This window comes from Pteronotus mesoamericanus, unplaced genomic scaffold, assembly GCF_021234165.1.
Source record: "Pteronotus mesoamericanus isolate MK-2021 breed Mesoamerican mustached bat unplaced genomic scaffold, CSHL_Meso_final scaffold_174, whole genome shotgun sequence".
Classification (NCBI taxonomy): Eukaryota; Metazoa; Chordata; class Mammalia; order Chiroptera; family Mormoopidae; genus Pteronotus; species Pteronotus mesoamericanus.
The window spans coordinates 15,314,536-15,386,624 of NW_026555309.1; the positions used below are offsets into that span (position 1 = coordinate 15,314,536).

The 72,089-nt window shown below is 41.2% G+C and overlaps 1 protein-coding gene and 1 non-coding gene across 2 annotated transcripts; both read right to left on the reverse strand.

Annotated features, from left to right (window-relative positions):
- Positions 1-1,536: 1,536 nt before the first annotated feature.
- TP53INP1 (tumor protein p53 inducible nuclear protein 1) lies at positions 1,537-17,957 on the reverse strand. The gene is made up of 4 exons (XM_054590284.1): positions 17,771-17,957; positions 10,450-10,702; positions 9,534-9,915; positions 1,537-6,335 (listed from the first exon to the last, which is right to left on the reverse strand). The coding sequence occupies exons 2-4, from the start codon at positions 10,559-10,561 to the stop codon at positions 6,086-6,088; spliced, it is 744 nt and encodes a 247-aa protein (XP_054446259.1). The 5' UTR covers positions 10,562-10,702; positions 17,771-17,957; the 3' UTR covers positions 1,537-6,085.
- LOC129084489 (U8 small nucleolar RNA) lies at positions 13,527-13,655 on the reverse strand. Its single transcript, XR_008530613.1, has one exon. It is a non-coding gene; the product is annotated as a U8 small nucleolar RNA (small nucleolar RNA).
- Positions 17,958-72,089: the final 54,132 nt, after the last annotated feature.

Sequence of the window (72,089 nt, forward strand, 5' to 3'; positions counted from 1 at the left end):
GATATCCGTGGAAAGGAGAGCGGAAGGCATGTGCTGTTGGAATAGATGGATGGGACAGAGACAACAAGTCAAATGTACATCCTTACTGGCTATTCTGTGTAATGCAAACTCCTGTCAAGTTTTAAAACATTAGTCACTCCCAGAAAAGTTTTCTTTTCCTATTAATCCCCACTTCCACATTCCTGGAGGGAGCCAGTCTTTTGATTTTTTCCCACTGTATACTGGTTTTACTAGTTCTATACTAGTAGCTCTATAATAGAGAATATATATTCTGTACACATATGTATATATATTCTATACATATATGAATATATGGATTTACATACATATACTTTAGTGTCTGGCTTCTTTCACTTAATGCAATATTTTTGACTTTAATCCATGCTGTTGCATGTATAGGTACTTTGTTTTTATTTCTGAGCAGTGTTTCATTGTATGAACATGACAATTTGTTATTATTTAGTTTTTAACTTTTATGAATAAAGGTGCTGTATATCCATAAAAAGTCACTTTGTGGACAAGCATATTCTTTTCTTTTGGGATATACCTAGGAGGGGACTCCATGCCATCACTGCCCTGATGATGTGATCGAGCCACTCGATTCCTCGGCCACTCTGGTCACTGTGTATGTAGGCCTCTCAAAGCAACCAGTCACCTGCCATTCCAGGGTAGGCTCTTCTGTTTCAAGATGCTCCTTCCTAAGTCAACTTTCATGACCTCATTTTCATCTTTAGGCTGACCCCCTCCTCACCTCTACTCGTCCTGTCATTTCAGCGGAGAGTCTGAGAGATAATAAAAGTCTGTCTTGAGCCCTGGCTGGTGTGGCTCAGTGGATGGAGCGCCTGCCTGCAGAGAGGTTGCTGGTTCGATTCCTAGTCAGAGCACTTGCCTGGGTTGCAGGCCAGGTACCCAGTTGGGGGCGTGTGAGAGGCAACCAATGTTTCTTTCCCTCCTTTCCCCCTCTCTAAAAATAAATTAAAAAAATATTTTAAAAAATCTCTCTTGAAATAGGTTATAGTTCTAGAATGCTGATCTTCCCCAAGGATCCTTTAACACGAGAGTTCTTTGAGCTTCCTGTTTGAGCATTTTGAGTGTTCACTGGCCTATTTAGGCTAAAGGTCCCCAACAGGCAGCATTAATGGACACAGGGTATGTCCATACTGTCCTAAAATGTTTTTAAAGATTGTGTCAGCACTTATGTGGGAGAACAGCCATTGAGAATTCACTAAGATAGCTTTAAAAAGTCTAAGAACCAGTGTATTAAATTCTCTCTCTATATTTTTAACACAGATTAATTGGAGGGAAAAAGTACTGGCTTGGAGTTACCCTCAAATTCATATTCACTTAAGTGGTTATTTTAATATAACATACTTATTTTACACAAGTTTTTTAAAAAGCACTTAAAGTGTATATTAAACACATCTTTTGGGCAAGTAAAACTAAACAGCAAATATTTTATAATGTACCTAGTTTTAAGTCTAATGACCATAAAGAAAAAAAATAAAAGAAGCTGACAAATGTGAAGTTAAAGGACATTTTATTTACTGACAGATTAAAAACCATAACTCCAGATGGTGCAAAATGCACCACTGAAACCAATTACAAAGAACTGGTGTTAATACACAATTTTTAAGCAATGCTACACTTATTTTTGGCAAAGTGCTGTATTGTTTAGTCTGTGTATAAAACTGACCAGCTATGAACTAATCAGTATAAAAATTTCTATAAAAACAGAAAAAATTTAGACAGTGGCTCAAGAAAAACAAGCTGCCATTTATGCATAGATTGATATACAGTATAGAACCTAACCAAACGTCCCTTTGTAGTTTTCAAGTTGTTAAAAAAAAAGTTTGTGTCCAGTAACATTTCAAGAAGGCACATAGTACAATCTACAATACTCTTCATCAGTCTCTATAACTGATGCCCTGCTCTTGAAAAGCAAATGTGTTCACGATTTTACTTAAGAAAAAAACCAAAGTCACTTTTTTGCTTTGAATGACACACACAAGTATTGATTAAAGTTACAAACCTCTGGAGGAAAATGCAACCAAAAAGCAAGCAAAACCACTCACACACACACCAAGCCTGGAAACATACACATCTAACCTCCCCAAGCACTGGTTTGGTTTTCAGATGTCCATCTAGAAAATGAACACTAACACTTAAGGCAAATACAGAGCAAAACTGGGCATTTAACAATTATACAGATTTTAAAAAGTGTTGTAAGGGAAATTCTCAATGACATACAAAACATTATCCACTTAAGCTGCCTTCCTTTGAATAGTAACTTCTTCCACATAAAGGATGCTGTTGCAAATAGAAAAAGATATCCTTATCTGTATGCCTTCCAGTACCTCTTTCTCCACCCAAACCACTAACATTGGTGTCAAATTTCAAGTGAAACTGCTACATGGCAAGGCTGACACCATTGCATTGTTTGTTTTCTAACTAAAGCATTTTAAATAAAATTTTAAGCATTAAAATAAGGAGATAAGGATGCCATTTATAATGCATCAACATGGGTGATGGCAGTGAAACCATCCATGATAGTGGCCCTACTTTTAAAAGAATTTAATCTGTGTATGGGCCTTATAAAATAATTTTAAGGTAACATTACAATAAAAGCTAGTATCTCCAATACAAGGAGCAGTCTCTTAACTGATTCTAAAGACAAAAACTAATAACTTGGAAACTCTTAAACTTTCTCCATTAATCTATTTAAGTTTAAATGTCTATCTTCTAGTTGGAGTCCTTCATTTTTTCTTTGTTTCTAACTCAAAGAAAATGAGGATAAGAAAAATATTCTTCTTTGCTCTTTTCTCTTAAAAAGATATAAAGACAACATATTTCCTTGAGGAGAAAGAGAAACAGCAAAAACAGATTCAATGAAGATGTAAAGATTACCCACAAGTGTGGTACACAGATTTAAGCAAAAGCAATGGGCAATGCTGAACAGCCCTCTCAAGTTTTAAGTAAACTGTCTGACTAGGACCAAAGTACTCATACAACAGAGAAGACATGTAAAAGGAACAGTTTGCCTGGGAACTGGAAATGAACAGAAAATTAATGTGAAAAAAAAAAGCTCCCTGGAATAGGAAGTCAAAAATCCAATTACTTTGCACGTTCTGTAAACAACTCCCCGCCCAGCCAAGCATGTAAATGCATTGCCACAAAAGATAAATAATGGATGGTTAATCTTCAACTTACAGTGCAGTACACAATTCAGTTACTTGAGGAAAAAGAAATAAACAAAATAAACATTATAAAATGTTTTATTAACAAAAACACAAACTTTGAGAAACATGGTGCATTATAAAAACTAAAAAAACTCATTCATAAGCACTGCTTGTGTGCACCACACATTCCAGACTTTTTCCAAGTAACATTCTGTATTATCAGTTCAGAAACAGAGCACTAAATTCAAAGGGGTCTTATTTCTCACCGCTTGAATTTTTAAGGTATATGCACTAAAGAACACTGTAAACCACTAATATTTACAACAGCAAAAAAAATTATAATAAATTGTATTTTGGCCATGTTTCAAAGAATACTTAACACAATGTCATTCTGTGTTATTACTAGTCTTGTGTCTTACACATGGTAGATGCGTAACAAACATCTAATGGCCAAGAACTTCAACTGAATTATGTAACTACTTTCTTCAGTTCTTACATACGCCAATGTTAGAAAGAAACCACAATGTGGTATCACAGATGGTGTGGTAGCCCTTACCCTGAAAAAAACATCCCAAAGACTGAAATCATTTGTTTTCCAGGAACAAGGCATAAAAAACTAGGCCCATATAAGGAAAACAAAAAGGCAATAACTGAGAGAGATGTAAATGTATTTAAAGTATCAGGAAATCTGTAAAAGAAAAAAATGTAAAAAAAATTGTAGTTTTATATAGAAATCTGTCCATGCTGCCAAACAAATTCTCCTGGCTGAACTTCTGTAGCTCATGAGGTACTAACAACTTGCATGCAATGTATTCAGAGGCTTACATCAAGAAAACATTTAGCTGGTCTATTTTCAAGTTACCAATATATGGCCCTATAACAAACATGATGTAAAACATACACACCTTAATGAAAACTCTACCTTATCTCCCAACCCAGGTAAACACAAATAGTAACAAACTTCTAATTCAGTTTGACAAAACTTTACAGACTTGGCCCCTAATAGAAAACAAATAAATAAAAAGGTGGCTGAAATGGAAGAGGCATAAGAAGATAAAGGGGATCTAGACTCTTGTTCTAAAGAGACATTCCTGGCACTTCATCATCGCCAGTGGAAGAACAACCTACCACCATTTTACTATACTATTTGACTGTTTCTGACTCTATAAACATCCCAGTCTAGTCAAAAAAGAGCACAGCTCTTCACTTAAAAAATAAGTATCCCATGCTTGCCCATATCAAGCTGCTAGAGAGTTACTGCGAAATACAATAATACTTTATGTAACTACATGCTGCTTTTTCCCTTGAAACATAGTAGAGACGTATACTGATTTAATGAAGGTTGTGGAGGAGATGGAAAAATAAGCTATTTGATTATGAAGGCGATACTACTGTTCTGTCAGCAGAATGTGCTTTGGATTGTACATGTGCTTCATTTAATTTCAGAAGATTTCAGTAAGAGTGTGGATGGCTCAGCAAAACCCATCACAACTGCTAAAAAATAAAGTGACTGAATAGAGGTAAGAAATAGACCCTCTCTGTGTCGAGTTCACTGGCCTCTGTGGGCATTGAACCCTGCACCCTGGCCTCATCAGCACCAACACTCTGAAGAACAGCTGTAGCAAAAAACTGCCACAGGCCCCACCCCCATCCCTGGATTCAGGAGAGAGGCCCTTGAAATTTCACACAGGTACAGCTCTGGAGAGCCCCACTTCAAATCAGGATGCGGTCCTCACAACAGCTGTGAGGGAGGTAACTACTGCTGCTCCCCTGTTGGTGGAGGAGGCAGAGGCCAAAGTGGTTAGATTCTGCCTGAAGCATGATGTAAAACAAAAAATGAAAACTCAAGGAAGCCACCCTATCCCTCTTCATTTAGACACCATGAAAAGCCATCACCAGGAATTACCCCTTAGCCTTGCTTGCCACTTGGCAGGACAAGATCCATGGCAGAGGATTGGTCGCTGTATCAGAAATACAAAGCCTATTGCTTTTCCCTGGGGCAGATATAAATATGAAGTCACTCAAGTGCCTGGTTGACGAGTACTTCTGAATTTACAGCTGATGTGAGGTGGTGAGTGAGCAGAGCTGGAAGGAAAGAATCCAAACAACTTAAATAGTGGATAATGGTTAGTTGCGGACATACATTTTCCCCGATACAATTTCACAGGTCTAATTTAATCCCTCTGCATGTGAGACAAGTGCTTTTGTCCCACGATACCTGTAATGTCTGTACCATATCACAGAGTCACACCGGAATTACTGAATGCACTGTTCTCTAACACTTAATGTACCTGAATTCCCAAATGAACTGCATGGCTAATCTGGGAAAAACAAAAACCCCACACACACAAAAATATATCAAGTTTTCTTTCAAAAGAAAATTCAGCCATAATTCCATTATAACCATGGCAACTATAACCTGTTAATGCTCATGTTAGTGTGTAAAAGTGTATTTGTTATATACAGAAAAGATTATCAAGTACTGGTCAATAAAGTGTGTGGCTGACCCTGAGAATAAATTTTTGCTTACTCAAAAGATTGATTAAGTAATATAAAATAAAGTGAAGCTGAAAGATGCCTATTCTCATACTTGAGAAGAAATGTCTTTAAAATACTAATGTACACCTTAATAGATTTAAAGACATCCCCAAACACCAAACACTATAACTGTATTGATATGTTTCCAAAAATATTCTGAAAAAATTTACAAAAAAGTAAATGTTAAGAGCAAGGCATTATGTGATACACAGCATGTAAATCTGGTTTTCAAGATAGTGTCTAAACACACTGGTAAAACTATGTGATTGGTCATCAACTGGCTGTAAAGAGACAGCATCCTCATCATCCAAACACACACACCTAAACACATGTACAAACCAAGAGAAACCAACCAATCAAACTTGAAATTCTCAGTAATTGTACTGACGTGGGCAGGGCTGATGGACAGCCCAGCTATTGTGCTTGACTTGCCGAAAGTGGCAATCCCTGGTAAGATTTTGGCGACGAAGGCTATTTCTGTTAAGAGACTGTCTTTCACTGTGTTCTTTTATCCATTGGGAAGGGCGAAAGCTCTTGGGTTGTTCCAGAAAAGCTGTATGAGCAGCAACAGCTGCAACATAGCAGTGAATGTGCTGCCCCACTTCATTTTGAGCTTCCACTCTGAAACAGAAAATGAGTGTGTATTAAATAACAGAGTATGCTAGTAATGAAACTATAAAGTTACTTAGCAATTCAATTTGCCACACTAATAAATGGTTGAATGAGAGCTTAGTGTCTTATGGCTGACAGACAAGTTTATATTTTGTGATCATTCTGATTGATAATGGTAGAAAGAAGTAGCTAACTTTTAATAGAAACATGCCATATAATTAACAGGTGGTTGATTAAGTAGACCATTTTTTAAATTAAAAAAAATGCTTTACACTGAGTAAATTTCCATTACAAAGCAAACACATATGTGCTTTTCTCGAAGGGAAACTTAACATTTACTGAATATCTGCATTTGCCAACTATTTTGCAAATATTATGTATTTTAATTCTCACCACAATCTTAGTAGGAAAATATTTTAATTCCCAAGTTTTACTGATCAGAAACTTAAGGCTCAAAGATGTATTTAGGTCACAATTATTAATTGACTCAACCAGGATGCTAGCACAGGTTTTACTCCAGAAGACCGTGGTTATGAAGCCAGGTGAGTACTGACACACTGTGGCAACAGCTCCTTCATACACTTTATGTAAGTAACTGTTCTGGGAAAAAAGGTTTACGTCTGTATTTAATACAACTATACGTAAGGAAAATCTCAGTTAATGCCTTTCTAGTAAGAAGCTACCTGCTTATGATTTATAGCACAACAGGACACATTTTGGAATGGTATGTGCATAGCAATGTCATAAAGACCCTTGACTACAAACCATATGATTTATTATGTTTTTTATAGAAAAAGCTAATCAAATAGGATACACCTAAACTATATTAACACAAGACATGAAGACTTTTAACACTTTTAAGGGTATTTTATACAAGGAGGGCAGTTAACATGTCTATAATCACTACAGGAAAACACTATTATTTTTTAATATATTGTTTTTTAAAAATAGTAGAATCAAAGCAGGTTGCATTAAGAAATTAATAAATAGATGTTAAAATAAAGACTAGTTTTTAAAAGGTGGGCACCTTGAGTCCTTAACTTCCCGCTCAAACTGATAACACATTCTCACACAGTCTCACAGGGATGCACTTTGTGCCAGTGAGTCTTATAGGCTTCTCTCCCTGTCCCCACAGATGTTCAGTGGTGAACTATTAAATCACGAGTAAGATTTAAAATGCTATTTGATTTTACTGTTAGGACGTGGTCAACTTTTCTTTATTTTTACTGGTTTACTGTGAGTCATTAAAGGCTCATATGTTACTTAAGGTTATAGTATGTATAAAGGCTGAAACACAATAAAACACATTCTGAAGTTCACCTGTAATTATAAAGCACTTTATGTGCTCTATGGTAATATCTCCAAGGATAGATAGGATGGAAATGGACATGCCCTGGGGTCTCAACAGTGTTCACTGCTGGGTAATAAAGTCATTTTAAATTTCTGCATCTTTGCATTTTCTAATTTTCTGCAATGCACATGTACTATTTCTATAATAATGTTATTTACAAGGCTGAATATATTATGTGTACACACACACACAGATACGTACTTTAAATACTGAAAATTATATATACAAATGCCAGTAAGTTTAAAGTGACGGTTAATCATGCTAAATTCTTGAATGACATTCCTCAGAGATGAGATCAGAATCAGGAAGAACTGGTAAGCACTGAAGAAATTAATCTGAATCAAGCGTAAAACATTTAAATCAGTATTGCCTCTAAAAATTCACATTGTAAATTTTTGTTGGAATGCCTCACTGACCTCTTTATAAACTTACAGGGCTGAATGAAGTGCCTGTTAAAGTAACATTTCCCATCAAAGATTTTACCTAGTCAAAAGCCTAGGTAACTATTTAAGCAAAACTTTTTCAATTTGATACAAGCATATGTCTATCATCATTCAAAATAAGCTACAATGTTGAGACTTGACAGTGCAGTAAACTCTGGCAAGGTTAACAAATTAATGAGCTGCCTGGGCTTTGTTTATATCTAGCAAAAAGGAAATAGAAGATATATACAATGGTCTAGTTTGCAGAGTCAGAGCCTAGACAGTCAAAAGGGAGGAACTTTGGATGACAGCACTGACTCCAGGGATATCTGAACTGCTCCAAAGGATCAAATTCACCTGTACCCTTGACAGGTAATAACGGAATGAAGGTAGTGCCAGCATGCCCACAACACTTTTAACACCATAGGGAACTTTCCACTAATGTACATTATGAACTAGTCAGAATTTGAGATAATTAATTCTGCCATGGGCTTTATTTTAGTGGGAGGGCACAATCCTGAATATATTCCCTGGACAAAGGGCACAGAATGTCTCTAAGGTTACTTTGGAACATATCAAACTTCACTGACCAGGCCCTCAACCCACCTGGCACTGAAAGACCTTTCAGACCACTTGGGACCCCTATATATCAACAAAATACTGTTTGGGTATGAAATCTTTCCTCTGTAAGGCAGAAAACAATTCTTTGAGCAAAACATTTTGGTAAAACTGCCATTTTTCATGCTAAGATTTCTCAGGTTTTCAAGGTTAAGAGCCATTTGATGTGACTTAGCTAGGCCTACTTGGAAGAAAATAAGAGTTTTGTTTTAAGGCTCTATTCTTGTTGAATTTGATAGCTTCAAATAATCTAGTCTTACAGTGCTGGAGTTATATTCTTAGCAGAAATGCCCGTTTTTTCTTTCCATATATTAGCAGAATATTATAAATGGATTAGCTCTCCATTATATAGCTGGAACATATTATAAATTTTCTTTTTTTTCAGTGTCTTATATTTGAATGCCATTTGTTTCCTACAAAATCATCCTCTTCCCTTAAGTGCTTACTGCTGAAAATCACTCAGCATTTCAGCTACCTGCTTTTAAAAGGTTCTTCAAAATGATAACAAACGTGTATGTGTGTACACACACACACACACACACTCTCTCTCTCCCCCTCTAAATGTGGTGGAATGTTAACAAGGGCTTTGAAGACCAAAAAAATAGGTTAAGAGAATATGAAACTTTTTGGAAATCTAAAATGAGCAAGTTTTTTTTTAATACCATCAACTGCCTCGTGCACTATGCATATACTTTCATAAATCTCTAACAAAATTACTTTTGCATCTTCTAAAAACTTAGCTTTGAATTGTAGGAGAAATAAATAAACTGCATGTTAAACAATGCCTGTGGAAAGAGTCAAATACATATGACATACCTTGGACTACCTGGGTCATGAAGTTCATCAGTCCCACAGCTGGTCTCATTGAGACCAGGGCAGGAGTTATGCACGGCATAGACAGACATGCTGGGATGTTCGATGAGAAGGTTCTCCATAGGACTGGTTTCCACCTTGATAGTGGTTAATCCACCTGCAGTGAAACATGGGGGAGGAGTGATAAACCAGCTCTCCTCCATCGGACAGGATTCAAACTGGAGGAAGCAGGAATCATTTGTATCAGCCAAGCACTCAAGGGATGCAGGTAAACAGGAAAAGACTGAAGGATGCTTGGTAGGTGACTCTTCACTGATGTCTTCTTCCTCATCTGCTGCTGCTGACAAACCAGTGCAAGTTTCTAGATCGGAGTCCACGTGTGTTGCTGAAGTCCCACAGGAGGATGAATGTCACAGTGAAATCACATCAAAGCCCAGAAAAAGAAGAGAGATGCTATTAGCTGATGCCCACATTCTTTCATTTAGGTCAGAAACACCCATTTATATTCACTCATACTGAGTATAAAATAATTTCTGAGCACTGTGTGCCTGTGTGATGTATCACTGTATGGGATGGATTATTCTGGCTTCGTGGAAAGGTTTTTAGACTGCTTCTGTTCTACTGAGTAAAGATACAACAAGCCATATGTTACTGCTTGCCTAGCCTAAGGATTTTCTATTAATGTGCCCCAGATTCGATCAGGATGTAAGAGCTGCAAAACTGGGAAGTCTGACAGCAATCAATTTCATGGGCTGATCACCTGCCACCGGATGTTTCCTGCAATTTTTTTGAATACAAATTCTTGTTTATTTACTTTTAAGGCTGAAAAACCTTTAAAGTTACTGATTTACTTATGGAAAAACTGAGATGTGAGTGTTTGCATTTTTCCTGTGATGATTAACAGTGGAGGATACCTTACCTATAAAATCAACAAGGATCCATTCATCGTCTTCTTTCTCACTGAATTCTGGTTCTTGGTTAGAAGAAGTGTTGGTTTCACCCACAAACATTTTATTCAATCTCTGGAACATTTTTAAGGCAAGATTGAGACTTTGGCTGGATGTCTTTATAGCTGAGATTTCAAAACCCTGTCTTCAGTCAGCCTGACACACTGACAGGAGAGTAAAGTGCACAAGGTGCTTATTCAACTTAGGTGAGAACAGTCATTATCCCTAAAACAAAACAGAAAAATAAGGTTATTTCAAGTCAGCATATCTTTACATAATATGTGTGTGTGGTTTTAAAAGTGTGCACACGCATGCACACACACATACATCTCCCCCTAGAAGAAATCACAGGCCTTAGTCTTCTGTTACAGCTTTTCCTTTTCTGCAGGGGCCAAATGTAAGAACTGCAATATCTATTATTTACAAAACATAAAGGACTACTGAAACACAACTTGTAAATATCTTAAAATGTGAAATAAAAAGGAAGGAGTTGGCATAGATACAGAGAACAGGCTGATGGTTGCCAAAGGGGAGAGGGATTGGAGGACTGGGTGAAAAAGGCGAAGAGACTAAAAAGTACAAATTGGTAGTCACATAGTCGTCACGGGGACATAAAGTACAGCATAAGGAATACAGTCAATAATATTGTAATATCTGTAGGGTACCAGGTGGGTACTGGAAATAGCTGGAGGACCACTTTGTCAAGTATGACTACTACACTGTACACCTGAAACTTGTATTATAATATTGTCAACTGTAATTGAAAACATTTTAAAAAACTGAATGTGGGGTCAGTGATTACAGAATTTATTTTCACAACTCAGTTCAGGCTGTACCCCTGGCCTGGAGTTTCCATGGCCCCTCTCACTCAGACTCATCCTGGTATGGAAGAGCTCCTTGAGGGCAGGGACCCTGCCATTGATTTTAGTTGCCTCAGCACTTAGCATCAAATCCAAAATAGAAATTCAGCTGTTCAACTATTAATACCAAACTATGACAAGCCATATGAATTAGGAACTATTTCGTTTTTAAAAGCTTTTATTTATTTTTAGAGATAGGGGAAGGGACAAAGAGAGAGAAAGAAACAAGTGACAGATACATAGATCGGTTGCCTCTGGTATGTGCCCTGACCACACACCTATAACCCAGGCACATGCTCTGACTGGGAATTGAACCAGCGACCTTCCGTTTGGCAGGCTGATGCTCAATCCACAGAACCACACCAGCCAGGGCAGGAACTATTTCTTTTAAATAAAGTTATAATTCATTCTAGAATTCATATTTTTGAAAATATAAAGCATTGTGAATAACATTATTGGAGAACTACAAAAAAGAGGAAGGAGTTGGTTTTTCACATCTGTGCTTTTACAGTAAGGGATAAATTTGAATAAAATTCATAAATTTAAATAATTTCAGGCTGCAGTATTGCTTTTCTGTAAGTAGAGGAGTAAAAACTAGATACTAACAGTCTTTCTGTATAATAGTCAATGGCCAGAAGCTGCCAAATGAACCCAGCAGTAGTACCCAGTGACCACCCTGTGCCAGGCATCTATCCTTCTCCGGCTCATTTTCTTTTGTGCTCTGTACTGCTTGTATGCGACAACAAGCATGCCTAATTACTTTTATAATCTGTAAGGACAGCATACTTTGACCTTCAAAACAATTCCTTCAGCTACCATGGAAAAACATACACTGTAGCACATTGTAGTGGACAGCAACTAGAACTGGAACCAACCATTCAGTTGGTTAGAAGAAGTGTTGGTTTCAGCCACAAACACCACTGCGTAGTGGTCAGTGTGCCTGGGTTCAGTGCTGGCTCTGCTGCTCCTGCCCTCAGTGAGTTGCGAAGTTACACTGTTTCAGCTGGCCGTAGTTCTACCTCATGGAGTTCTGGTGAGTTCAAAATGAGGAACTACACATTTCTGATCCTATTGCAGAGTTCCAGATGTATATATTCATAACCTCCTGGTTACCTGACAGGCATATCAAACCTAACACATATCAAAAGGAAATTAATTTTTCCTCACAAACTTATGCGCTGTCCTTCATCCCTTCTCAGTAAGGAGCAGCAGCAGCACCCAGCAGTTATTCAGGCCCCAAACCTAGCAGTTACCCTTGGCATCTTCTAAGCCCCACCCCTCCTCCAAACTCAGCAAGTCCCCTTGACTCTAGGTGCATGTGTGGCTTGACTCCACTTCCTTCCCTCCACCACTCTCATCCTAGTTGAAGCCAACCTTCCGGTGTCTCTCCAGATTCTGTCAGTTACCACCTCCTAGACGGTCTCCCTGATTCTACTCTTGTAAAATGAGGTAAGGCAGGCAACTTGCTTGGCAAGGCATTTGGCACACAGTTCTCAGTCAGTGTCAACTATTATTCTACAAATATTTATCAAGCACCTATTATGCATTAGGTGTAGTGCTAAGTGCAGGGAAGAAGGCAAAATAAAGTCCTCCCATGGCAAGTGTAACAACCCATGTGCTATGTGCCCTGGAAGACGTACTGGGAGTCCTTCAGACCTATGCAGGTGGAGGTCAGGGAAGATAAATGACTTTGATCTTGAGTGGTTGGGAAGATCAAGAATGAAAGGGGAGAAGGAACACTGTGGAAACCTGAAATTGAGAATGAGGCATCTGCAGTACAGCTCAAGATTCAGATGGACAGTTGTGAGAGCAGGCAGGGGCAGAAGTTAAGGGGAGGGAAAAGTCAAGGATGACCCAGGCTTATGGCCTGACCAACTGGGAGGATGGTGAGACTTTGTAATGGAATAGGAATACTGCAGGAGGTGTGGTTTGAGTATTTTAGAGAGGCTGAATTTGGGAAATCTGCAAGTCATGTACCTGGAGATGTCTAGTAGATGGCAGAATATAGGGCTTTGGAGTTCAGGGGCAAAGACTTGGGAGCTGTCAACACAAAGTGGGGGATGGAAACTATAGGAGTGGATGAGACCATCCAGAGATGATGAAAAGTGCTGCACTAAATGACATGTTGTTTTCTTTGCGAGCGTGAGGCTTTAATCCATCACTTCAGCCTTTTTTTTTTTTTTTTAAGAATCAGGAACAATCAGGGTATTGCAAGTCCTGATTACGCAGAAACGCTAATCACAAGTCATGTGAACTTCAATTGTGTTTCAATCGGCCCTCCAAAAGGAGGAATAGATAAGGATTATCCTACCTGATGATAGATCTTCAGCCTTTTGACAATTTCACTTTCAAAACAATTATCTTCAGATGTAAATGTAGTTACAATCTGTAACTGATTAGATTCCTGGTTCAATTCTTTATGTGCAAATTAGATTCCAGTTGTTTGGCATGTACAGCTGTGAAGTACTACGAATGTGTCTTTGTATCAATGACATTTGAATACTTTTGTGGTCATAATCTGTCACCCTTGGCCATTAAATATTAAAGGTGGGTAAACAGGAAGTATCACTTGCATAACCAGTCTTCCTGCAACATGGCCAAATCATGAAGGTTGGAGATCTAGTAGAAGAACTCAAATTCAGCTTTATGTTCCATGTAAGAAAAGTTAGAAGAGAGGTGGGCTATGTAGTTTGCTTGACCAACTGTGGTGTGACACATGTCCCAAAAGAACTATCACAGGGTTTCATATAGAGGTTTTGAATATATAAGCTAGAACGGGAAATAAAGATATTTTCAAAATCTTTTCCTCGTTTCTCTTAAACTGTGAAGGCAGATACTGGCCCCTGTATATTTCTGTGTCTGCTGAACCAGTTGAGAGATTAATCCCAGTTCTCCAGAGCACTGGGCTGGACGCAAGCTCTGCACCAGAGAGGAAGCTGGCTATGTGGGAGGAGGGAAGGGAAAGAACATACCCCACAGGGGGACCCTTGCTCTTCCTAAATGAGCACCTTGTTCCCCAACTGTGATGCCACGTGGGGCCCAGAACAGATTAGTGGCAGCTACAAGGCAGAAAATGTTGCTGGGGCCACTGTAGTTGGGCAGCTATGGGTTCCAACAGCAGCCTGCCTCCTCTGGCTACATCTCTAAGCCCCGTTGAGGACAGCCGCTTTTCCTGGCACATACACCACTCCGCCACAGGAAAGGTGTCTCCACTGGGGCTTTCTGTGGGGCAGCGCAAGTCAATCTTTTGGTTTCCTGCAATCAGAGGCTTCTCCAGATGTCCCATGCCTCCTGCAAGGGCAACCAACCTTGGGCACCGGGTTCAGGAGTCCAGGCAGGAGAGAGAAGAGCTCCTTATCATCTTTCCAAGTCACTGTTGGTATTTATGTAACACACCTGCTGAAGGCCAGTGGGAAGGATACAGAATGGAGTCTTGCCTATCCTGCCAGTGACCCAGGGGCTTTCCCTACCCAGTCACTGCTACTCTTGACCTTGGCTCTTGCGAAGGAACAGAGGCTCTCCACTGGGCGGGTTCTACGTGGAGCTAAAGGGCAAGGCAGAACAGACCTCACTCCCTGCTGCATGTCCCTGACTTTTTGATATCCACAACTCTAGGGCAATGATAAAACTAAAGTGGAAATTTACAAATACAGCTCAGAATTTAGTATAGGGGTAGAGGCAAAGAAGCCCAGGTGCGGTAGCGTTGCTTTTCTTTGGAGCACCTGCAAGCTTTCAGCCTTAACCAACCTCAACTGAGCAGTCTCACGCCAGTGGTGAAACGAAACAAAGTGTCTGGGCCCCAGCATTTCAAGAAGGCAGCTTTGTCCCTGTAATCCTGGCTCAAAATACCTCCCTTTAAAAAATGTCTTTTTCATCATAAAACAAATGAAATTGCATTATAAAACATTTAGAAAATAGGTATTATTCCATATCTTGTTGCAACCATTGTTAGTACATTGTACATTTTCCTTTTTTCTACAAGTTTTTTTTTAAATCATTAACTGTAGACTAGTGAATGTAGTTTTGTATCCTGCTTTGTTACTTAATATTTTATTATCAATGTTTTGCATATTATTACATGAGTAGAAATGCTTTGTGAGCAGAGAAAGGCAGCTGAGTCAATACTTTCGGGGGAAAGCATTCTTCATAGTTTGAGAACTTAGAAAAGGAGTTGCTAGTCTGGAAGAGCTTGTTAGCATCTCCTTTTGGGGACAGCACCAGCCTACAGGTAGTATGGCTCTGGAATTAGCCTGCTGTGTTTGAAAGCTTGGCTCTGCTACTGGCATCTTGTTTGAACTTAAGATATTTAGTAACTTCTTGGACTTGGTTTTCTTACCCCTAACATGGGGATGGTGGTGCCAACATGAATATTAAGTATATATCACTTAAAATAGCTCCTGGCACATGGCAGGTAAATATTAACCACAAGTTCATTCCAAAGCACTTGTTGACTGTGAGCAAGTAATTTAGCATCTTTGGGTCTGAGTGTCTTTACCTGCAAAATGTTTATATAATTAGAGCAACAATTTACTAAATGCTTATTGTATGAGACAGGGACTTGAGGTACTTATTTGTCCCATTGTACTAATGAGGAAATTGAGACTCAGAAATTAAGTAAGTTGTTCAAAAGTGATCGAGCCGCTCGGGGTGTAGCTGGCATTAGAGCCTAAGTCTTCTGGTTCCAAGTGCAGTGCTTTTCCTTGCACACGATCTCTCCTTCTACCCTCAACTGTGGCTCTATGAACTTCAGAGAACAGCACTTTTTCAGTTGGTGTTGGCTGCCAGTAGGCGGCTCCAAAAACAACATTAAAAAATAAAAATCCAACAACTTTGATGATCTAACTTCATGTACACTTGTGGCTTCTTGACAGTTTCGAAATACCAGGTGGCTCAACAAACCACATCTTCATTGAAAAGCAGCCTCAAAATTATCTCTTTATATCCCTCCCCCCTCACTTGTTTAGAAAAAATAAACATGCTGATTTGAGTCATTTAAAATCTATTTTAAACTGCAGAAAAACCAAGCAAGAAACTTGTCTTTGCCTGTTCCACTTGGACCCTTACTCAACTAGCTACAAGAGGTTTACTCTCCCAGGGACCTGCCAGTGTCAGCCCTGAGGCTGAATGACTAGACAAAGACAGCAATAGCTGGTAACTCATAGCCTGTTAACCTTGAATTTGGAAAGTACGCCATTCCCAAGAGAAATATAAGACAGCTCTCACAGAAAAGAACAAAAGATAGGATGAAAAAAACAAGAGACCTTGGTCATAGAAATTTGTAAGACCCTGATTCCAGGCAGGGGCCTGTGAAAATTATGCTGTAAGTTCAGAATTACAGTGGCTGCGACTTAAAATCAAAAGCTTCTCAAGCGTTTTTCATATCTGCAATGAAAAATGTATTTCAATTACCAAGCAAGTGATGTCAGGATCATGGAGCACCTCGTAACTTCTGTTTAAAGACCGCCACGGGTGACTCCCCCTACCCTTTTCCTAAAGCTACTTTGTATTCAGAAAAGGTTTCCTTTTAGCAATGTACACCCAAGTCCTTGGAAGTTACAGATGGAAAGGGGCTTTTCCTTAATCTACTCAATTTGGAATTAACGCAGAGGATAATAAGCAGATATAATTGGGAAATAACAATAAAAACGAGGAACTGTCACTTAAAATCACCTCCCTCTTTGAAAGAGAAAACGCCATGTCCTTTTAATGGGCTGTGTGGCCTTGTGTAAATGACTCAGTCTCTCTGGACCTCGGGCTTCCTAGTCATAAAATAATAATGTAAGGCACGCAGCATACTATATGGCGTATCGTAAGACCTCATCATGGATTACCCTTAAAATAAGGATTTTAATTATAATGGGCAAGTAAAGTGAGTGCTCTTTCTACAGGTGCAACCTCAAACAGCGATGTGTAAGATCCAGCGCGTAGGCTGCGGTCGCCGGGTTCCGGGAGCCGCAGGGCCCACGGTGCTTCCGAGCGCGACCCAGGACCAGGAGTCTAGCGGTCGGGGCGCGGGGCGTGCAGCCGCAGGCCGGGAAGGACGCGTCCCAGGGCGGGGGCCAGGAGCCCCCGGGCGGGTTGTCCCAGCACAATGCCCGAGTGCCGGAGGGGAGTAAGGAGGAGGAGGTCCCGCCGTGGCCAAGAAAACAGGCAGGCTCGGGGGAGGAGGCAGAAACCAAACACCCAACCGCCGCCCCGCGCCGGGGCTCAGCCCGGCCCAGGTCCGCGAGGCCGCCGCCGCTGCCGGCATCCGGGGCCGCGAGGCCCCCCGAGGGGGTGGGCGGCCCGGGGCGGCGCCGGGAGGGAACGGGAAGCCGGGGAACTCACGGGCGGCGGCTCGCGAGCCGGTCTGAGGGCACGGCGCGCGGGTCCGGGCAGCGCCGCCGGGGCGGCCGGGACGAGCGGACGCGGCCCCGGCCCCGCCCGCACTTACGTGGGCCGGACCTGCAGCGCGGACGGTGGCGAAGCAGCAGCGCCTCGCTCCGCGGGGACCGGCGGGCGCGGCGCGACGCGGGGCTGCTGAGGTAGCTGCGGGTCCCGGGACGGCGGGCGCAGGGCCGAGCCGGCCCTCCTATCGCTGCGCCGCTGGCCGCCGCCGGCCCCTCTCACTCCTTTTGTTGTTGTGCAGCGCTCGGAACAGCTGATCGGCCGCTCCGCCCGCCGTGGGCCCCGCCCCGGGGCCGCGCCAGACCTGGACCCACCAATCAGTGGCGCCGCGGCCTCGGGGCCACCCTGCGAGAGGTTGTCACTAACGCACGTGACCTGGCGCCGAGCCTCGCGACACTCTCAAGTTAGAAACAAGCCTGGGCAACAAAAGCCGGGCGCCGGGAGGATGTAAGGGGCGAGCGGAAGGGTGGGAGAGTGGGGGTTTGGTGGGACCGGCACTGGGTCGACGCGGGGACGGGAGAGAAGGGGCTGGGGGTACAGGAATGGGCACCCGCAGGAGTGTGAGAAAGAACGTGAACGGCGAGGGAAAGACCCCAGACCCCAGATACCAGCTGTTTTTTTAGCTAACAGTTTGTGGTACAAAGCGTCTCAAAACATTTTAAATTTTTTTTTTTTCTCCCTGCGAGAGGAAGATTGAGGACATTGAGAGCTGTGGAACCTAAAGGCCCCAAGAGTCCCATTCAGGTCAATGTAGGGTGAAAGTGTAGGCATGGAACTGTCGGGCATGTCTACTTCTTGGCCTTCTTGGATGTAAAGTGTGGGCTCCAGATATTGGGAATGCACGGTCACCCAACCTCCCTTTAAAGGTAGGGAGTCGGGCCCTCCCTTGCTGTGTTATGCTGTCTGAACTTGCCTACAGGCTCAGGATTCAACCTACAGAAGGGCAAGGCAGAAGAGGCCATCAGAGCAGGCCTGAAAGCCACGGGGACAGAAGCTGGAGGGCCTTCTGCTCCAGCAGAGGACAAGAACCCTGGGAAAACCCTGGAGGAAGAAGAGTTAGGAGAGCTGCCAGTGTTCCAAGGAGGTTACCACCCTGTTCTACTGTTACAAGTGCAAACTGTGGGCATTTATTTACACAGGGGCCACCTGCTCACCGATTGTTTACAATGAGTAGAAAATGAGACACTGGGCTTGAAAATGTTTTCCAAACCAAAGATCTGTATGTGTAGAGATGGATTAGCTGTGTCTGAAAAAGACAAGGGAATCATGGTGCATATCTGCTCTCATGTGGATCCTCTTTGGACTGAGATGTAATTCTCTGACCTGGGGTGGAATTTATAGCAACCTTCAGCAGGATGTATAGCATACATTACAGTATCTGGAAGACTTTCACATTCTGATGCTCACAAGAATCTTGTGGTCAGTCTATTTTCAACAACACTGATTTTAAAGGATGTAAATCAACATGCTGGGGATTACCTGACACCCAGGAATAATAACCAAAATATGGCAGCCATTTGACTTTTTCTCAAGAGGTAGACCAAGCCTATAACCTGTAGACTGGACAATCTCACAGACTTGAACATACTTTGGATTTTAGGTTTTGGAAAATCAAGCTCATCCTAATATTTTCTCTCAAATGTCATTGCTGTGTTTGGAATCCTATAATCTCGTGTTTTTTACTAACGCATGAAGAGACCATCTTTCCATTCAGAACCAAAACATGATGACTGTAAGGGTCTTAATTTTTAAAAGTCAAATCTAGCCTTACCTTTTCCAACTTGGTAAATTTTATCACCATTAAAGGTGAAATGTGAAAGCACACAATGCCTTGTTATGATTGAGAAAACAATGTGAGGTAAATGATGTTTCCAAAGATGATCACAATAATATCTCCTTCATCATGAAATGGAGTTTTTTTCTTCCTCTCAAATCTGGGCTAGCCCTGTGACTGATTTGACCAATAGAATGTAGTAGAAATAATGTCCTAGAACTCCCAAGACCAAGCATTTAAAAAGGCCTAAAAACTGTTTTGCATCTGGGAAAAGCCTCCTGTCACATAAGAAAAGACCACCATACTGTGAGGAAGCCCAAGCTACCTCTGGGGGAAAGCCACATGGAAAGAGCAAGATGCTTGGCCACCCCTAGATATTTAACCCATTCCAGCTGAGACACCAGACATATGAGTGAAAAAGCCCACCAGGAAGTGCCAGCCCTAGCATGGAACAGAGATGAGGCATTCTCATTGAGACTTACCAAAATTGCAGAATTGTGAGCAAATAAATGATTGTTCCTGTAAGGCACTAAATGTTGGGGTGGTTTTAAAAGCAGCAATAGGTAACCGAAATATAAAGCTAAACAACAGAAGGGCCCATAGCACAAAGTAGAGTTTTGGGTATAAAAACATTTTTTATCTTATCTTAAGCGTCATTTGCTTTCTGTTTACTCTTGCTGATTTATAATTTTTCCACCTGGTGCTTGTTTATCCCAGTGGTGTATGAAGGTAGTGGTGCTGGGGGTGTGGGAGAAGTCTGCTCCTATGAGGGATAAGTATTTTATCACTGACATTATTTGGAACTGTTTGAACATGAAAATAATAAAAAACAAGCCTCAGCCAGGTAGCTCAGCTGGTTAGAGTGTCATCCTGATACATTAAGGATGTGCATTTGATCCCTAGTCAGGGCACATACAAGAAGCAACAGGGAATGCATAAGTAAGTGGAACAACAAATTGATGTTTCTCTCTTTCTCTCTCTTCCTCTCTTTCTAAAATCAATAAATGAAAAATAAAAAAATAAAAATGGTAAACTAACTTTTAGTCAGTTTTAAAAGTCTCTATACACCCACACATACAGAAATGTACTGCTTATTGCCTGTATCTGGGGTCAGTCTTTCCCACTGCATCCCGTCTTGGTGCACCATACTGGTTTACGTACACACATGCAGTAAGACTCAGGAGTGATGTCATCTCCACAGCAGAGAGCTGTCTGAACACAACCAAACCATCAAATCACACAGCTGCAAAGCAGTCTCTCATCTGTTGGTTGACACAGACCCAGCCAGGTTCCCTGCCTGGGCAGACCCAGTGAATCCAACCATCCTTTAATTTGAAGGATAATTCTCAGTGGGTTGCTATAGTACCCACTTCCAGGCCGACCCCCTGCTGTGGGGGCAACCCTTTCCCCATCTGTCAGAGTCCTCTGTTTTCCATGGAGCTCAATACACTCCCCTATCTAACCCAACAAAAGGGATTCAACCTCAAGTTTTTTGTTCAGAACGACCACAAGGCAGGGCCACATTTATGCCAACATCTAGTAAGAATACAGCTAATGCCCCTGCCTCTTGCTTACAAAGGCAGGCTGTGGCATTGCCCTGCCAGTTGCATCAAGGCTGCTAAAGAATGTTGTTTCCTACCAAGCTGCAGATGGGGAACCCCATAGGGTAGCTACTCAGGGCAACGTCGGGACAAGAAACAACAGGTCATCCAGTCTGTACTGAGGAGAACCTGAAAGTGAAGCCGCCCAGGTTATTTTGAATCTATCCATCAATAAATACAGTCTTCCAAACTTCTGTCATCCAGCCAGCATGTTGTCAAGTGTTTGGAAAAGAGAATAGTTTTTGTTTTTATTTTTAATTTAGAAGAACAATCACTTGGAATTCCAGTGAAACCTGTTGTTGAGAAAGGGAAGAAAGGATCTGTCTGTTTCCAGAAAGCCTGAAACAGAAGGAAGCAAGAGGTTTGGTGAACTCCCAATTTCTGAAATAAAAGCAGAAAATAGAAATCTAACTGGGCTGCCAGTTACTGTCTCTGGAAGAAGTCAGAAATGATACCAAGACCATAAGTGTAATAGCTTTTGAAGATCCTGGAAAGTTTGTAGTTCCACATATTAGTTTTTTAAAATCATATGTCCATATGGTGATTAGAAAAAAAATCTGATGCTCTGGCCAGTGTGGCTCAGTTGGCTGGAGCATTGTCCCATAAACCAAAAGGTGGTGGGTTCGATTCCCTATGGCACACGCCCAGTTGCAGGTTCGGTTCCTGTTCAGTACATAAGGCAACTGATCAATGTTTCTCACAGCAATGTTTCCCTCCTCCTCTCTCTCCCTCCTTTTTCCTCTCTCTAAAATTAATAAACATATCCTCAGGTGAGGGTTAAAAAAAAGAAAGAAAGAAAAGAAATAAAATCCTCCAAATAGAAAGTGGTTTGTGTGCTAGCTGAGGCACCAGAACAGAGAAAGGAGGTGGGATCTCCTCATGCAGCAGCCGGTGTGTGGGGAGAAGAGCCCTCAGGAGCATAGGCGGGATGGTGAGTGATCCATGAGTTCCCCAACTTAGGGTGCTTTCTCCAGTTTCTATAAAGTCCTGACTTCAAAGGCTGTTCAGTTTCTAGGTGAATGCACAATGTATCCCGTTACTTAAAATTATATGAAAACTCATCCTTATAGCAGAGCAGAAAGCGAGCCACCTCTAAAGGGATGTCGCCTAGATACGTGACATAGGATGTGCCTCCATAAGCTTGAAAAGATCCACTGTGTGGAGCAGGCTGGCTGGTTCTGGAGCAGTTGCAGTATTATCTCAAGTGTGTGAGCAAAGCTCCCACTGCCAAAGCTACCTCTTCACTCACAAGGCCACTTCTGGGTCACCGCCCAGCAGTCTGCAGGTGCCAGAAGCAGCCCCAGGTGGGGTCTGTAACCATGAATCACTCTATTGTGGGGACAGCTTGAGTAGAACATGTCTATCCGCCATTCTCAAAAGGACAACGCTTACAATATGATTGCCACTTACATAAGTTACACAGGTGCCTAGTCTGCCTGTTTAAGGAAAACTTGTTTATTGGGTTATTCTTTTTTCTGGAATTAACCACCTTAAATATCCATTCCATTTTGCAAGATTAATTTGTGTTCTTAAATGTCCAGGGTTTTCATGGCTTTGGCAAAGCCAGACCTAAGCATGTTGATAATCTGAGGCAGGAGGTTTTCTATTTCTAGTCTTTTGGGGCCTCTTTTGCTTTACTCCTCTTCGGTAGTAGTCATATCTTTCCCTTTGTAGGTCAGATAGAGGGAGGATATGAATAGCACATCCCTGTCAAGGCTGAACGTCACCCACCCATTCATTCAGTCCTACTGTGTTCACAGCATCTGCTCATTCATTCAATAATTATTTAATAAGCATTTACTCCAATCCAGGCACAAAATAGACAGTCTCAGCCCTCAGGAAGCTTCCATCTAGTGCATATGATAAACAAAATACAATAAGCAAGTAAATATATAATGTAATAAGTTCCGTGGGGGGGGCGGGGCGGAAGCTGGGTAAAGGGTTAGAGAGATGCCAGTGGGGGAGGGGGGGTCGGGTGGTCAGGAAGACTTTTCTGAGAAGGCAGCACTTGCACAGCAAGAATGGAAGGTCAGGAGGGCAGAGGCAGCCCAGGCAGCCAGAAGAGCCAGTGCAAAGGCTAGAGGCAAAAGAGTCCTTGTGCTCAAGGATTAGCGCTGTTCTCATGCTAAACAGTGTCACTGAGAATTTGGTGCAATTTGGTATCTGATGGTTACTTGAGCAGACCCATGGGTCTACAGGTCAAAGAAGGCTGGCCACAGAACTTAGAATCCTTTGCATTCCTTTGGGTTTTTGCGACACTTCCAGAAAGGCATATAGGTCCCTGAGAAGTAACTTTTCATGTGTATTATTGTATCATGGAACTAAATTTTAGAGCCCTGAGAACAGGTCTCACAGGTTGGGCCTCAGGGAACCAATTGCGTTCCATAGTGGGAAGGCAAAAACCACTTTGGAGCAAGTACTGTCTGGTAAGGAAGGGACAGGATATTAGACAGTTCCTGCTCTGTAACAGGAGCAGCCACTTAGTTCCTGAGTGCCTCAGTTTCCTCAGCTGTAAAAGAAGGGAAAAGAATACCAACTCAGAGAGACAATCAAAAAAGAAGTGTTTGGGACATGTAGGTGTTCAATAAATGTTTGTTCTTCTTATCACATAGAACTTTTTCTAAGGATTTCATTTCTAATCAAATTGTGAAAATAGGAATTTTTAAAAGGAAAAAAACTCCCTAAAGCTTAAAAGCTTTAATAGCTTCTGAGAACTTAAGCCCAAAAAGCACAAAGTTAAGAGCAAAATATCCTCATCTTTAATAAGTCTATAAGCAAGAACCACAGAGTTGGTTCAGACACGTTTGAATTTGTCCTTTGCTCATTTGCATTGTGTATCATCTAAATGTTTAAAGCCAGAGTTTGGAAAATAAGCCCTTCCACAGAACACACTGATACACCTGAGTTACTTTACCTGCTCAAATACAAATGCAGTAGAAACCAATCAATCCTGAAAAGTACACTGTTGGAAGCTATATTGTTCATAACTGAGAAACAGCTGAATCAAATGGTTAAGAGCACTAGTTCTGGAATCAGATCTTAGTGCAAGTTATGTGACCTTGGGCTTGACCTCTCTTAGCCTCAGCTTCCTCATCTGTAAAATGGGGATGATAATAATGCCTCATTAGGTTGTTCTGAGGATTAAATGAGATCATGCATATAGAGCACTTAATATAAAGCATGGTATAAGGTTACTAAAATGTTTTAAGTGCAACCTAAGTATACTGAGTTCTACAGCCTTCAGGAGAGTGATATGTGAGACAGGGGCCAAGCAAGGCCTATCCAAAAGGTAAATTTTGAGCCAAGCCCTGAATGACTTAAAGGAGTAAGTAGCTGTAACCAGTGATTCTGATAGAGACAAGAATAGTCAAGTGTGTACTAGAGGACCAGCAGTGCGGCTGGAGGGCAGTGGAGGGGGGCAGTGGGAGGAGAGAGTTCAGAAAGATGGGCAGGGCTCAGGTCACAAAGGGAACTTGCGAGCAGGGTGAGAAGTTTAGACTTCATTCTAAATGTCATGGGAAATTAGAGACAGTAGTCTGGAGTTTTAGACATGTTGAAGTTAAAACACTATCTGGGTACCCAGGAGCAAATGTTAGGGCAACTGAATATTTGAACCCAGAGCTCAAGGGACAAGTTGGGATTGGTGATGTAAATATGTGACTTATCGGCTTTTTAATAATATTTAAATCCATAGAACTAGAAGGAATGACCTGGGGAGAGACTGTGGACAGAGAAAATGACTGAGACCTGGGCCTGGAGCTTGGACATTTAGGAGAAAAAAGAGTAGGGAATATTCATCCAAGAAGCCTGAGAAGGAGCAGCCAATGAGGTGAGAGAAAGCTTAGTGTGATAACAAAATCCAAGTGCTACAATGTCTTCAAGAAGGGAAGTAAGACCAACTGTGGAGAAGTTGAATATGATGAGGTCAGCAAAGTGGGCTTTGGGTCTGGCAAAATGGCGGTCAGCGGTAATCCTGGATGAGAAGTTTGGGGGATGGGTGGCTATTGAGTCCAGACTAGAGTGGATTAACAAGCAAAAAAAAATCATAAGAAAGAGATAGGAGGTGAGAAAATGAAGAAATTCTAAGTGCATTTGTTTGCTAGGCCTGCCATAACAAAATGCCATGGACTGGGTGGCTCAAACAACAGATATCAATTTTCTCACAGTTCTAGAGACTGAAAGTCCAAGATCAAGGTGTTGACAGGGTTGGTTTCTCCAGAGACCTCTCTCTTTGCCTTGCAGGTGGCGGCCCTCTTCTTGTGTCCTCAGATGGTTTTCGCTCTGTCTGTGTTCTAATCTCCTGTCTGGTAAATTAATCACCCCTGTAAGGGCCCTCTTCAAATACAGTCACACTCTGAAGTGCTGGAGGTTAAGTCTTCAATATATGAATTGGGGAGAGGGCAAAATCCCACCCATAACACCAAGGAATTCTTTGTTAAGAATTTTGCTGTGTGGGAGAGCAAAGAATTACAGTGGAACTATAGGCAAATGAAAGAGACAGGGAGGTTTTGTTTTTATTTTGAAATTTTACTGGGCAAGAAATTTCAACTGCTGATTTATTGGTGAGAAATTGCATAGTAGGGAAGCTGAAACTGTAGCTGCAGAAGAGAGAGGGGTCATTACAGTAGCAAAGTACTCGAATACATGACAGAGGATGGGGTCAAGAGGTATTAAATGACTTACAGGGGTCACTAACTTGTGAGTGGTAGGGCTTGTACTTGACCCCAATAGAGGTATTCTAACTCTGAGACTCTGTTCCACCAACTGCATTTCAATACCTGTCCTTGGGAGCAGTAATAACCACAACAATTCCCCAGGAAGGAAGCAAAGGAAAGACGGTCACACTTCGAATTACAGCTGTCCTGGCTGCCTACCGACACTGCACTCAGGGCTCAGGAGGGGTGAGGGAGGTAGGTCATAAGTTCCTGAAGGAGAATGAAGAGAAATAGATAAGGCTCCATGTGATTGACTGATGAACTAAACCACTCCCCGGAAATCCAGTTCCAAAAGTGGTTAATGTTTTGAATCCGTAACCCAGCATTAGCCTATTTATCTGACCTGAGCTTGGCTTCAGGTCAGCCCCAGTTTCAGACTTTTCACAATGCAGATTGCTACCCTCTTTCACCAGTGCCAAGGAACACATGGCTTCATAGCTTCATGATTTTGCTTCTACAAACTCTCTTATCATAGTATTTGCGTGTTGGAGTCCGGATGTTAAACAAATCAATCAATAAATAAGCCTTGGCATCACATTTTGTACAGACAAATTTAACAGACACGCACACAATTTCTTTGCTGCCGCATACCCTCTGTGTCATGGGGTTTTTGCCTGCAAACCTTTCCTCCTCCTTCCCCTCCTTCTTCACCTCCTCCTTCTTCTTTTTCTTCTCCTCCTCCTCCTTCTTCTTTTTTTGGTAACATTTTTTTTTTTTAAGATTTTATTTGTAGAGGGGAAGGGAGGGAGAAAGAGAGGGAGAGAAGAAACATTGATCAGTTGCCTCTTGCATGCCTGCAACTGGGGACCTGGCCTGCAACCCAGGCATGTGCACTGACTAGGAATCAAACCAGTGACCTTATGATTTGCAGGCTAGTGCTTAATCCACTAAGTCATACCAGGTAACAGCCTTACTGAGATATAATTCACATGTCATACAATCCATCCATTTAAAGTGCACATTTTATTGGTTTTTAGCATATTCATAGAATTGTAAACCTTTCTTGACACTGTCGTTTTCACCTGAGTAGACGGGCCAATCTCCCAATGTTGGTATGGCTGTGCAATTTTATCATGGCAATTTCCAAACCTGAGAAGGTTATCTGAAGACTAATGTAGATCTGACTCTGACTTTCCTGGGGCCTAGTGAGCAGTGGATGAACCATCCAAGTTCACTGGTAAAAACTTCTCAGTGCCTGTTACGTGGGCGTCTGTTTTGGAATGTATAAACACAGAATGAGAGACCAGGTTTTACTACAGTGAGGGATGGATACTCTACTTGGTGCTCAGACAATGGTGTTTCGGTATTTTTAATCCAAATGGCAGAACACCAAATCCTGTCCATTTGTTTCACATCTTTTTACAAACTGTTCTCCCACACGTTCCATTTCATTATCCTCTGTCAAAATGTTTGTTTTGAAACCACGTATGTCCTCTTTCCTCTCATGGAAACCACCTGTGGCTGCAACCACTGGGGCTGATACAAACATTTGTTTTTGATAAGAGTGTATTTTGAACGTCTGTGGTTTCAAATTCTATTTTTGTCCCTTACTGTTGTAACTTTTTAAAATCTCTTTATACTTTTTACGGGTAGTTTTGCTTTTCCAGGCATTCTGCACTCTGCTGAATGCGTCAGCTACATAACTGTGATGAGCCTATTGCGAGATTCCTCTATCATTATTACCCTGAGAAAATGCCTTGTGAAAGACATCAAGATTCTAAGAGGCTGACAAGTGGGCATTTTTAGTCTTGTATTGATTATATACAATCATCTCAAACACTAGAAATGGTGCCAAAAGAATATCCCTTTTCAGAAATGTTGACCTACAATACAGAGGAGCACAATAAAATAAAGCACTCAGTCCCAATTAGAAAATTTCCTCACTGTATTATGGTTCTCCATTGACACATGAAACTAACCATCACACTCTCTTAAGTTTTATTTTGTTTCTGAACTCTAGGAGTCACCTCATATGGAACTTCTTCCTTAGCACCAGCCAACTTTTTATTTATTCAACAAGAAGTTTTACAATTTTAAAATCAGTGCATCCTGGCCAGTGTGGCTCAGTTGGTTGGAGCATTGTCCTGTAGATCAACAGGTCACATGTTTGATTCTCAGTCAGGGCACATGCCCAGGTTGTGGGTTTGATCTCCAGTCAGGTGCATATGAGAAGGCAACCAATCAATGTTTCTCTCCTTCCTCCCCTTTCTCTTTCCTCAGGTAAGTGCTTTTTAAAAATTACTACAATTGTCCAATGATTTACAATTTCATCTACATTATTTAACTTGGTCCTCACAGCAAATCAGTGAATAAAGTCAGGGCAATCATTATTACTTCCATTTTAGAAATCAGAAAACTAAGGTCTCCTGGCTGGCAAATAACAAAACTTGCAGTAAAAAATATGTGATTTCCACCCTGACTAATGTGGCTCGGTTGGGCATGATTCCGCAAAGACACATGCTTTGAATTCCAGCCTTGGATTTCTTCCTACCATAATACTAACTATTAGATATGTCTGTGATTCTCCAACTTTAGCTGAGTCAGAATCACTTAGACGGCTTGCTACAATACAGAGCTGGACCTTACCCCCACCATTTCTGATTCAGTAGATCTGGGGTGGGGCACAAGAATGTTCTCATTCATACCCATGTTCCACCATTTTCTCCCTTGCCTTCCCTTTTTAAGCTTCCCTTGCAGCTAGGCATGGTCATGTTACATAGTTCCAACAATGATATGTAAGCAGAAACATTTTGGCAAAATCTGTGCTTTCCTGATGAAATAGGAGAAATATGACTCTTTGCCTTCCTACGTCTTCCTGTCTAGAACTTATATGTACTTGTAAGTACATATGTGAACCTATAAGTATAGCAGCCATCTTATGACCAATAGGTTAAAATTGGCAGGATAGAAAGATAGGAAGAGGCTGGGTGTCTCACAGCCCTGAGTTGCTTACCTCCAAACTTCTTTTTGTGTGAGAAAAATAAGACTCTATTTAAGCCACTCTAGTCAGGTTCTCTGTCACTTATAGCCAAATGCATTTCTACCTGATACAGAGAAGAAATATAGAATGGCATGAGAGTCTGGGGCACTGTTGGAGAAATGGCAGTTAGGGTGAGGCCCAATTCTGTGGCTGACATTGTGCCAGGTGAATGAGATATGGGCACCACCCCCAAGGTGTTCATAGTCAAGGTGAAAAGGACACCATGTAAATACATAATAATATATTGTGATAAGCACAAAGGTATAGGCAAAGTGCTGTGGAAACCCCAAGAAGTAGCCCTGCTTAGGGGGTCAGAGAAGGCTCCCAGGAGGTGATGTTTGAGCAAGGTCCTAAAGGATGAACAAAGCGCTGTCAGGTAAAGAGAAGGGAAAAAAGCTCTCTGCACTTGTGTCCCTTCTCACTCCTACCCTTGGGGAGCAAGAGATCAGAAGGTACATGGGGCAGGGCAGGAGCCTGAGAAGATGGGTGGAGTTGCTTCTGAGGCAGGTAAAAAATCCAGTGCACTAAGTACTCCATTTCATTATTTCTTCTCATCCATTTTCATTTTCGCTCTCAGCCCCCATCCTGTTAGGCTTATGGGAAATTCAGCCGTAGACCTTCCTGGGGCTTTCCCCTGCACTCAGGGCTGTGCTAAAAACCTGATGTGTTACTCAGCTTGCAGAGCTCTTCAGTCCCCTGTGCTGTTTTTTCTGTGCCACAGGAAGTCTGGCTGTAGGATCCCACCTTCCAAGTGTATCATGGTATTTCCACCATGCCCCCGATGCATCCTTTGGTACCTCCAGAAAGCAAGACACAGGTCCCTGATGCTGGTGGGCCCCAGAGGCCTTTCCCTCCCCAGGTTTGGGGGAAATCCTTACCTCGAGCCCTTTTTCTACCAGAGACATAGTCACTCAAGCACTCTTCAGCTCATCTGGATTAGGATCTGGGACATAGGATCCAAGAAGGGAAGTGTCTCCAGGCCACCTCTGCTTTCCACCTGCCCAACCTCCTCTGAGGCTAAGAACAGATTCTTTTAGAATGGGTCAAGGAAAGCGGGGAAAAGCAGGGGGAAAAAAACAAACAGTTTAAGCTTTCAAATACTTATTGGGCCACATATTGATGGTGATGGTTGGTTTAAAGGTCTAGGGGGTAGAACACACACATCCCAACAGGTGTGAAGACAGAGTCAGGAAAGGGCCTGGTATGTTTAGGGAATGGTGAGTGCCTGAGGGAGGAGAAGAAAGAGGCTGGAGCGGATGCAATGGAACAGCCTGGCATGACTGCCTGTGGGATTTGGCAAGAGAATTCAGGAAAGGTCAATAAGCTGTGCTGAGACAAGATCCTGTTTTTTTTTGTTTTTGTTTTTGTTTTTTTTAAGGGAAAACTGATAGAAGGGTAGAAGATCAAGTTGTGAAGAGCCTGTTTTTGGCCATAGAAATAAGTCATACAAGGGGTAGTAAAAGTTTAAACCAGAAAATAATAATGGAGGTAGAAAAGCATGGTCACAGTTCTGCGATAAAATAAACAGAACTTGGTCATTGATCAGCTATGGGGGAATGAGAGAGAGAGAGAGAGAGAAAGAGAGAGAGAGAGAGAGATATTGAAGCAGATTCCAAGATTTCTAGCTTGTAAGACTGGGTAGCTGGTAAAGCCACTTGTTTACCTGAAGATAAGAAGACAGAAGATAGCAGACATTGGTAGAGGGTAGAGATAGGTGATGGAGAGGAGAGAACTAAACATATTTAGCAGATGGGACAACATAACATGGCAGTATCTATGGAAAAGCATTCTAGGTCTACAGCACTAAGTGGGTGCAATCTCTCTGAGGTCTGGGCATGCTTAGTGTCTTTAACAAATCATATAACCACAATGGCTGGAGCTGAGTTAGCAAGGGAGGAAATGAAGTCAGAGAGGCTGGGTGGGAAACAGACTACATGTAGACTTGTGGAACATGGTAAAACATTACGAAAGGTTCTGAGCAATGATGTGAGACCAGCTGGGATTCTATTGCAGTGTCTCAGGTGAGAGGTGATGGAGTGTTACATTGGGTGAGTGAGGAGAAGTGATTGGATTCCAAATCAATAAGAAAAACACTAAGTCCCTAATACGTAAATAGACCGAGAACATGAACAGACAATTCATTAAGGAGGAAGTACAGCTAGTAAACAAAGATAAAGAGAAATATTTGGCACCATTAGTAAGGAAAGAAATACAGATTAAAACCACAGGATGATGTATTTTAAACTATCAAATTAGCAAAAAAACATTCATACCCTCTAACCCAGTAATTCTACGTCATGGAATTCTAAGAAATGAATCCAAAATGCAGATGGAAGTTTCAGCCATCATTCAGAGCTGCCTGAAGTCTAGCTGAACAGAAGTCCTATAACTAAAGATATAAAGAAATAGCCATGTTTCTGATAGGAGGGGTAGACATGTGAAATGGGCTGGTCTCATACTGTGTGTTTCAATTAAAAATTGGGAGGCATAGGTTGGCCGTGGGGGGTCTCCCCTCAAGAGTGAGTGGTCTCAGCCTCAAACCAGACTCCAGTGCCAAGGGTTCCAGTGCCAAGAGAAGTCCCCCTAACTTATGGCTGTGAAAACCAGTGGAGATTGTGGCTGAGTTATATGGAGGGCTTCTGAAGTCCCAGGCGTTGCTCTTAAAGGGCCCCCCACACAGATTTATTCACTGATAGACTTGCTTGTTTTGAGCTCCCGCGCTGGGGCTTAACTCGGAAAGCACCAGGGACATATGGGGAGGAACTGAATTTTCTGGCTCCAGGGTGAGGCTGGAGGGGCAGCTTGCTCCCACACAGAAGTGCTGGCAAAAGCCACTGTTTCTTTGTTGAGACTTCCCCCTTGAAGGCACAGGCAGACACCATATCTGCGTCTCCATCAACCTGGCTACTAACATTGTTCGCCCTACTCGTGATTCCCCGAGACCCCACCCACTGAACTTGTGGGCCCGTCAAAGCTGCTTCCAGTATCTTTTCCTTACAAACAGCTTGTCTTGGCTCATGATGCAGACTTTCTTAGAATCTCTCAAGGGTTCACAAACCCCAAACAAGTAGCGTCAGCCTCAGCATGCCCAGTACTTCTTACTAAGCATCCCCAAGCCTGGCACAAGTGGCAGCTGGTCTCAGTTCAGAGCTCAGCCCCTCCCAGGCACCTACAAGCCCCTCATAAAGTGGCAACCATCTGCAAGATTTGTAGCTCATGCCAGGACCCTAGGCAGTGTATAGGCAGTGGCTGACATTGATCTGCATGACAGCCCCTCCTAAGCGGCTCCTAAACCAACACAAACATTGGCCAGCCTCAGACCACCATAAATGACACACTCACAGGGCAGGCTCAGCAGGCACCCGTGCCTGTTAAAGTGAATCCTGCTTTGTAAGCTTAGCTACCACACAACAGCTCCTCTTCTATAGTCATGGCCAGTTCTCACAAAAATCAGCCTGAGGGTCAATCCATCCCATTGATGTGCCAATAGCAGTCAAGGCTCAACCACAACAAAAGGGTGCACACAATCTACACAAAGGACATACCTGAAGCACCTGGCTTATGTGACCAGGGAGACTGCACCACTGGGCCCCAAAGGACACCTATTACATAAGACCATTCTACAAGGAGATGAAGCAGCTCTACCTAACACATAGTAACAAACACAGCAAGGCAGCCTTAATGAAGAGACAAAGAAACACACCCTAAGTGAAAGAACAGAACCTAAGTCCAGAAAAAGAACTAAACAAAATGAAGACAAGCAATCTACTAGATGCAGAGTTCAAAATGCAGGTTATAAGGATGCTCAGTGAGCTTAGGGGAAGAACTGATAGTCTCAGAGAGACGTACAAAAAAGAGATAGGAAGCATAAAAATGGAGATAGAAAACATACAAAACCACCAATCAAAAATGAAGATATAAAACTGAAATGAAGAATATATTACAGGGAATCAATAGTAGAGTAGATGAAAAAATAGATTAGAGTAGATGAAGCAGAGGATCAAATCAATGATTTGGAAATAAGGAAGCAGAAAACACCCAGACAAGAAAAATATGAAGGAGTTCATCACCCCCAAACTAGTATTCCAAGAAACGTTAAAAGGTCTTCTTGAAAAAGAAAAGAAAAAGATAAAAAAATATGAATAATAAAATGACAATAAATACATATCTATAAATACTTTAAATGCAAATAGATTAAATGCTCCAATCAAAAGACATACAGTGGCTGAATGGATAAGAAAACAAGATACTTACCTATGCTGTATGCAAGAGACTCACTTCAGATCAAAAGGCACAGACAAAGTAAAGAGATGGAAAAAGATATTCCATGAAAGTAGAAATTTTAAAAAAGCCACAGTAGCAATACTTATATCAGACAAAATAAACTTTAAAACAAAGGCCATAACAAGAGACAAAAAGGACCCAGCAATTCCACTTCTAGCTATTTATCTAAAGAAATCCAAAACACTAATTTGAAAAGACATATGCATTCCTATATTATTTGCAGCATTATATAAAATAGCCAAGATATGGAAACAATTTAAGTGCCCATCGACAGATGAATGGATAAAAAAGCGGTACATACGAAGTCTGTCCAGATGATATCCGGCCTTGTGCTCTGAAAAATAGAGACATTTATTGAAGAAGATACAAAATACAAGAAACATTGTACATAGGACATTGATGCCTTAGTCCCCTTTAAAGTAGGCACTTTGGGACCTCACACAGTTCTCCCAATCACCATCAACTGTCTTATGGTATTTTCATGAATCTCATCAACGGACTGAAATCTCTTCTCTTTCAAAGCTGATTTTATTTTTGGGAAAAGGCAGAAGTTGCATGGGGCCAAATCTGGGCTGTAGGGGAGCTGAGTCACTTGGGTGATTTGATGTTTCACCAAAAAACTCTGCACAAGACGTAATGAGTGAGCAGGTGCATTGTCGTGATGAAGCTGCCAATCACCAGTTGTCCATAGTTGCAGCCTTCTGAATCTTCCAAATAGTTTCTGTAGAAGAATGCCCTAGTTTAACACAAAATTTGATGCAGATTTGTTGCTCTACTTGCTCAGTCCTTTTGAACACGATGGCTACACACTACGCATGCTCACTCAACAGCGTCTACCCCCCCCACACACACTGACTAATAGAATGAAGTTGTCATTGTTCACGCGTGCACATTCCAGTCCACTTTCCTTGGCTGCCAGGTTACTTCGATATTGTGCTAACCATTTTCAGTATATTAACAATGTCTGGACTATTTCTGGGCAGACCTAATCTTACACACATGGAATATAACTCTGACATAGAAAAGAAATCTTGCCATCTGCAACAATATGGATGGACCTAGAGGATGTTATGCTAAGTGAATAAGTCAGACAGAGAAAGACAAATGCCAGGTGACTCTAAAGAACAAAATAAATGAACAAAGTAGAGACAAATTCATAGATACAGAGGACATTTTGATGGTTGTTAGATGCGATAGGTGGTTGGTGGATGAGTGGAAAAGGGGAAAGGATTTAAAAGTACAGTTTGGTAGTTACAAAATAGTCATGGGGATGCAAAATACCGCATAGGGAACATAATATGATAATCGCTATGTTTGTTGTGATGTGGGTACTAGACTTATTGGGGTGATCACCCATAAGTTATATAAATGTCTAATTACTATGTTGTACATATGAAACTAATACAATGTTGTATGTCAACTGTAATTTAAAAATAAAAAGTTATTTTAAAAAAGTATAAAAAGAAAACATTTGTGGTACAATCATACTGAAGAATACTACTCAGCAGAAAGAAAAAGATCAAATTGTTGATACAGGCAATACTCTGGATGAATCTCCAGAGAATTAGGTTTGGGTGAAAAAAAAACCCAACCCCTAAATGGTATACACTGTATAATTCTATTTATGTATAATAATACTGAAATGACAAGAATGAAATATACATATGGAGAACGTATTAGCAGGTGCCAGTGTTAAGGAGGTGGTGAATGTGGATAAGGCTATAGGAGAACAACAAGAAGGACCCGTTCAGTGATGGAAAAGTTCTGTATCTTGATTGTCTCAGTATCAGTATACCAGGTCTGACATTTACTATAGTTTTGTAAGAAGTTACCATGGGCGGAAACTGACAAAGTATACTTGGGTTCCCTCTGTATTATTTCTTACAGCTGTATGTGAGTCTACAGTGACCTTAAAATAAAAGTTTAATTAAAAATGATTACAAGGAAAGTCTGATATACTTCCAGAGAAAAGTCCCATGCCGGTTAATAGGTTACTAAATAAGGCCCTGGCCCAGGGGCCCTCAGATGCAAGTAGACAGAAGTTTTTTTTTCTTTCCAAAAGGTCTTGGTAGTTTGAAAGTGTTAATGGCCCCCAAAGCTAAATTTACTCCCTTTATCATAGGCAGAATGAAATCCAATGTATATAAAAACATCTGGAGAAAGTTGTGTAAATCCAGCTGCTTTTACAGCCCTAAAATAGGTATCAAAATGGTATCATAAGTATGTGAAATATATGTGTGTACTAAGAGCACACAGTTATAAAACAGTTTGGCGTGTGTTACAGATACCACCTGCGTGTTTCAGCTCTCAGTTCCTGCAGTTCTGAGAGCAGCTCTCAGTGAGACTTGGCTGTAGTGGTTGGTTCCTTCAGGAGGACAGACTGACCATCTGTTGAGTACCTCCCCTGCGCTAGGGCTCTACATTATTCAGTTTAATTGTTAACCCTATACTGATAGCAGGTATTGTTACCCCCAGTGCAGACACAGAGCCTTTGAATGCCTCAGTGGAGACATTTGCCTCAAGTATTGACCTGGCATTTAACCCAAGGCATTCTAAGCCCTAAACGAGTAAGTGGCAGCCAGGAAAGCAATCCAGATCTGTCTCTTTGGCCTACCAAGGTCATCACTTGGGTGGCTTGCACTGTTGTGTGTTTGCCAGCCCCATCTGTGTCATACAAATGCAGAGCTGCCCCCAGGAGAGAGCAAGTCCCTCTACCCTCCCTATAGCTGCTGAGACCAGGCAGAGACTGGGAGGGGGTGTGGGTGGGACGGAGGGCACTCTTTTGTTCATACTTTGCAGGTAGTTTTCTCGAATCTATTTGTCCTTACAAGCTGTCCTAATTGTCCATTTTAACCAGGTTTTAATGTCCTGGGAGGGAGGTAGAGGATGACACAGTGAGATGTATTCCTTCTTCCAGGGCCCTTCCACGTGCGTTTTGTTCCACTGTGCCTCCGCAAGTTCTGATCCTGCCAAGGCCCAGGCGGACATGGGCCAGGGTGCTCAGAAAGAGCATATTTGCAGCATGGCCTGCAGTTGCTGGTTTCCCAGAAACTTTCTTTGTTGCAGTTGGTTACTAGACTTTTGTGTAGTGCTCTTTTGACTATATGTACAGAATCTAGGACTGGGAATAAGAAAGAGAGGGAAGGCAGACGGAAGGGAAGAAAGAGGCTGAATCTATGCTGGGAAGGGACTCATCTAAAGAGCCTGATATCAAAGTCATGTCCAGACCATTATTATCATAATATCAGACCATTATTATACTTTTTGCTGTCAACAACGATATGTATTTTATATTCAGCATCTTTAGTGGATTCTTTCTTATGATTATGTATTGTTGTGTTACAGCCTCCTGTTCTCATTTCATGGACTTGATCCCTACTGAATACTTGAAATCAACCTGTGATGTATGGTTGCACATTGGAATCACCTGGGAACTTCATGCTGAGTCCCATCTCAACACATTCTGACTTAACTGGGGCAGCAGTGAAATCTGAGAGGCAATTAAGCCTTGTCTGGGAGCAGTGGGTACCAGGCTCGTAAAAGCTCCCAGGTGATTCCACCATGCAGCTGAGTCCGAGCACCTCGTCTCTGAGGATCTGAAACCTCCAGTGTTCAAGTCTTCATTGTTCTCGTAACTGTTTTCCCAGGTGCAAGTTCTTCCTTTTGTTGAGATTTTTGTCTCTTTTTGGATGGTGCTGGCCTTTGTCAGAGGCTGGGTGAGCTCACCCTCTGCCACTTAGACTTCAACTTTTTCCTCACCCTGGGTTTCATTCACTTCCTCTCTGGCTTGGATGTACCAGTTCCCACATGGAGGTTATGAGATGGGTGCCTCCACGTACCATGTGGTTTTGCATCTCCACTTCCCTAAGGAAAGCTGCCATTGTGGAGACGGCCCTTTCTTATTTTCAAAGATGGCTACATTTTCTTTCATGTTCCTCATTTGCCCCTCCCCTCCCCTCCTTTTCTCTCTTTCCTTTCCTCCCTCCCTCCCTTCCTTCCTTCCTTCCTTCTCTCTGTCCCTCCCTTCCTTCTTTCCTTCCTTCTTGTGTCTTTAAAATCTCTTTTAAGGGTCCAATAAGGAAGCAGAGATTTCAGCATGAATTTAATTAACATTCTTAAAGCCTGATAATTTTACTTTTTAACTTCATACACTTCAGTGTTATTTGAATTATTTCCCCAAAATGTATTACTATTGTAATAATCTGTTAAAATATTTTGTTGAAAATTTATTAGGGGCTTCTGGTCAAGATAGCAGCATAGCTAAATACAGTATTTATACTCTCACACAACCACATCAATATTACAACTAAACTACAGAACAAGCATCATTCAGAACTGCCTGAAATCTAGCTGAACAGAAGTCCTGTAACTAAGAATATAAAGAAGCCATTTGGAACTTAGTAGGAAAGGCAAAGAAACAGGATGAGGTGGCCCCAACCCATGTACGGCAATTAAAAATTGAGAGGGATATCTCGGCAGTGGAGGTCCCCTCTGAAAAGCAAGGGGACCCAGCCCCACACCAGGCTCCCCAGCCCAGCCCAGGTTGCCAGTGCTGGAAAGAGAAGTCCCCATACCTTCTTGCTGTGAAAACCAGTGGGGATTGTTTTCACTGGTTTCAACTGAGTGAGATGGAGGGCATCTGGAGTCCCAGGTGTTCCTCTTAAAGGGCTTGCATGGACTTAGTCAAACTCATTTGCTCTGAGCTCCAGCACTGGGGCAGCAGCTCAAAAGGCACCCTTGCTGATCCCTTAACCCACAGAGCTGGCAGACAAGCTCCAGATCTTAGTCTCCACTAACTGGCTAACACTGTTTGCCCTGCTCTGGTAATTCCCTGAGACTGTGCCACACCCAACTTTCAGGCCCACTCAGGCCTTTTCCAGTGGCTTGTTCAAACAAATGGTCTGTCTTGGCTCATGCTGTGGACTTTCCTAACATCTCTCAAACAAGCAGCGTCTGGCCTCTGCATACCCTGTACCTTTTGCTAAGTGGCCCTAGACCTGGCACTAGCAGCAGGGTGCCTTGATTTGCAGCTTGGCCTCTCCTGGGTACTTCCAAGTCCAGTACAAGTAGCTGCCATTGACAGATCACTTTCTAGCTCATACCAGCTGACCCTGGGCAGGTCAGCTGACCTTGGTTCGAACCTCCCAGGAGACCCCAGACCTGGTGGACAGCTTCAGATCATGCAGAAACACCACAACCACAGCCATGAGTAATACACTCAAGGGGCAGACTCAGTGCGCACCAGAGCCTCGCTGAAGTGAGCTCTGCTCCATGGGACTGGCCTCTGCACAGAGATCCTCCACTCTGGTCATGGTCAGTCCTTGCTTTTCACTGGCCTGCGGTAAGTCCCTCCCACTGATGTACCAAAAGCAATTCAGGCTCAATTACAACAGGAGGGAGCACATAGCCCACATGAGGTGGGGTCAGCGTGCACCTGTAGTACCCAGCTAGGATGGCTGAGGAGGCTGCACTGCCGGGCCATATAGGACACCTATTAATTAAGGCCACTCTATGAGACTGGGTGACGTAGCAGCTCTACCTAATAAAGAGAAACAAACACAGAAGACAACCTAAATGTGGAGACATAAACATATCCCAAGTAAAAAAAACAGGACAAAACCCCAGAAAAAGAACTAAACAAAATGGAGACAAGCCATTTACCAGTTGCAGAGTTCAAAACACTAGTTATAAGGATGCTCAAAGAACTTAGGGAAAGAACTGATGGTCTCAGTGAGAGCTACAACAAAGAGGTAGGAAGCATAAAAAGGAAGATAGAAAACATAAAGAAGAACCAGTCAGAAATGAAGAATACAATAACTGAAGTGAAGACTACATTACAGGCAATCAACAGTAGATGGAAAAAAAACAATAGTAGAATAGTCCAATGATTTGGAAGATAAGGAAGCAGAGAACACCCAGTCAGAACACACGCACACACAAAAAGAATCCAAAATATGAGCTTAAGGTGCCTCTGGGACAACTTCAAGCATACCAACATTCACATCATGGGGGTGCTAGACGAAGAAAATGAGTAAGGAATTGAAAACTTATTTGAAAAAATGACAGAAAACTTCCTTAACCTAGCTACAGAGAAAGATACACAAGTCCAGGAAATGCAGAGAGTCACAAACAAGATAAATCCAAAGAGGTCCACACCAAGACATATCATAATTAAAATGAAAAAGTTTAAAGACAGAATATCTTAAAAGCAGCAAGAGAAAAGCAGTTAGTTACCTACAAGGCAGCTCCCATAAGACGTCAGTTGATTTCTCAACAGAAACTTTTCAGGCCAGAAGGGCTTGGTGCAAAATATTCAAAGTGATCAAAAGTAAGGACCTATTACCAAGATTACGCTACCCAGCAAAGCTGTTATTTAAAATCAAAGGTCAGATAAAGAGCTTCCCAGTCAAGAAAGAACTAAAGGAGTTTATCACCACTAGACCAGTATTACATGATGAGACTGTAGATATATATTTTATTCTTTCATATACTTTAAAAGAGTGTATTATTTTTTTATAATTGGCAGAGAAATTGAACCATGCATGTTAACTTCAAAAAGGTCATTCATATGAAAAGAGGATTAATCAAGGCAGTGTGCATTTTCAGTGTGTAGACCTGGGGACACTAGTTGGTTTTGGGACATGATAGGCCTGGGTTTGTACTGCCACTGTTTTTGGTATAGTTTTGGACAAGCCACCTTCTCCCTAAGCCACTGATTTGACTTTTCTACTATAAAGTTGAGATAACACTTTTTCTCATGAGTTAGTTGCAAGAACTGCATGGAACAATATCCATAAATTCTGAGTACAATAAATTAACAGCTACTTAGCAGTGGATTTTCCATAAAGCTAATGAAACTTTAGGGCCCCAGCAATGTGTCCACATGGTCAAATGTTTTTGTAAAAGTTGTAAATTTAAGATATTTTGAGATTATTTTTCTTAAATCAGTTCTCCCAAATCTTATAGAGATATTATTTTATTCTAATATCATCACAGTGCTATGGAACAGGAATTGTTATCATTATACAAATGGAAAACTTGCCTAAGACCACACTGTGTGTGGTGCAGTCAGGATTCAAACTCAGTCAGTCTGCGTGCAAGTGGTGTCCAGGGCCCATGGCTTAATCATTTCACCTGTTTTCCCAAACTTGCCTGGGCTGAAGAGCCACCAGTGGCCTCCTAGTAAAGTGCAGATTCCAGGGTCCAACTAAGAGCTACCAAATTGTTCTTCAACCTGTTGTCTCCATATAATGAGTTCAATACAAGTTGGTAAACATTATAATAAAAATTGTTTTTATTGTAATAGAAACCTCAATCTTGAGGTTTTCACAAAGGAGGCAAAATTTAAACTAGCCTGTGGAGAACTGACAAAACTGCAAAGAGGAAACAGGAGCGGAAACTCCACTGTTTTTATCTTGTACAAAAAAAAAATGCTAAAATGCAACAACCTCTGTAGTTCATTGTTTATGAACTGAAATAGACATTTACTAAGACCACTTAAACAGTAAAGTTGTTTTCTCACCTAAAAGAATTTTGGTTAATTTTGCTTCTGGTTAACTGTTGCCAAAATTTGGTGTTAGCTGAGTCAAAATTATTATTTTTTAAAAAATGAAACCCCATTTGGAATCCACATGACAAAGAATCAACATGGCTACAGAAGTGTCCAATTGAAAGAAAACTAGTGCATGTCAATAATTAAGAACTTTAACACATCAGTGAGCTGGTAGATGTTCACACACTACATTGGCACTTTTTTTGCCAGCAGTAAATGGAAGAATAAATCTTTGTGACACTTTGAATCTGGGAGTGGAAAGAAGAAAACCCAACCAAAGGGCCAGCAGATTTTGTGTCTGAATCAACACTTCGGGAACTAATTCCCCATGTGTAACATTTGAATGCCATTATACTTTTTCCTAAGTACATAGCCATAGGCTTCAAAGGCTCTTAAACATGGAGAAACAATTTGCTTTCAATTTTATTTATGGAAATTCTCAAAATACACAAAACTAGTGCAATGAATTCCCATGTATCTATCACTCAGATTCAACAATTATTAACATTCCATTAATTTTCCGATGCAATTTAAAGATCCATGGAGATCAGTACTTAGATATTAAAGAATTTGAAAAAGTTAAAATATCATTCAAATAATTTGGGAGAGGAATATAAATGCTTTTAGGTAAATTTCCTAAATGATTTGGGCAAGAAAAAGAATTTTTTAAAATTAAAACACGGTATAAAACAGTAAAAAGAGAGTATTAACCTTTGAGGTAGCTCTTTAGTGTACTTCATTCAAATCCTTCCAAATACTATACTATATAAAAAGAAACCTATTTTCTACCGCACTTCTTCAGCAGCCCAAAGGCAAAACAGTTCAACTTAATTCACCAGACTTGTTGAGCCTTTGTAGACTCTGGGCTAGACCCCTTGGGGACTGTCCTAGTGCTACGAGCTGCAAAGTTCGACCAGTTACTTGGAAAGCTTTGTTGAGACAGTGGTGTTCGAGTGGCATCTTTAAGAGTAAACACTATGTCTAAAGACAGATGTGGAAGGGGACAGAATCCCAGGCTGAGGGAGCTACATATACAAAGAAAGGATAAGGTGGGTTTGGGGGTATGGTTACATTATACTGTTTGTGAAAAACAGGCAGCTACTAAAAAAGCAAGAGACTTTGGCAATTCTTTTTTTTTTTAAAAAGACTTTATTTATATTTATTTATTTATTTATTTAGAGAGGAGGAGGGAGGGAGAAAGAGGGGGAGGAAAACATCAATGTGAGAGAGAAACATTAGTCAGTTACCTCTCACTTATTCTCAGCTGGGAATCTAGCCTGCAACCCAGGTGTGTGCCCTGACCAAGAATCGAACTGGCAGCCTTTCAGTTTGCATGCTGGTAGTCAATCCACTGAGCCACACCAGCCAGGGCACAAGTTGGCTACTCTTAGAATTTGGTGTGAAAATGAACAACTTTTCTTTGTCATATGTCAAAGCTTTGTCTAACATCATTTTCTTAAATTAAGTAAAGTTTCTGAATACAGAAAAAGTTATATTATAGTAAACTCTACTATGATATTCATATTCCTCCATGTCATCTAAATGCATAAAACTATTAGGGAGGCAAGAGCAATCGGGATGAATTTCCTAACATTTGCATATGGACTATAGAGTCTGGAATTTTTCCTTGGTAAACTGAAGTTGAATGGTGATGGTTGGTGGCCTCTGATGCACTCCTTTTAATCAGGAATGTATGCCCTCTCTCTCTCAACTCCCACAGGCCCGTTCTGATAACCTATGGCCTGTGCACAGACAACAACAGAGAAGAGGGACATAGAATCAGAGAAAGGGGCAGGGCCGATGGTGAGGGCTGTGTTCCACAAAGAACCATTTTTTTTAAATTGACTTGTTTCACCCTCAAAAATTCTTTTTTCCAAAGAAAATGGGAAAAACTCTTAAATAACAGTAGCAAATAATGAGGAGACTGCCTAGACCACCTAGAAGGCAGTCTTAGCAGCTATGTTGCATTTCTTAGCTTCATACCTATTGCAGAATTTTCCTTAGGGATGTGTTTTGAAAGTAGAAATGAACATGTACTTTTAAGTTAGAGGACCTAATGGATTTAATGGAATGAGCACTTGAAACCTGGCTTTAAATGGTCTCGAGTCAGCCATTTATTTGCTTTAATTTCTTCACATATAAAATGAAATATATCATCAACTAATAAATGGGTAATGAAAATCTGAAATATCCACATAATAGAATATTCAGCCATAAAAAGGGATGAAGTACTGACACACGCTACAACACAGATAAGCCATAAAAACAGCATGGTAAGTGAAAGAAGGCTGACACAAAAGATTGTGTATTATATGATTCCACTTATGTGAAAAGTACAGACTAGCTAAATCTATAAGGACAGAAAGTAGATTGATATATTAGCTACTGGGTATGGATGGGGTTTCCTTCTGGAGCAATGAAAATGTTCTAACGTTGGTTGTAGTATGGCTATATTCACAACTCTGCAAATATACTAAAAACTATTGATGAGTACACTTTAAATGGTAAGTTGTGCAGTGAGTGAATTATATATGAATAAAACTGTCATTAAAAAAAGAAATAAAAAAGAAACAGTTTCTTCCCAGCTCAGATATACTGTGACTTTCAAATAAGTTGTTTTTCAAGTAACTGAAGTATTTCAAACCATACAATGATAATTATTTTTAGATTTCATTACTTCCTTAAGTTGGAAGCTGATATACTAAGAGTTCTCGAGTGATGACTTGCATTTATATAGACCAGAGAGGCAGAGCTGCTTATACCTGTGTGCATGAAGGTCAGATAAGAGGGAGCATTTTAAAGTTCATGAGAAAGATGAGGGAAGGGAAAAATAGCTGGACTGTCGTCAGCTTCTTGAGCTCACAGATTGTTTCTGTCTTGTTCTCTTTTGTAATCTCAAGGCTGAATGCAATGTCTGCCTCCATAAGTGTGAATGAATAATGAACGGATTAAGTGGTGAAACTAATTAACTGAGGGTCAAACAATGAAAATGATGAGACACCTTCACCTAGTCAGTAAACCATTTTACCAGCCAACACAGTCAGATCTTGCTTTTATGCTAATAGTGAGTAGGGGATTTTGTACTTATCCCACCACCAAGGGAGCGCTAATTCTCTTTCAAGTGTCGCAAATCACAGTGGTTCTTTTTTGTCCTTAAGAGTGCAAAGAGGGAGGTGACTAAATGGTAATAAAAAAATAAAATAAAATAAAATAAAATCAATTTTGAAAAAAAGAGTGCAAAGAGAGAAAGTTTTACTTTATACTGACTTTATCGGTGTCATGGCTAAGATTTGCTTCACTTCTGTAAGCTGCAGTGAGCTGAGGCGAGGATTGGTCTCAAGAACAAAGGCTTCATAAGGTCTGGTCTGGTCTGGTCATGTTGGGAGCACCGAGGGCCTGTGGGACAAGCTGGGAGGTCGGCTTTGCTGCAAGACAAAGGCAAAGCATTCACAAGATGGTTTGAAATTAGGACAATAATTTTGTGTGGTCCTGACACTGTAAGTCCCTGTGATATAGACAGGAGTCACCAACCTCAGGAGAAAGCAGCTACTCTCTATTTTTCCATCTGGAAAAGACCATAAAGGTTTGGCCCAAGTTTGCCTCATGGCAGACCAGTGCCGCTGCCACTGAAATGGACGGGGAGAGTAATCCAAGGAGAAGACCGTACTTTCTGCTATGGGTTCTTGAGACTCCCCTCTCTCACTAAACTTTTTAATAAAAATCCTTGCCATCCACAGAGCTCCAATCACAGCCTCTCTGAGGGACACATAAATAACAATCACAAATATGTAACTGGTGGACTTTAGGATCTGTACTGCTCAGAGCAAGAGCTGCTTCATTCAAAGCCTGGATGTTTCCATTTAGAAAATAAACCTGGTTTAAAAGAGATTTCCTTGCGACAGGGGAAAAACACAATTAGTTAAGAAAAGATCTAGAACACAGACTGTAATTTAACTGGGTGCCAAAGGCTTCTTGCAGATGGGTGAACTCCAGATTTTTCTGCTTTTGCTCAGACTGTAGGTCCTTCCCATCTGGGAGACTTGGCGGCAGTGATGGCAGAAGCCTTGTTCAGGAAGGGACTGTGCTTCACCTTTTTTTCCCCTTCTTGTTATCTCTAGTCACTTTCTTGGACAACATGTCTTGGAGCTAAACAGCATAAACTCTAAACTTCAAAATCCCCACTAAAAAAATTACTTGCCTAAGGGAACTGTATGTACCACATGAAGTAGATCATCTTTCCATCCCCTCCTCCACTTATTTCTTCCAAAATGGACATCTAAAAAAAACCAGGAAGTCAACAAAGGAACAAAAAACAAATGCAAACTGCCAGTAAAACCAGCCCAAATAATAAAAAATATCTCCCAGTCTCTAGCCCCCTATATTTGTATAAACACCTTAAAAATATATTTGGCTGTGACTTTTCATTATTCTGCCTTTAATGTTATTTATTTTGGATCATAAATATGAAGACTGGGGCCCATGTTTGTTCAAGGGACAGTTTGAATGAAGTTGTGGCATAAACTTTGGAGTTAGGCAGAGCTAAGCTGGGAACCGGCTCCATATTTACCAACTGTGTAAGTTGGTAAACTGGACAAGTAATGACTTAGTCTTTCTAATCTTCATACGTAAAATAGGGAAAAGAATACTTCCTTCAGATTTGCTATAGAATTTAATGACACTCTCTGTAAATTAAAAAATAATCTAGAATAATACCACCCTATCCACACCATTCTCTGCAGATAACCAATTCTATTTATTTCTTATTCCTCCAAAGTTTCTTTATACAAATATAAGTACATTAAAATATATTGTATGTACATTATACTTATATGTATAGGTATATTCTTTTGCCTCCTTGTTTACATAAACAGCATACAACTGCTCTGGACCTTGTGTTTTTTCACTTAATCTATCTTGGAAATCTTTCCATATCAATACAAGGACAGCTTCCTCATTCTTTTTTTTTTCTTATTTTAAACCACAGCACATGATTCCATTGTGTGGCTGTAGCACAGTTTATTTAACCATCCCTTATTATGAGACACTTGGATTACTTCCAGAATTTTTTCTATAACAAATAAAGTTGCAGCAAATATCCTTGTGTATACTGTCATTTTGCATGTGTGTGTGTGTATCTGAAGAGTTTATGCTGTTGTAATATTTTTTAAACAACTTTATCGATGTATAATGTACTGTATTTGTAATTTTGATAGTTTTTCCCCCCAATTCCCCACTAATGAGGTTGTGCCATTTTGTACTCCCAGCAATGTATGAGAGTGAACCCTAAACTCTTCCTAGAAGTGGGTGCTTTCAAAAGGCAGGGGTGGAGGGCCCAGAGAGGACTTGGACTTTCTTTTTTTAAAAATTACTATATGGTGACATATATTCTTATACTAAAATATTTCAGGCAGTAGAAATGTATGGTTAGAATGTAAAGATCTTGACCGACACTGTTTTCTTCCCTCCGACCAATCCCAGCCCCTCCCATATGGTGAACAGCTGGGTTGTCAAATACAATTCTCAGTCCCCATCCTCCTTGAGATTTGAGATCTCCAAAGACCTCTTCCCCAAGATTCCCTGTTCCTTTGGCTTCCATTGAGATAGGCTAGTAGGCCAGAACAAGTGGAATAGGGAAACCGAGACAGATAGTTAAATGGCCAGGCAGTTTACAGCCATCTAGTAAAGGCCAAATCCTATCTTCCCTAACCAAGGACATGAAAGAGTAAATGTTACACTTGTCCTCCCCAACCAGCAAGTAAATAGCTTAAATCAGTAAATAGTAAACATCTATCAGGGAGATAGATAACAAAAATCCAGTAAGTGCCATTTGTCCCTACCAAATCCAAGGAGGAAGGAGTTAAGGGAAACAAATCTCATTTTGGTGCATTGGCTTAAAGCTGATGGCTATACTATTGAGATCCTCCCCTAACATCCCCCCTAAACTCCCAGCCTTTAAACCCAGCAAGACAAAGGACCCAGCCTGGGCTCTCCTGGGAGCACGCAGGCACCTTTCCTTCCCCCTCACCTGTGCCTTTCCCTCTCCCAAGCCTCAAGGGCCCTTCTTTTGCTCCTGTAACTCGTTTCCTGACCCTACTCACCCCAGCTGGTTCACTTCTACTACCTCTGAAATTTTCTAAATAAACTTTCTCTTCTAATTGAGTTCTTGGCTCTGAAATATTTCTTTGCTGAACTCAAGACCTGAAGTTCAATTTTGCCACCAACCCTGCGGGTGACACTATGACGTAAACGTTCATCTGGTTCTCTCGTATTTCTCTGATCCTTCACCATCATCTCTGGCTTCTCTGTCTTCTCTTGCCTTGAAAAACAGTTCTAATGCCTGGCAATATTTACTGAATGCTGATAATGCACAAGAACAACAGAACGCCAAACAGCAAGGGGCTTGCCGTCTTGGGAGTGTGGCAGATTGATGAAAAAAGTAGCTGCAGCAATTTCTCCCAAGTCTCTTAGTGTATTAGTCTGCTTGGGCAGCCGTAACGAACGACCACAGACCAAGTGGTTTAACAGAAAGTTTTCCCCCTCAATTCTGGAGGTGATAAGTCCAAGATCAAGGTGCTGGCAAGATTGATTTCTTCTTAGGCCCTTCCCCTCTCCTTGGCTTGTAGACAGTTGTCTTCACACAGTGTTCAGCCTCTGTGTGTATCCATAGCCCAACCCCTCTTATAAAGACACCAGTTATGTTGGGTGGGGCTCACCTTTGAGGGAAGGACAACAAAGCCATATTGTAAAGGAGCTGAATTGAGCCCCACCCTTCCAATTCACACTGAATTGTGCCCCACCCTTCCAATTCACTTGTTGGAGATAGGGTCTTTAAAGAGGTAATTAAGGTAAAATGAGGTCATTAAGGTGGGTTCTAATCCAACAGGATTTGTGGCTTTATATGAAGAGGCAATTAGGCTACACACACAGATGAAAGGAAGATAATGTGAAGATACAGGGAGGAGAAGACGGTGTGGGGGTTCAGAACAGGTCACCCCAAGATGCACCTCTGTGGTATGCAGATATATATGTATTTTTTGAGTTAAAGGTAACTTTAGAACTGAGAAAATCCAGTGGAAAAAAAAGGTAACCTTAGCTGTGGGCTCAAGAGAAACTTCTACCTCTCCCTTACCTACCTAGAACTTGAATTAGGGGCCTTGCCCTTAATGAGATTATCAGATAAAACATTTTGACCTATCTATAGGGCAGGGAACACTACTAATTACTGAACTTGTGCTCTTCCTGAAATGACCTTCTAAGGCCCCATGGCCTTACCTCAATTCCTAGTCAGAATCTCTTATGTACCCATTTTCCTTTCTGTCCCCAAACCTCTCATGCATGTGGGGGTATCTCATGTAGGCAGGGTTTTCACACATATGTATATCATTTAATTTGGTTATTTTTTTCTCTTATTAATCTGTTTCATGTCTATTTGATTATTAGACCACCAGAAAGAAATGCAAAGGTAAGGGAAAGTTTCTTCCTCCCCGACAATGGCTGTGAACAGCCAAAGCAATGCTTCAGAAGAAATTGTCACTGGTGGTATTTAGCTAGAAAGTAGGAGCAAAGGGAACTAGACATTGAGTTTAATGAACTGGGAAGCATAAGCCTGCTTGCTACCCAGGAAGCTACAGTTTCACACCACAGGGGTTTACAGCATTTCTCTGCCAAGAAAGTAACACTCCTCCCTTCTCCCCCCTGGTACCATATGACCAGGTGGGAGCAGGGGAAGGCAGGCACAGGCACAAGAGAAGTCAAAATGGCACAGGGTGGGGGAGGGACTGTTGCTGAATCACAGAGTCCTGTCAGTTTAGCCTGGGGGAAGCAGGGATTGGTTGGGAGGTGGACGCTCCCCCTCCCCCGCCACCCCCACGGTGTAGGAAAGTTTGGGAAGTTGATTGGTCATTTTGAGGAAGCACCTGGTCCTTCCCGCACCCAGGCTAATATGTCTCCAGGGAAACAAAGAAGCTCCCTGCCTTTCGCCCACCTGATGATGCACCAGCCCATTTGTTCATGGGCTCTCTCACCTGGGAGCACACCACCATGTGTCTAGCAGCTCCTGGGCCCACAGAAGATGATGTGGGCTCCAAAAGGACTAAGCTCTCTCTTGCCTGGGTGATCTGCACTTGCCACATGCGTTTGTGCGTCCTCTCTCAATGCCCACGTAGTTCTAGCAGCACATGGCCCATGGTTGTACAACTCCCTGCCAGGCTCCAGAGGGAGCCTGCAATGGACTGCGTCTGGAAACTCACGCTAAGCCAGCTGGATGCTGGGCTGGACTGGACTTGGATATGGAACATAAACTCTGGGCAGTGGCCTTCATCCTGGCCTGGCTGAAGACACAGATGTACTTTTCCAGGGCGGGAAGAATGGAGATGGGACATTGGGAAGCCACAGGAGGGGAACTCCCTTAATTTTACATCATTAATAGATGTACCACAGAGCCACATCCTCCCACATGGGTCTCAGGAAATTCTTTTAAATACCGCAAGAGCCCCATTTTCACTGGTAACAGAAGGTGTTCCACCAGTAACAAAACCAACCTTGCCAATACTGTTATCTTTGACTTTTGGCCTCCAGAATTGTAAGAAAATAAGTTTCTGTTCAAGCCACCAAGTCTGTGGTACTTTGTTATGGCAGCCTTAGCAAACTAACACAAAGGATTATGCCATTTGCTTTGCAATATGTCAAAAAAAGAACTTCTTTCAGAAAAGAACTTATGTTTGAAAACATGAATCAGAAAGGGCCCATCTTAGGACCGGCTGCCTATTTAGAGTTCATCCTCCAATCAGACCAGAGGAACATGGCAGATGCAGCCAAAGGGAGCGAGTCCCCTGTGCTTTCAGAGGTAGCCACAGGGCAGGACCTGGCCCTGGGCCAAGGTCACCCACCAGCATCTCAGTAGTCACTTGAAGAGCGGGGGCGGGGGGGGGGGAGTGCGGGGTTTAAGAGATAGATTTTGAGTGTATACTGTAAAAGAGAAAATGATCTTTCCTTCTACTAACAGATATGCTTAGAACATCCTGACAATATTCCTAAAGTAGCCATGAATACTTTTTTTGACTCAGAATCATTTCAGTGACTTTAACAGGAGACATTTTGTTGGGTTTTTCAAAGTTTGCAGAGCTCCTCAGCCATTCTTGTTATAACATGTAAAGTAGCTGACTCCCAATGAGTTGTTTTATTAAAGGATTCACAGGGCTACCTATTATTAGTGTATATTATTTTATTCAGTGCTTCAGACACTTTGGCATTTATTTTACTGTTGCTATAGAAACCCAGGTCTGTAATAAGCAGCTCTTTTAATTCCTACAATTAGGCTTATATAAAAGAATGTTTTAATGAAGTGAAGTATTTGGAGAGCCCAGCCAGAGGACTGTCAGAGGAAGAACCTTGTTCTCCAAATGGTTACAAAATTAGCTTATCCTTTGTTACAATTGCCTTCTTTGACAACTGCCAAGTGTTCATTAGTCAGGCCTTCCTAATGACCTGTGGTTTTCCATAAAGACTGGAGGTTTGCTTATTTCTTAGAAACTGCAACTCCATCTACCTACTCCCCCCAAACCTGTCTCCTTACTCCCAGGCTACTCTTCTGGTTAGAGGAAGAGGCCACCTCTCCTTTTTGCTATAAATCAGAAATAGTCTATGCTTACCTTTAAGTTTCATAGACAATAAAGGCCCCTTTTTTTAAAAAAATGAGTCAATAAAAAACAACTATGTCTTTCTAGTGTTACATTATGGGATATTTATAAGCAATAGATCTCGTCTCTTTTACATTCATTGCCTATAAAAATATTTTGGAGAAATATTTATGAATTAATTTTAGTGATAGGTGATCCATGCACATAGCACAAAAATCAAGAGGCAGATAGTGAAATATTAGTCTTCCTTCTATGCATGTCCTAAGTAACAACCATGGTTAACAGTTTCTTTTATATTCTTCCAAAGTTATTCCATGTGATCAAATATACACAAATATGTACACATGATGGCAGCATATTATATATATTGTATTGCACCTTGCTTTTTTTTCACTTACTGCAGAAATTTGAATGCTCAAATTTGAATGCTGTTCTGCTTCATTACATAAAGAGCCACCTTCTTCATTATATAGGCTTTCCTTTGTAAGTATTTAAAAGTCACACACTGAGTGCTACAGGCATCACGTGAGGTCTGGCAACACCAAGATGGAGGACCACAAAGCCCTTGCTCTCAGGAGCCACACCAGTAGAAGGGGCAGCTGCCTGTGGAAGTGACCACTGTCCGGTGCACAGCACTGAGATGAATCAGGTGGAAGCGGGGGTGGGAGCATGCAGGAGGGTGTCTGGCTTTGCTTGGAAGGGTCCCCAGAGGGTTCATAGGCAAGGTACCTGAGCAGCATCTTTAAGAATAAGCTAGCCCCCGCCCCCCACAGTAGACAAGGAGGGCCAGTACATCTCAGTTTACGTAAAAGGCACAGGAAGTGCCAAGTCCTCTACAGTAGAAAATGGCATGGTGTTCTGGGGAACTGAAAGCAGTTTGCTTTCTGGCTGGAGAGCTGGGGTTTGTGTGTGTTACATGAGATCAGTGGCTCTCATTTTTTTCCTTTTTTTAACCACAACCCAGAGTAAAGAAATACGTTTACATCACCACGGTGTATGCAAAACGGAAACAAAATTTCATGAAACAGTACCCCTATTAAATGTGCACGGTTATTTTTTTTTCCTACTGAATTCTCCTTTTTAAAGGGCCAGTCACGACTCACTACATTGATTTCATAAACTACTAATAGCCACTATCTGCAAGTTGGGAAACTATGGGCTACATAGTGTCTAAAGACTGTTAGTCTCTAAACTAGTTGGCCTTTCCCTGATTAACATGAAGGTGACCACTTCTTAATTTAGAGAAGATTGACAAAACAAGCTTCTCTGGATATTTATTCAGCACCTACAATGGCTTAGATGTTGTGCCGCATGCTGGAGGCACAGGGGCAGGGCAAAGCCAAACACGGTCTGCGCCTTCACAGAACTGAAAATTGGCCTCACGGATGAATTGTTTGATGCAATAATAAAAAAATGCATATTTTGATATAAAAATAATACTTATCATAAAATAATTTACACTCTGCAAGAGTATAACATACTAATCCCCTCTTCTTATAAGCACACACACACAAAATCTCCTTACCTTGCTGTGAATAAAGTTTCTACATTTATTTCACTAGTATAGAAGGACTGCATTTCAGGTTGGTCGAATCTCTGACCCTTGGGAAGTGTTTTTAAGGGGAGTGCAATTCAATTTCCCAAAGTCTGATCATCCCCACTATGATGGTTAGTTTTATGTATTAACTTGACTGAGATAAGGAATGCCCACATAGCTGATTAAAAGAAAAAAACCCCATTTTTTCTGGCGTGTATGTAAGAGTGTCTCTGGAAGAGATTAGCATTGCAATCAATAGATGGAGTTAAAAAAAAGCGCCTTCATCCATGTGGTGGGCACCATCCAATCAGGGCCTGAGCATTCAGTCAGGGCCTGACTGAAAGAAAAAGGCAGAGGAAGAGTAAATTTGCTCCCTCGACTTGAGTTGAGACATTTATCTTTTCCTGACCTCGGATGTTGAGGATTCTGGTTCTCGTGCTTCCTGACTCGGATAGAGACTTCAGCATCACTTCTCCTCCGCTACTCTCAGACTTTTGCACTCAGACAGCATTATACCAACAGCTGCCCTGGTTCTCCATCTTGCAGACCATAGGACTTCTCAGCTTCCATAGTCACCTGAGTCACTTCCTAGAATAAATCTCCTTGTATAGATCTCTATATATCCCAGTGGTTCTGTTTCTCTGGAAGACCCTGACTAAATATATCTTTCTGGAGAGAGTAGGTCTAATCAAGTTTCTGATCCGTTAGAGCTGAGGTTCTCAGCTTTTTGGTGCCTCACCTTGGTAATGCTGCTTTGTGATGACATCTTACTGAGCGGCTGGCCTTACTTACAGCCAGCTGGCCTCTCCATGTCTGAACAGCAATGGGGGAACTTTCAGGTGACTGAGGACAGTGAGCAAGGCTATTACTGCTGAGATGACATCATTGATTTGGGCATACTTCCTGGGATGCTTTTTGCCTGATTCCCCCAAGACTGCTAGAGATTAGATTAAGATTCCTGGATTCTTGCATAAACTTTTGCTTCAGTTTGGCTGTCCAGGACTGGACTTTTAAATTTGTGAAGCAGCTGAAGAGGAAACAATGTGAAGGAGTTAGGTATGATCACACCTTCAGGGAGATTTGCTTTGAGTCATTCACCATTCATTCAACAGATATCCCCAGGATATCTGCACTTTGCAAGTTTCTGTGTGGGTGGCTATGGGGGCCTCTGAGTTGAACAAAGTCCTTCCACCATATTTAACAGAGAGTGGAAATAGCTTCATTGAGTGTTCTCTGGAGAGGCAGGGCATTTTATAGCCCTTGTGTTTGCCCAGGGTCAGATACACAAGGGATCAAATTAACTTAACCTTATTTAGTTGTAAAGAAAATGGAAAGAGGATTTAGTGACTCCTACAGTTGCTAAATTATGTTCAGGCAAATGTTGTTTTGATGTTACTTGTGAGGGGTTTTATATTTCCAGTATATTTGGTTCCTGATCTATTTATAAAATGATTCTGAGCTTGTTCCGCATTCTTTTGACACTTCCTGATAAAAATATCTTTTGCTCTCAGTCTAGAGCTTTGTTTCTCCAAAAGGGATATATGTTACTTTCAAAATTCTCCTTTATTCATTTTCTATTCAGGCCAAGGCAACTTACAACATTATTTGTTGAACTTGTGCAGCAAACACCTCAAAACCCAAAACTTTTTCCTCTGCATGACTGGCACATAAGAGTGCAATTTAGAACCGTTAACTTTTATGGAACACCTACTACACCGACGTAAGCCCTGCAACCAACTTATTATCCGGTAGGGAGAGATGGCCAAGAACACCAGCAACTAAAATGAGAAGCAGAATCTATCAGCTGCCACCAGAAAGTCACAGGCAATTGCTTTAGGCTTCTGTGAATGATCCTAATTAATTCGGTGGTTCAGTAAAATTTTTATAGAAGTAAAAGAAATTAGGCCTGGAGTGACTGTTAGGATTTAAACATTTATTTCACATTATTGAACACCCTTATGCTTGATGCTGGGATGCAAAGTCTCTGCGTGCAGTAGAAGGCTTAAGGTCTAGCAGAGGAGATAACATGTATTCATCAAGAACGAGCTCAGGTCATGTAAACAAAACCAACTCATGCCAGCTTAAGCAGAAGGGGCACTTAAATGGCTTGTACAATTGCGAGGTGCAGGAAGGTTAAGTGGCGTCAGGCATAAGTAGATCTCAGAGGTCTGATAATGTGATTCCTGCTTCAGTCTCTTCTTATTTCCCCTTTACAATGGGGCTTCCTCTATGTGGTAGTGGTTAGAGGTCGTGGTGTGGAAACCGGCCACAGACACCTTCTGGCTTACATCATCTTAGTAGACCTAAAGCAAGAGAGATCTTTTTACTTTCCACATACAGGATGCCGAAAAGAGACGCTGATTGGCTGGATTTGGGTCATGTGCCCATAGTTATAGCCAGGCAGTCCTGGAGCCACATTTAGGAGCCACACCAGATCCACAATTCTCTAACTTCAGGGGTGACATGTCACCAAAGGATAGGAGGGGCCAAGGGGGAAGGGATGCTGGGCAAATGAATAATACAGATACCTCCTATAAAAGTAAGCAAAAATTTAAACAAAATGTGACAAGTAATGGAAATATACATCAAGTATCATAAGGACACTGGTAAAGGAGTGATTTATGTCCTAGAGAGGGCGTTCCTGAGGGAGCAAAATGCACAAACAATGGCACAAAGGTGGGAAAACAGTGGAGATACTTATGGTCCAATTTGTTTTCACACTGGGTAGATATACCAAGAGGAATAGAAGGAGCAGAAGATGATAGAGTAGGTTTTGGAGATATGTCCAAGCAATGTCTTGGGGCCCTACTAGGAAAGGCTTTTAATACAAGCTCAGTCTATGCTATGTTGGTGGTTTCAAAGGGAGGGACATGATTGGAATTGCACCTTTGAAAAGGTCCCATGATGGGTGTGTGTGGCACATAGTGATGCTCTTCACTCACTAGCCCCTAACCCTACTGGCCATTCCTCCCCCACCTCCAGAACCCTGGGCGCCCTTGAACCTCCCTGTGACCTCTGCCTCTTCAGTTTCAAACTCTCCTGCATCTCCAATTTTGTACCATCTGGGAAAACTCTAACCCAAGGAAGGCCCTCTTTCTGTGCTTTTCCCACACCTGATCAAGGAGCTGGGCAGCGTTGTAGAAAGTCACACTCCAGGACAAAGCGGTGCAAGATAAAGTCAAGATGGCCAACTTTAAACAACTCCTCAACAGGCTTGACAATCCACCTTCACTCTTCTGTTCCCTTTTCCACATGATTATTTCAAATCTTTTCCACTCCTTTAAACCGCCCACCCTACTCCCCTGCTACATCCTACTGGTGGACCTCACCTCCCACTTTACAGAGAGAACTGAGTCTGGTCAACTTCCCACCTCCCTCATCTCTCCTTCTCTTCTTGCTTTAGGGTGAGTTCCAATTGCTCTACATCATCATCGACACTTACTATCTTCCATTCTTTAAACTATAGCCACTGTATTAGTTTGCTTGGGCTGCCATAACAGGATGACACAGACTGGGTAGCTTAAACAACAGAAATTTATTTTCTCACAGTTCTGGAGACTGGAAGTCCAAGAGTAAGACGCCATCAGGGTTGGTTTCTGATTAGGCCTCCCTTTCTGGCCTGCAGACAGCACCTTCTTGCTGTATCCTCACATGGCCTTTTCTCTGTGCATGGTGGGGGGCAGGGGGGATTTCTGGTGTCTCTTCCTCTTCTTATAAGGACATCAGTATTATTGGATTAGGGCCCACCCTTATTACTTTACCTAATTTTGATTACCCCCTTAAAGGCCCTGTCTCCAAATAGTCACAGTAGGGGTTAGGGCTTCAACATACGAATTTTGGATGAAACACAAGTCCTAACAGTTATCCTAGTAGGTGTGAAATGGTATCTCATTGGGGTTTTCTCTAGCCATTTTTGCTATCTCCTTTGATGATTCAACTTCCTTTGCCCAGCCATTAGATGTTGAAGGTCTCAACAACAGGCCAGGAGCCCTATCCTCTTCTCATCCACCTCTTTCCCTAGGCCATTGTTTTCTTCCCTTCGGTATCAGTCACATGTCAGCGACACCCAATTTTAAAATGCAGAACTCCCTTCTGAATTCCAGATTCTTACATCCAACTCTGTTCAATACTTGGATACTTTATATATTTGTCTATATTTAAATAAACTCTTCTATGGTGCTTACTATATGCCAGGCACTGTTTTAAGTACTCTACTATCAACTCATTTGCTCCTCATAACTCTATGAGAAAGGTAATATTCTTAGTTATAGATGAGGAGACTGAGGCTAAAAGATTCATGTTAACTTGCATGTGCTCCCAGAGCTGGTAAATAGCAGAGCCCAGGGTTGCACTTGAGTAGATGGCGCCACAGTCTATGCTCTTAAGCACTTGGCTATGCTCTTTCTGAAATAGACCCTTAAACTCAGTTTGTACAGGGTCTAATTTCTCATTTTCAATTCCTATGTTTTTTTGCTGGGTCTGCTATAACAAGGTACCACAAACTGAGTGGCTTAAACCACAGAAGTTTATTGTCTCAGTCTTGGAGTTTAGAAGTACAAAATCAAGGTGCTGACAGGATTGATTCCTTCTTAGGGTGATGAGGAACTACCTGTTCCATGCCTCTTTCTTAGCCTCTGGTATCCTCCGGCTTTCCTTGACTGGTACATTGTGTTCTCTCTGTGTTTTCCCATTGTCTCCCTTTGCGTATGTCTCTGTGTCCACATTTCCCCTTTTTAAAAGGGTATCAATCATTTTGAAAGCTCACCCTAACAACCTCATTTTAACTTGGTTACCTCTGTAAAGACCCTATTTCCAAATGAGGTCATATTTGAGGGAGTGAGCGCTAAGGCTTTGACATATCTTTTTCTAGAGGACACAGTTCAACCCATAACAATCCCCACACCTGACCTCCCATGCTTTCCTAGCTCAGTGAATACCTTCATTATTTGTTCAAGGCAGAAGCCTAGGAGTCATTCCTGCACTTCACTCCATCCCCAGGTGAATGCTCTGCCAAATCCTGTTACGGCTCCTAAATCACTCTAAATCTTCCCTGTCCTCCGTCTCCATTGTGGCTGTCACAGGTTATGCTCTCATTCTGTACCACCTGGACTTCTGCCATAGTCTGGAGCTGGTCTCTACTCACCCCTCCAATTCAGGCTGCGTATTGTAGTTGGAGTGATCTTCCAAAACTGTACTGATATCTAATTGTGTCCACTCCCATCCTCATTCCTTCCTTGAAAGAAAACACTGTTGGCTTCCCACTTGCTGTTAGGATTTAAACCAAAATCCTTAACCTGGCCCATGAAGCCTCCTGGGATCTGTCCTGGCCCTGCTCCTAGCTATTTACATTACGCTTTTCTTTGTTCCTAGCATGAGCCTTGCTCCCTCCTACCGGGCGGGCACTGTGCCCTATGATGCCTTCTGCTTAAATGTTCTCTCCAGTTTTCTCTCCTCTCTAATCTCTTCCTTTACTCTCCGCTCCTGTCCCTTTCCTGGGGAAGCCTTCCCTGCTTCTCAGAATTGATCAAGTTTCCTTTATTACATTCTCTCATTGAACTGGGTTCCTTTTCTGTACAGCTCCTCCCTCTTTTGAATTAGCCTCATTGGGGTTTTATTTTTCTCAGCAGCCTCCCCCAGACTGTAAACTCACTGAAGGAAGAATGCATTCTGTTCACTGTTGTAGCTGCCATGCCGCTTGTGTACATTCAGTACATGCTTGTTGAATGAATGAATAGAATAGATAGAGAGCTGGTTATTCTCCATTTACCCCTACTTGATCTGTTCCCTATTTCCCTGGGACAGGGTGGCTGACTGGGACTGGGCTGGTTTCTGAGTTTTGCAGAGGGCAGCACCAGTAGATCAGAGGGCAGAGAGAGAGGGGTTTTCTAGCTGCTTCCCTCCTAACTCCCGAGGGGCAGCCGCTCTAGAACACTTAGGCCCTAGGTGTGGTTACAACTTCCCACTGTTGTCTGTTTCTGGGTTTCACCCCCACCCACCCCCGGCACACTACTTTTTAAAATTCTTTAGCTTGCTCAAACTCTGTGAATAGTTCTCTGACCCTGGCTAGTAATAAAGAGAGACCAGTTGTAAGACTGTTGTCCAAACAGGAGGCAGTGAAGGGCTGAGTCAGGGGGAGATACAAAGCAGAAAGATGTGGATGAATGCATGATAAGTGACTCCTACAAAGTTTAGTAACTGATTGTGTATGAACTGTATGCTGTGTAAGAGCAGGCATTGTATTTCATTCATACTTTAACCCCAATGCCTCACTCTCAGTAGGGGCTCAATAAATATTGGTGGAATGATTAATTGGAAGGGTCAAAGGTATTCCAAAATTCAAGCCTGGGTGACTCCCCTTAAAGAAAGGGGAAGTCAGGCTAATTTGCAGGCCATAGTCAAAATAATAGTAAGAAAGATATGACATGGTACCGTAGAAATAACATTTTTAGGGTCAGGTGGATCGAAAGCCCAGCCTTCTGACCCAGTCTTAGGCAAATGACGTCTCTCTCTGAGGTCAGTTGCTTTATCTAAAAAATGTGCTGCCATGAGGAATACTTGAGATTACATATGTAGAGCATGGACCCACCCTGAGAGAGATCCTTACTAAGCTAGACATCTTGAGATGTGACACAGAAACCGAAGACATCTGGGACCATGGCAGGATTTTCCTTTGAAGTATATTTCTTGTCACCATGAAACAAGCCATTACTTTTCTGTGTCCCTTGCACTCCTTCCTAGAGCACCACTGTGGGTTTTTAAATCTTCCTTCTGCCTGTCTTTGTGGAATCCTAGGAAGTTACAACTTGTGCTATCATTGCTAGTAGATCAGTAGATTGTATTTGAGCTTTCAGAACCCTGTATTCCTTAGGGTGGGGCTGATGACAGGAGTCTTCCTCCTTCCTTCACTGTGCTTTTATTTTAAGCACTTGAGTTAAGACTACCAGGAATGCATTAACCCCAGAGCAGAGATGGAATTCAGACTCAAACCCTCTTTTTGCCTTTGGTGCCAGTTGTAGCCTTCTCTCCCCTATTGTTCTCCAAATGCCCTTAGTCAGACCAGCTCCTTTTGGTCTCAGAGATGTAATTTCCCCACCCCAACTGCACAGCTGGCTTCATATTTCAGTCTGTTATGGGGGACCAAGATAGTTGTCTCCAACATTCTGTATAGGATTTGCTGGGAGAACTATGAATGCTTCCCCAGGAGACAATGCAGTTGAGGGAACTGGGCAAACAAAAGGAAGAAGTTCCCTTTCAAGATATTTATAATTCAAATAATGACCTCTGTTAACCTGCTACCCAGAATTAACCTTCCCTTCTAACTCACAAGGGTTGACTTCCCCATTGTTTTAATTATCACTTCTTTCTCCTTTAAAACACCTCTGTGCTGGAGGCCTTGGGTGTCCAAGAACTTTTATTCTTCATGCAGTTTACTCTGGTTGAACTTTCACAATGTCACACACATGCTATTCCTATCAGATGACCAAGGCAGTTAAGTGACTTCAGATGAAGAAAACATGTTTTAAAGGTGCAAATATTGTATATTATAAATATGCGTTAACATTTTGGAATAGTAAGATGCCTTGAAGTGCATAAAATCCAGTAGATGGGGCGTGGGGGGGAGGAAGGGATGCATGGAGCTTTCATTTGAAACATACAACTATTTCTTTCCTACAATTTCCTTTTGTCCAGATTTCTTAGTCTATAGTTCCTTATATGAGAATGTTCCTGCTTCATCATTGAAATATTTGCATCCTAACCAAACCCTTCAGGGCTTCTTTAAGGCTAAGAAATATACAAGCTGGCTGCCTCTATTATTTTTGAGGTTTTCAGAATATATTAAACATCCTTTTAACCCTAAAATTAGGTTTAAAATTTGTGTTTTGAAGTTCACATTTCAATAACTGATGCCTTTAGCACAATAAAATTATAATACAAAACTGTTGTGCTAGTCAGAAAATAATCAAAAGATTTAATTTTAAAGTCCAGAGTATACTAAAGGTGATATAGTTTAGTTATGGATCTCAGCTTTAAATTTGGATAAGAGTATTTTCTTCCAATCCCATCAGAATCTCTTTGTGTAACCTCTTTATGAGGTAATGTCAAAAGCCTAAGTTCAAGGCCCTTCATAAATATGGGGCTGGGGCCAGATGGCTTCTGGCTCTGTGCTCTCTTAATTCCTCCTCTCCCTCACCACAGGCCAAGAATATTAGTTAATAATCGAGGAAGTATATTATTATTTAGTAATACATAATGAGTTAAAGACAATCATCATCAAGTCTTATCCATTCCTGTTGTGTAAAGAAAAACTTTGAATAATCCCTGCTTGGCTTAAGTACAACAAAGGGCAGATTCTATGGCCAGTTTCTCCCCCAACTGCTAAAGCCTAGGTTTTCCTAAACTAATTTTTATAGGTGTCAGTTGGATCTGTCTTGTTTCAATCACACGCGCCTTATAAAGAAACTCAATTTTTCCTGAGCTATTACTAAAAATGCTAATTAATATTTTGGGGTAACTCCCATTTAAACTGTTTATTAAATGGGAAAACAATTTTTTCTTAATGGCATGGATACACTATTATATGTATATACATTTACATATATATTTATAGATGTAGAAATATCCTGAACTCCATGCTTGTGAACGCAGACACTATCACTGTTAGCCAACACGTAAAATTATATATATAAAATTACATATACATATATATATATATGCAAATGTCATTCACTCAAATTGATACCAGTAGCCTGGTGGCGTATCCCAGACCTCTGGGCAAAATGGTGACAGCAGGAAGCATTACACTGAGCAGGCATAAGGCTAGTGAGACAATTGGATGGAGGGGGAACCCTCCTTCTCACTTCTGGTACTGATTGGAGGTGGGACCAGTGGAAGGCAGGCACATGCGTCATAGAGGGCAAGATGGCAGCAGGGGAGGTACTGTATCAAAGAAACCTGTCAGTCTAGTCTGGGGAAAAGAAGGGACTGGTTGGGGGCCAGACCCTCCCTGGAGTGTGCAGAAGTTTGGACTAAGAAAAGCACCTGGTCCAGCCCTCACAGGAAACTAGTATAAACCCAGGGAAAGGAGGGGATACTTTCTTGCCCAGTTTGCTAATGTAATGGCTGGCATGTTTGTGGGAACTTCTGCCCTGGAAGCTGTGGCCTATGGTGATGCTGGCCCCACATGGGGTCTCAGAGGAAGGAGCCTGAAACTGGACAGTGACAAGAAATAAGCCAAGTTACCTGGATGATTGTGCAGCAGCTGCTTGTGTTCCCAAAGGATGACATTTTTAAACAGGAGGAGGAACTCTAGCCACTGCCTTTGTTTTTGGTCTGGATGAGGGTGCCTGGGCTTTCCTCCGGTTTTCCAGAGAGGATGGGCTTTTGAAACAAGAGTCCACCATTCTCCCATGTTTTGCAGCATTTGAATAAAGACTTCTTTCCTTTCTCACCAACCTCTGCCTCTGGAATTTGCCTATTGGTAGTGGTGGGCAGCTGAACCCTCATTTTGGTTCAGTAACAAAATGATTGCCTTTGATTTGAAAACACCATATCTCAATTTTAGTAGCACAGAAAAGATGTTCAGCCATCTGCCTGTAATTTGTAGCTGAAACTACCCTTTCGTGTAGACAACTTGGCTGTTCCATGGTGTTGATGAAACTAGATATAGTTGGACTTAGTTCACCAGTCATCCTGCTTTGGGAACTACTGGGTCAGTGGGTCACAGGAGAGAGAGGGTGGATGGTACAGCAGAGATACTCAAAAGAGCAAAAGAAAAAGGTGTAGGGACCGGGGTCTTCCTGTAAGGCTGAGAAATCTCACTATAGCCTCATCTGCTCCAGGCCAGCCTGGGTGGAAAGTGGATCAGTGAAGAAAATTAGGCAGCTTGAGTCCTAAGTTGAGCTTCTCTTTTTTGTAAAGGAGAAAGAGCCAAGTAGAGATGTAATTTCAGCAGAGATCGAAAAAGAGGGCAGAGAAAGGAGTGTTTAGAGAATAAAAGGAATTGACAAATTTATTCCCTATTAAACACAGAAAAACAATTTTGAATGTCAACCTTCCCCTTAACATATTAAAAAACTTATTAAGCAAGTAATAACTACTTATTAATGTTCTTTTTAAAGTTACACATTGTAAAGTCATTTTTTTCTTCACAAAACACAGAATGTCCCTTCTTCCAAAAATGTACTGCACTGAATTAATATGCCTATAAATTCCCCAGCATACAGACGGGAAGGCTGAGTGGACTTATGTGTTGTTTTTCTGAAAAAGAAAACTGAATTGTCCTTTTAAAAAATTCATTTGGCAAGTTAAAAACAATGAAAACAAAATTACATTCAAGTGGAAAAAAATATTAGCTCTTAAAGATTGAACTTTACCTTCTCCCCTAATAACTTAAATGCTAGTTTGTAGTTTTACCACCTAGTACTACATTAATTCTGAATAACACAAACACAAGTTATAATTATTTGGAACATTAACTGTTTTTACTAAGACAGTTGCAGAGTTGTGTTTTGTAGTTTGTTTGTTTGTTTTTGTAGCTGGGTGTCTAGACTACAATTTTCAAGGGCTCTATGGACCAGTGCTCTGATGCACAATGAAGGGCTCAAATTAGAATTAGCTTCAAGATCTTTTCTTATTCTAAAATGACAATTATTGCTCATAAAAATTAGAAAATTTTATAGCAATATTTTCAGGTCCTCTCCCCCCCCAAATTTCTCTTATTTCTCTTTAATAACAGAAAAGGAATATGTCCCCGAGGGAATCTGTGATTGTTTACTCAGACAAAGCCAGTCATCAGCTAAAGCTAAACAGTGACTGTCTGGCAGAGAAGAACAAAATGGCAATTACTTGGCTTTCATTCTCAAACTTGAAATTAAAATGAGAAATAGTTCCTTTCAGAGTCTTTAAAAAAAATTCCCACTAGTATGAAACTTCAGAAGTTACCAATGAGGGGTCTTTCTTGCTGAGCCAGTTGGGCTCTCTGAAAAATAGGTGTTGAGGCAGGGAAGGGGTGGGAAAGGTTCATTTCTGGGGAAATGAAAGCTGTGAGGACAAAGGGGAAGGAAGCTGGTATGGGCAGGGGGAGCCATCCAATCCAGTCCAAGTTGACAGAGGCGAAGCACAGCTTGGAGGCAGTATCTAGGCTCGTCCACTGCCTGCCTCAGTCATTGCTGCAGGCTGCCCGGGGAAAAAGCAGGGCCCCAGGAGATCCTTAAGGAGCTTTAAGCCAGCTGGAGGCTCAGCCAATCATGCTGTTCTCTGTGTGCAACAAATGGTGTGGGGGCATCAGAGAACCTCCTGGTATCCCATGCTAGCCTCACTTTCATCACATTTCTAGATGAGCCTCCCCCTTCACTCTAAAAACCTCTCAAATCTCACCTATTTCCCTGACCCTCAACTTCTCCCTTTCCCCAGGAAAAATCTAGGTTCTCCTCACTCTATAAAATATCATATTCTTGACTTTAAAACAAATGGGCACTCATGTCTTTCCTATACTAATTCGGGAGTCTTATTGATATCTATTATTTAGAGGGCTGCTTTTTTTTTTTGTAGGATAGATTCCTAAATATGGGATTTTTAGGTCAAAAAGTCAGTGTATTTTGAATTTGAAATAGTTTCACATACTGTCCCACATCCAAAAGTATGAGAGTGTCAGATTATTCACACTCTCACCATCCTAAAAGTTATCAATCTTTTTAATATTTGCCAAGCAGATAGACATAAACTCAATTTTGTTATTATTTTAATTTGCATTTCCCTGGCTATTGGCCAAATTGAGCAACTTTTTGTATGTTTATATGGCACCTGTACTTACTTTGATCCACTGGGTCATTTGCCTTATTGATTGATAAAACCTTTAGGTAAAATAAGGGATCTTAACTCTTTTTTATGCATGTATACCGAGAATATTTTCTTTTAATTTGCCACTCGTCTTTTGACTGCCTGTGGGCCAGCAAAGACACAGGCCCTTTGTCCCTCAGCTCATATTCCAATAGGAGCATCAGATGAAAGATAATAGTAATACAACTTGATAAAGTTATACATAGATAATACATCCAATAAATGCCAGAGGGGTAACTTCTAGTATCTGCAGCAGGCAAAATTTATTTTCACATTAAAAATACTTTTTAATGGGTAATGAACATAATGTAACTCTATAGAAGGCAACTGGCATACTTTTTTCATGAAGTCAGGCAACAAGATCACTACTTGTAGATTTGACCAGAGCTTGACCACTCTTAACCTCACTCAACTTTTACCACTTCTCACATGTCCCCTCCTCAACCTACCACTCCCAAATTCCATTCTTCTTCAGAATGTTTCTACCCAACCTTCTGTTTTCAAAGGAATGGTATTTGGTAGTGCTACAGAGATTTTGGATAGATCTCCAGTGAGTTTTGAGACTTTGAATATACACCTTCAAGATATCTGAGAAACCTTGGTTTCTTCAAATAGTTGACTATGCAAAAAAGAAGTTTCAAACTTGAGTATTTTAAAATAGGAGAGTCTAGTTTCCTGTTTAGCATTCAACTCATTTAACACATATTTGAACATTATATCTGTATGTTCATGGAACTTACATCCTAATTGGGGGAGAGACATCAAGTTGGTGAAAACATAAGTTTATATGTGTGATGATGATACACACTACAAAGAAAAATAAGGCGCATAAGAGGAATGTTACGGGTTGGATTGTGTCCCTCAAAAGATGTTGGAAGTCTCAGTACCCGTGAATGTCACTTTAGGATCTTTGCAGATGATCAAGTCAAGATGAAGTCATTAGAATGGGCCCTGATACAATATGATTGGGATCTTTGTTAAAAAGAGGAAATTTGGACATAGGGACAGACACACACACAGGGAGAATGCCATGTAAAGATGAAGGCAGAGATCTAGGTGATACTTCTACAAGCAAGGAACACCAAAGATGGCCAGGAAACTAACCAAAAGCTGGGGAGAAGCATGGAACAGACTCTCCCTAACAGCCTTGAAATCAAACCAACTCTGCCAATACCTTGATCACAGACTTCTAGCCTCTAGAACTGTGAGACAATAAATTTCTGTTGTGTAAGCCACCCATCTGTGGTATTTTGTTAAGGTAGCCCTAGGAAACAATACAGAGAGGGAAAGTAAGATTTTAGATGGGGTGATGGAGGAAGTTGACATTGGACAGAAAACAAAGTCAAACAGAAAACATGGAAAAGTATATATCAGGCAGAGGGAACAGCAAGTGCAAATACCTGTTGGTAGGAGTATGCCTGGCAAGTGTGAGGATCACCAAGGTCAGGGTTCCTAATGCAGACTGAACAAATCAGGGAAAGTGGAAGGGGATAAAGCCAGACAATGTAGGGACCTACTGGCCCTGTGTGACCAATTAGCTTTTTCTCTAGGTGAGATGAGAAGTCATTGGAGGGCTGTGGGCAGAGAAATGACATCATCATTGTCATAAGGAGAGTCTTGTAGTTTTCTGTTAGGCAGAAAACAAGTTCCAAGATCCTGATTTATGGTTTTGTTTATGCGTCCGTATTAGCCAGGATTCTTGAGGTTGAAGGGGCAGAGATCCAACAGAAACTCTTCTAAACAAAGGAGGGAACTTGTTAGTTCACATAACCTCAAAGCCCATGAGTAGTTTAGGCAGAGCTGAGGATCAACAGGGGGGATCAACAATACCATCAAGAATGTCTCCTTTTCTCTTTCTTTCAGTTTCCTCTATGCTGACTTTATTTGAAGGCAGGCTTTTAATGTTGTGTGGCAAAAGAACCCCTAGCTGCTCTAGACTTTTGTGTTCCTTAGTATCAGAAATCTCAGGAAAGATTCTTTCTCTCCTACCATCCACAGAATCCCTCTAAAGGGTGATGGTTGCTTTCCTCAGGTCATGTGCCTAGACCATCAATAATCAATGGTGATTTCTGCAGATAATTATTTGGCTAACTGGCCTGGATCTTATGTCTACTTCTGTGGCCCACAGCAAGGTTGCGTTACCTGGGTAGATGAGGAGAATTTACCAAATGGGTTATGTATGTCAGGGGTATTATGTTGTAGAGCTTTGTAACTCTAAATCATGTTATGGTCTATATGAATAGGACCTCCCGGAGCTGTGTACCGCGTAACTCTTGCGAGGGCATACATGCTAGTCCTTGGTTCTGTAACCTAAGGAAGGCAAAAAGGAAGCTGTATAGGCAAAAACAATAGGCATCTCCTAGTATATCTAATTACAAAGCTAGTAATTTGTAACTTTAAGAAAGGACTTATTTTTTTAAAACTATGGCAAGGTCTTGGCTGGGCTTTTGGCTTCCTGGAACAAACTATTACTCATAAAATACAAATCCACAGTAGATATGTAAATACATTTATTCTATTTTAGGGAACAATATCCAATACCCCTAATTTAGGCATATTCTTAAACTTAAGGCAACCAAATTATTCACCTTTGATAATAGCAGTATAAATTCATAAGTGAAATGGTTCTCCCTTTCTAAGAACTTTGTGTATTTATTATTTATGACTATGGATTAGGCCCCTAACATTGATAGGTACTGGGTTAGGAACTGCAAATATGTGGGAGCACCAAACAAACCTGGTTCCTGTCCTCATGCGTGAGATGGACACTGAACAATGAACACACAAATAAATATATACTTTATACTGTAGTAAGTATGGAGAAGGAAAAGAACTGACAGGAGCTGCGTGGTTAATTTAGATTGGAGCCAGGGATTTATCTGAGGCTGTGACATTAAAGCAGAATGCTAAGGGATAAATAGGAATTAACCAGATGAACAGGGGGAGAGGGATGAAGAGTATTTCAGGCAGAGGGAATGGTGTGTATGAAGGCCTTGAAGAGTTTTGGATAATTCCAGACATCCCTGGCCAGGCCTGGGAACATTAACCCAAACATCATTTCTATTGTTGTGTTCCACAGTATTTCAAATTAACTAAATCATACACATTCACTTTTCATCATTACATGGTAGATTGTTCAAATTTTCCCCTCTAATTATAATTTACATGTATTAACATATTAATATATGAAGATCACAAAGTAACCAAAAGTGATCAAAAAGAGTGATATAATTATTTATTAAATGATGACTGTAATTATTTCATGCTGACAATATGTTTTCAAGTATTTTGTAGTGGTTTAACATTTCTGTTTCTACAACCTCAGGGCAGGAAAGGAGAGCATGAAGGGACTTTTTAAAAAGCTGAAGATACCAGGAATAGACAGGAGGTTAGTACAATATGTAAAGGTAATTCTCCAAAATTCTACTCTAGCATTTGTTAAGTAAAGGAGAGAGACCTGTGTACTAACTGCTGGTGAGGAGTTAAAACTTGGACATTGTGGTCCAGGTCCTTGATCAATCAGAGTCCCAACAGGAAACAAGTGGAACACTCAGAAGAGGGTAATTTGGGATAGTTAATATACAGAGGAACTATTTTCAAAGGTGTATGTGTGTGGGCATTTGGTGCTTCTCAATGAACTCTTTAAAAAATTTTTTAAAACTTTTTCAATTACAGTTGACAAACAATATTTTACTAGTTTGTGTACAGCATAGTAATTAGACATTTATATAACTTACAAAGTGATCACCCTGATAAGTCTAGTATCCATCTACCACCATACAGTTATTACAACAGTGATGATTATATTCCTTATGCTGTACTTTACATCCCATGACTGATTTTATATCTGGCAATTTGTATTTCTTAATCCCTTCCCCTCTTTTCACCCATCCCCACAAAGTCTCTCTCATCTGGCAACTGTCAATTTGTCCTCTGTATCCATGAGTTTGTTTCTGTTTTGTTTGTTAATTTATTTTGTTTTTTAGATTCCAAAGTGAAATCACATGGTATTTGTCTTTATCTGACTTATCTAGGTCCATCGATATTGTTGCATTTGGTAAGATTTCATTTTTTTAATGGCTGAGTAATACTCCATTGCATATATGTACCATTTCTTATTTATCTTTCTGTTGGTGGACAGTTAGGTTGCTCCCATATTTTGGCTTTTATAAATAAAGCTGCAGGGCACACAGGGTGCCTATATCTTTTCAAATTAGTGTTTTGGATTTTTTTTTGGATAAATACTCAGAAGTGGAATTGCTGGGTCATATGGCAGTTCTAGTTTCATTTTTTGAGGAACCTTCATACTGTTTTCTATAGTAGCTGCATCAATATGCATTCCCATGTGTTCTCTTTTCTCCACATCCTCACCAACACCTGTTTGTTGATTTGCCGATGACAGTCACTCTGCTGGGTATGAGGTGATATCTCATTGTGGTTTTAATTTGCATTTTCCTGATGATTAGCGATTTTGAACATCTTTTCATGTCTACTGGCCCTCTGTATGTCCCTTTTGGAGAAATATCTATTCAGGTTCTCTACCATTTTTTAATTGGATTTTTTTGGTGTTAAGTTGTATGTGTTCCTTAAATATTTTGGACATTAACCCCTTATTGGATGCATCATTGACAATTATCTTGTCCCATTTAGTAGGTTGTCTTTTCATTTTGTCGATGGTTTCCTTAGCTGTGCAAACATTCTTTAGTTTGATGTAGTGCCACTTGTTTATTTTTCTCTTTTGTTACCCTTGCACAATGAGACATATCAAAAAATATATATATCAGTAAGAGTGATATCAAAGAGTTTACTGTCTATGTTCTCTTCTAGCAGTTTTATGGTTTTGAATTTTACATATAAGCTTTTAATCCATTTTGAGTTTATTGTATATAGTGTAAGAAAGTGATCGTTTCACTTTTTTTTGCATGTGTCTGTTTAGTTTTCCCAACACCATTTATTGAAGAGACTGTCTTTATCCTATATTAAACTCTTGCCTCTTCTGTCATAGATTAATTGGCCGTGTAGATGTGGGCTTATTTCTGGGCTTTAAATTATGTTCCATTGACCTATGTATCTGTTGTTGTGTCACCGCCATGCTTTTGGATTACTACAGCCTTGTAGTACAGTTTGACATCAGGTAGTGTGATACCTCCAATGTTGTTTTCCTTCTTCAATATTGCTTTGGCTATTTGGGGTCTTTTGTGGTTCCACATAAATTCTAGGGTTATTTGTTCTAGTTCTGTGAAAATGCTGTTAGTCTTTTGATAAGGATTACACTGAATCTGTAGATTGCTTTGGGTAGTATGGACACTTCAACAATGCTAATTTTTCCCACCCATGAGCACTGTATGTCTTTCCAGTTTCACCTCTCATTAACTTTCTTTTTATTCATTTATTAATGCCTTCATTCATTAACTTTCATTTAAGAAAAATGTAGTGAGCAACTACTTACTATACTATAAATTCAGGAGATAAAAACAAGTATTACTGAGACTTGCTTTCTTTACTCGAGGTGCTCCCTATCTAGCTGTGTGGGGGCAGGTAAGAAAACACCTGGGAACAAGGCAAATGGGAATGGGGAAAAGGAGTGTACATTCCAGACATTTGAATAAAAACACTCATATAAAGATGCACATTAAATACTAATTGTATTGAAATGATTTTCAAACAGCTGTGTATGGTACCCCAATGCATCCACCAAAAGAACAAAGAAGAAGAGAAGGAACAGGAGGAGATGAAGAAAAAGGAAAAGAACGAGAAGGAAAAAAATGGCATCATAAGCTCTTGGCCTCCTAACCATTTTCTTTTACAACATGCACAGAATGAGTAAAGGGGTGATGTTCACAGATATGCTATGCCCTCCCGACCCCGGGCACTTGAACTAGGGGCTATGGCTTAGATAAGATATTTGCAGTTTCTGGCATAATAGTATAACTCTACCCTTTTCTCTACCATGCATTAGTGTAGGGATAACTTGGAATAATCTCTGATATATACAAAAGCAAACTATTTTCAAACTTTGGTTCTTTAATCCTGATTCAAAACAATTTGTGCACAGGCAACCCACCGTAACCACATGACAACTATGATGGGTCTTGCTGTGTCTTGTGTAGGAGCCACCATCAATTTTCCCTCTTCACACATATGATTTTGCACAAGTCTACATATCATTTAGCAGTGATATCCCCAGAGGGGTTGATGACCTATTTTCAGTAGGTGGGAGGGAACACACAAAAAAAACCCCTAAAGAAATGACAGCTTCTGCTTTGAAAAATTGGCAATATAAAGACCACAGTGGAAGCCAAAAGAGCAAAATAGATAAAACTACAATTGCACATAGTTACCCCTTTGCCTCTTCTTGTTTCTCATAGAATTGTATGGTAGACACCCCTTTAGCAAATGAAAAACATGTCACTTAATAGGTATTTGACATCGGACAATTTTATTAGTTTTAGTGACTAGTCCATACAAGCACATGGTCAGTATTAAATGCTCAAAAAAACCCCACAAAAAACAAACAACAAAACCCAACAATAAATAGCTAACTTTTAGGTCTAAAAATGTATAGTTGAGTATATTTTTAAAAGAATTAAAGATAAGTACACTACACTGAAAAGCATGAAGCATTCAAGTTCTTCTTACTCACTGACATTAACTTTTCTAAAATCAGGCAACTCTAAGTCCTGACTATTAGATGTGTCATGGAAACTTTTCACGAGGGTAACTATTCCTTTCAAGCTTGAATTTCTTCACAGTCTGACATTCTGCTCTTCCAGTCAGGAAGACTGAAAGCATCTTGTTGCTAATTAGGAGGTGCCCCTTCTGGACTCATGCAACCTTGCAAACTCATGCCTGTCTGAGAAGAGAAAAGCCCCCCTTCCTCAGAGGCAGCCCCAAACCAGCCCACACCAGCCCCACCCGTCTGCCTGGCTGGGCATATTTGTGCAGTGCATAAACTGTACAACCAGGTGCCTTGTTTCTAATGCCAAAAAACATGGCTTTCAGAACAATATACCGAACACTGTCCAATGCTGGGCACTTCGCCAGGAACTGGCAATAAAAAGAGGAATAATATAGAGTCTACTTTGGAGTCGGGGAAGACGGCTGTGTAAACAGGTTACCACAGTAAGACCTCATAAAGTGATCAAAGAGAAATACACAAATTGTTATAGGATCACAAATGAAGGACTATTCCTTTTTTCTGGATGGGGCTGTGGTCAAGGAAAATTCAGAAGAGAAAAGGCATTTGAATTGGGGCTCATAGGATGACTAGAAATTAATGAAGTGGGAGAAGGGCATTGGTACTTTTGGTGACAAGGACAAGCTCAAGAGTCTCTTCCCATACCCCCAACCATGGGAAAGCTTTGGGTTGAAGCTTCACCATTTTGATCTGGTCTTAGGTCCCACCTTTTTATGCTGGGTTTGTCTTTCTATGTCTCTTCTTGCTTTTGAAGTCATCCTGACAAGCTCAGCAGTGGGGTTTGTATAAAGAATGTAATAAACAGCGTTCACTTGCCAGCGCTTTCCCCCTTCATAGCTCTCCTGGGAGTCTGAGGAGGCAGTAGGTGGCTGGTCAAAGGCCAGGGATTTGGGAGTGTGGCCAAATGGTCTCCTTGAAGATACAGCACACAGGACATTCCAGGAAGTGAGAGCAGCATAATCCCACAGTATTTTGTTTGCCAGATGAAAATATCCTTAGTGACAAACATATATAATTTGCTGTAGGTGTGTGACTTTTGGTTATGCAATAGAATTGTGAATCAGAATGTAATGTTCGAAAGACCTAGACTGCTTATTTCCCTGAAAGGTTCAGTAAGTTTTGCCCAGAAAAGCTGTTCCAAGACCACAGACTACATTCCTAACTCTGGTGAACCTTTTCCTTTGTTGGCATGTCCTACTGGTTGCCAAAATCAGAAGGGAGCATGTGCATAATAACATAGCTCCAAACAAGCCACCAACACTCTCAGGAAAACAACTGAGTGTGTGTCCTTTTGGCAGGAAATCAGACAGGGAGAACTGTCATACTGGGGCATCAGACTGGCCATATGGGGTGAGGGGGTTGGAGGTAATGATGAAGCTGTTTACAGAGTTCGTGGAGGACTGGAAGCTTCACTGAGCACTGCTGTTCTGCACAGTACTGACATCAACAACAACAAACCCGCTGATTGTGTTTTTACTGATTAGTTCCACACTAGCTATTCCAGGCCACACACTCATAAACCAGGTTCTCCTTTGATGACCCTATGTTGAAATAAAAGATGGTGGTGAGTTATGCAGCACCAGCCCTCAGAAACTGCCCAAGGGCCCTCATTGCAACAATCTGATAACCACAGAAAGCACCAAAGAGTACCTCCCTGCCCTTGTTTGTGATCTTTCAGTGCCTGAAACACTCCTGCTAAGTTCCCAGTCACTGGGGAATGGAAAAGATTGGCCCACATTAGTACCAGGA

Coding starts and splice junctions, on each gene's coding strand:
- TP53INP1 (XM_054590284.1), bottom strand. CDS start 10,561: ATGTTCCAGAGATTGAATAAAATGTTTGTGGGTGAAACCAACACTTCT. Junction 9,916..10,449: donor GATCCTTGTTGATTTTATAG/GTAAGGTATCCT, acceptor GTGGGACTTCAG/CAACACACGTGGACTCCGAT. Junction 6,336..9,533: donor CATGACCCAGGTAGTCCAAG/GTATGTCATATG, acceptor TTTCTGTTTCAG/AGTGGAAGCTCAAAATGAAG.